Source organism: Oenanthe melanoleuca, chromosome 8 (genome assembly GCF_029582105.1).
Source record: "Oenanthe melanoleuca isolate GR-GAL-2019-014 chromosome 8, OMel1.0, whole genome shotgun sequence".
NCBI classification, from domain to species: domain Eukaryota; kingdom Metazoa; phylum Chordata; class Aves; order Passeriformes; family Muscicapidae; genus Oenanthe; species Oenanthe melanoleuca.
This window is the reverse complement of record NC_079342.1, coordinates 23,738,783-23,810,871: the sequence shown is the minus strand read 5'-3', so window position 1 is coordinate 23,810,871 and position 72,089 is coordinate 23,738,783.

Sequence of the window (72,089 nt, the reverse complement as noted above, 5' to 3'; positions counted from 1 at the left end):
TTCCTGTAAAGCAGTGTTGAGACTAATGACTCAAATGTATAAACTTAGCTCCCCTTTAGAAAAACCCATTAAAAAAAAAAAAAAAAAAAAAGCATTTTAAAAAATTAAGAATCACTGCATGAATTTCCTTGTACAATCCATGATTTAAAAAGCCTTAATTGTATCTACAATACAATTGCTCTCTAGAAATCTGTGGTGGGTTGAGCCTGGACAGCTGCTGGGCCCTTACCCAGCCCCTCACAAAAAGGCTAAAAAGGGTTGGGGTACAGACAGGGACATCACTTGCTGATTATCTTCTTGGACAAAACAGGCTTGACTTGGGGAAATTTAATTTATTTGACTGCCAATGCTCTACCTTTGGGTAGTGAGAAGGAAAGACAAACTAAAACACCTCTCCTAAAGCACCTTATCCCAGGCTCAGCTTCATTCCTAAATCCTTTCTCCTCCCCAATCCCAGTTTCAGTTTTAGGCCACTAAGCTTCAGAAAGCAAAACCTTTACAAGTTAAAGGAACTCCTCTATGAGTTAAAGTTGATCAAATAATTTTGTAGGTTTAGATCACAAGGATTTTCAAGTTTGTTCTCCCCAATCCCCTCCTTCCCACAACCATGACAATCAGCACAAAACTGCAAAATAATCCTGGCAATCCTGCCTTGCTCTAATGTGAAACACTGGTTGCATGTGGCCTTCAATTAAACCTGGCATTTCCCTGAGAAAACACTGGGTTTCCTACACAGAGGCAGAGCCAAGCAGGAAAGGAATCCCCAGGGAGAATTAAAACTGCAAGGCTTCCTCAAGCTGTTAGGGATAAACCAAGATGAGCTGATTTTAGCTCTGGATGGGCCATTATTTGTTCTGCTGCAGTGCCAGATGGGCAGCAGCAGCAGGAACACGAGGGGTTTGCAGCACAGGGAGGCTCCAGGCAGATCCACTTGGATAAAAGTTTCAGGATGCCATGGAAAACACCTTCTTACCCCACTGCTGAGCTGAGGCTTTTGTCCTTGGCCTGTCCTTAGCCACCTTTCAAGGATTTTCTCTGCTTTTGCAGATTTAGGTTCCCACTCTGCCCTGCCCCAACACCATGGGGTCATTCCTGAATGCCAGTGCCAGGACACCTCCCTGCTCCCTCCCTGGCTGCTGCAGCACCCCTGGCTCTCCTCATCTCACACAGCAGCCAGCTCTCACTGCTGGCTGCCATGGCATTTCCCAAAATTCATCATCTTCACTTTGAAACTGGGGGACAGGTACCAAAAGACTCAAGGAATTTATTCCCTATTGAAATCCCCAGTGTTATCCATGCTGGTAAAGTTTCCCATTTCTACAATTTAATTTCTGATTCTACTTAAGCCATTTCTCAGCAAACTGGTCTAGAAAAAGAAATGTCTTATATAATAATAATATAATAATATAATAAAATGTTGCTGGCAATGTGACACAACCAGACTAGCCAGGGTGGCAAATGATATAGGGACGAGTCTGATTAAGTAAGCTCAGAAAAGAAACTTTAATAATGCCAAGACAACAAAACAACATAAGCTGAACACAGTTTGGGGCAACCTCAAAAAGACCTGACAATGGGGTGAACATAACAATATCTAACCTTCACAACAGAACTTTGAACAATGAACATTAATATTGCATTATATGTAAAACATTACTAACCAGTCAACACCAAGAACTCAGAACATTACCTTACATGGAGCCAATATATTAAAATATCTTCTTCCATGATCCCATCCTTCTCTCCATGACCCTACCAGATGCTTCTTTTCCCAGCATCCCACCTCTCATGGTCTCAGACTCATGTCCACTTCATGTAGCCAAGGCCAGCTCACTGTCAATCCCCTCCAGTCCAACTCCCACAATAAAATGTTCCTATGTAAGGACATTGTAAGATTTCTCTAACAGTATATTCTCACTGAAATAATTTTTTTCCATGCAAAACCATTAATTTTAGAATGGTTTGGGTTGGAAAGGACCTTAAAACCCATCCAGTGCCATCCCTGCCATGGGCAGGGACATTTCCATTATCCCAGGTTGCTCCAATCCAACCTTGGACACTGCCAGGGATGGGATTCTGTGTGCTGGCATCCTCAACTGAAGTGGTTAAAAACCTCCTGAGCTTTCCTGGTGCACATTTGCCACCTGCTTCCTCCTAGGAATTCACACTGGGAGCAAGATGGACCCCAGGCTGGGAGGAATGGGGCAGAGCTTCTGCATTTAAGCTCTTGCCTAAGTGAAGCAAAGTATATTGACTTTATGTTCTAGTGAAGGGTTGCTCTGTTTGCACAAGTTACACAATTTTTTTTTCAGCCAGATCTACCTGTCTGTGCTCAGCTGTACACACCAGCCTCAATCCTTCAGCACATGGCTGTGGTGCTGCTGAGGCAACTTAAATTAACTGAGCATGTGGCAGCTGCTCACCCCAGTCTAGACCTCATAAAAATGCTTATGTTGGGATGAAATCTTGGCTGATAGTGGAAACCACCCATACCAGAAGATATGAGGCTCAGCTAGAGATTTATATGTTTTTAAATAAATAAATGAAAACAAAAGTAAGGATATGTAGTTTTTTTATGTTTTATTATCTGCTTTTTAACTTGTTTGTGTCTCCAACCCCAAAAGATACAGGGGGGAAAAAAGCCAAGCTGTGAAACAAATAAATTTATAAACTCTCCAAGCTTATGGGTGTCCTCTTCTAGCCCTCACAGTATGTCTTAAATCCATGTTTGCCCCACTCACACAAAGCACTTTCCTCTCTAATTCCCTGCTCTTCCCTTTAGCAGTAGCAGGATACTGGTCCAGTGTCTCCGTGGGGAATTTGCAGGATTTGCTTTCCTTCCATGCCTTTATCCATTGCTCCTAATGAGTTTGTTTGCTGCAAAGATGATTCCTTTTAATAGATCTAAAATGCCTGCAAATTCCACAGCAGCCTGTCACATCCATAACCTTGTCACAGATGTCAGAAGGTTTTGTCTGCAAGGGTGTGTTGTTAGGGGACAAAAATAAATGCTTCAAACTGAAAGAGAGGAGGTTTGGATGGGATATAGGGAAGGAATTGTTCCCTGTGAGGGTGGCAGGTCCTGGCACAGAGAAGCTGTGGCTGTCCTGGATATCCCTGGAAGTGCCCAAGGTTGGGTTGGATGGAGGCTTGGAGCACCTGGGATAGTGGAAAGTGTCCTGAGCTGCATCTGCTCAATAATCCCAGGGGAAGAAGCTATATTTGGGGCTGGATTAATCCCCCAGTCCTGGGGACAATCTCCTGTGGAAGGAATGGCATCAGTTATATTAATTGCCAGCTGCAGCAATTAGAAGCCCTCAGGAGTTAGTGATAGTCCAAAGCATAAACCTGAATGATGTTCTTTCCCTTCAACATTAAGGCTGCCAGCTTCTCTGGGCTCTGTGTAACCTAACAGGGATTAATTGCTCTGCAAAAATGACAGCAGGACAAGGCCCATAAACTTCAGTACATATCCCAAAAAACTAAAGAGAATTAATAAAACCCAGAGCAAGAAATCATTCCTCCCCTCACCAACAGGAAAAAGCACAAAATAAACAGGAATACAGGCAGGACATGTTTTACTCCATCAAGATTTAATTGCACCATTACTTTGGCCCTTTATGGGCCAAGATAATAATCTTTTTAGGTGCTTGTGGCAGGTGGAATCAATCATTAATTTATAATATGTGTTTTGTAACCTGCTTCTCATTTCTTAACTATCAGTTACCTGAATTACTCCACAATGTTAAATACATAAATATTATATTGCATCTCCTCAGGGTGCCAGGGATATTCTTAGCTCTTAATCAAGCTGCCTCATCTCTTGATTTTATTTTTGCAGTAATTGTTTGTTTGACATTAAGATGAGGAGTTTAGAGACCAGCAGGTGACACTGGTGGCAGCAGCAATACCTGCTGAACACATGGAATCCAAAAAGCCTCTCATTTCTGACAGGAGAGAAAACACTTCCTGCTAGAATTTTAAACCCTTTAATGGAAAAATAGAGTTTTGGGGAGATGCTTGTTTCTTTTCCTTGAACCTCAGACATTTCCATTAGTACAGTTCTATTACCAGGGGGACAGGTAGTGAATTATAGTCCCAAATTCAAGTTCTCTATCTCACTCATGATTTAGGAATCTTAATCCTACCCCAAGCCTGGAATGTCATTCCCTGCTTTTGATGATCCTTTCTGCTCTCCTTTGCTCATTTTCCAGCTCTCCTCCTTCTTTTATTTTGAGGCAGGGGATTGAAACACCAAATCATACTTGAAGTGCAGGGACAGTACAGTTACACACAGTGCAGAAATTACATATTTTGGGAAGCTTTTCCCCATCTGTTCCTTTCCTAAAAATTCCTAAAGCTGTTTGATTTTGTCTGTCATTTGTGAAAAAAATGAGGATTTCATAAGCATACACATCATAACCTCTCATGGAGAAATATTTTGGAGCTCAGCATTGACTGGACTGTTCCTGTGTGCCTCACATAATATTAATAATTTTAATCCTTTCTGTATTTTCTCTACTCCATACATCTCTCAATACAAGACAGCTCTACAAGAGCCACTTGGACTATATTATTTTAAATTTACCCATGAGGTCCCTAATTTTTATTCTTGACTCTAGAGCCAAAAATCTGAGTTTTGGTAACTCTCCCTTTCATGGGCTGAGAGAGTCAATGTTTAAATCTTGTCCTCACTGGAGCCTCTGCTTTTCTTTCAGCATAACAAACAACACAGGGAAAAAGTTTCTAAAGTGCAAATTGAAAAAGTTTGCTGCTTTTTTTTTTTTTTTTTTCCAAAAAGGAACTTTTAGCATTAATATGAAGCCTGTTAATTTATCTCCAACAAGGAGAAGTCACACTTACCTAAGATCACTCTTTACTATTTAAAGATTTTATAAACATTGTGGTAAATAGCACAAAACACATTTTCTTCCCAAATACTCGATTTTCTCTACTGTAAAACAGTATATTTTCCCCCAGATACTTCTCTTTCTATTAAGACATTAAAAACATCTTTTAAATGGGCACAAAGTCGTGAATTGCTGATTTTTCATTTTGCTTCATTTCAATAGAGCTTTGAAAGTAATGCCTGGATCAGGTTTGTGTGAAGAACTGAAAGGCTGTGGAAATAACAAAGGTGTCTGGAGAACCAATTAAACCTTCCATAAGGTTATTATGCTGAAAAGCAGTGTTGTTCTGCACCTTTTCTTTTTTTTTTTTTTTTTCTTTTTTTTTTTTTTTTGCAAATTTACAAAAAAAGCCCTGAGGACTGATATTTAAATGCCTTAACACCACCTGCTGAGCAACATCAATCACAAAGTGAAATGTTGAAAGGAGTGTCTTGGTGGTTTTGGGACTGTTTGATATTTGAAGACAGGATGTATTTACCTTTCTCCAACACAATAAATGTACACATTGAACACTTCAAAATTGCTATTTATACAGGAATGTAGCAGTATCTGCAGGCAAAAAAACTCTGGGTTTTTTTGAGATACAAGAGGCTTTACCTCCCCTCCTCTGGGTTTTTCAGTGCCTCAGGAGGCTCCTTTCCCTTTGTCAGTCACTTATTATCACAGAATCATTAAGTTTGCTTCATACTGAATACGATTTTTTTTTCATATGTGGCCTCACATGCAAAAATATTATTAATATTAAATAGAAGAGTAGCTTTTTTTCTCACCCTGTAAGGGGAGAACAACCAACCAAAGAACCAAAACACCCCTCCCTTCCTCCCTAATACCCCCAGATTATTGCTGCTTCCAATTTTGATGGGAAAGCTCATCAGCCATATAAAAGTTAGGATGTTATTTAGAGCAACAGCCACACCAAAGGGACTCTTTCTAAAGAAACCTGAAATTATTTAGGTTGGAAGGGACCTTAAAGCCCATGGGCAGGGACACTTCCCACTATCCCAGGTTGCTCCAAGCCCCATCCAACCCAACCTTGGACACTGCCAGGATGAAGAGGCAGCTCGATCTGAAGATCTGATCCCATTGTCAGCAGCAGAGAAAACCACCAATTCTTTATAACACAAGAAAATAAGTAATCCCAGACAATAATTCCAGTGTCTGTCCCTCAAGCCAGTCAGACCCACTGGGTCCTCACATGGAACACATGAGGCAAATGGGCACATCAGTGGCTCTGGCAGCTTGCAAAGTTCTGCCCAATCACCTAAACTGAATTTTTTTTTTAAACCAGGTGAATTTCTGTGCTAGCCTTTCAAAAGTGCACTTTGATTATTCCCTGCATGGCTTTGTTGTAAGTGATGTATATTGCATAATCAAGAGGAAATAAATTTAATCACTTTGTTTGTTTTAACTGATACTAAGAGATCTCATTTCTACATGCTCATCATCATGAGGTTTTGGGCTTTTTGGTAATTAATTTGATATAGATATAGATAGATATATAGATAGATATAGATATATATAGATTATATATAGATAGATTAGATATAGCTATAGCTATAGATATAGATATATAGATATAGATTAGATGTAGATATAGATATAGATATAGATATAGATATAGATATAGATATAGATATAGATATAGATATAGATATAGATATAGATATAGATATAGATATAGATATAGATATAGATTATATAGATAGATATAGATGATATAGGTGGTTTTTTTGGTTTTTTTAAGATGTGCTAATTTGTAAGTTTTTCATTCCCTGTAATCACAGTAAAGAAAGTGGGGCTGGACATCATCCCTAGTGGTTCCTGCTGGGCACTGACTGCTTCCAGAGCTGTGTTTCCCTTTCCTTCCTGTTCATTTGCTAATCCAGCAGCTCCAATCTCAATCCAGTTTCCTCTCAACCACAAATTTTTTGATATTTTTTGCTCATAGTTTTTCTATTCTTTTGGCAACATGATTATTTTCTGCTTATATTGATACATTCTCCTAGAGAATACACAAAATGCTTTTAATAACATGTACAAGCACTTAGTGAATGCAGGAACTACAGGACTCAGGGGAGGGATCCTCTTTTGTTGGCATCATTTTTAGGTAAGGCTGTTTTCTATAATGCAGCTACAGCTACAAAAATGTAATGACCATGGAGACCCAGACTGGAGAGGTCAAAAACATCTGTTTTCTTATTTGCCTCACCCATCTATAAACAATGGAAGGCTTCTCTCCATTCCACATCCTCAGGAATTTTAATTTTCCTCAGTGAAGAATCCCCAAAGACCCCCTAAAATATCTATGTGCAGTTAGGTCAGTCCCAGCAATATGTTAGGACTTACTGTAAATGAGAAAGGGGCCCTTGGAGGATCAGAGATATTGAAGTGTTGCCTTTCAGGCTTATTGTAGCTAAATAAAATTCAATAGTTTTCTCTGACTGACTGCTCTTAATCCAGCTGAATGAAAAAGCATCTTATTAGAAGGTATTAGCTATCTATTGAGAACATGGTGCTGTGGTTGGGGGATCCCAGCTGAGTAAAAACTGCTGAACAAACCCTTTACTTCAACTTGCAGAGACATCCCACCATCCATCCCCACCCCAGAAAGCACCAAAGCAGATTTTGCCACGGGTTGCTGGTGACTTAGGGATGGAAATGCTGTTCCCTTGGCTCTTCCAGCCTCCAAGAGAGGGCAAAAAGAAGGGACCATGGGGCAGGATCCAAAGGTCCAGTGAGTGGCAATCATTTTAAGTCTTGATGTGGCAGCTCTTGGAAAGTGCTTTTTTTTCCACAATAAATGGGTGGGCACAAAGCCAAGCAGGGACTGAACCTTGCCAGCATTTGGACATGGAAGGAAGCACTGGGCTCAAAGAACACACAGCAAAAATCCCAAAATAAGGTAGGAAATTACAGTCTCAGTGTGAAAAGCTCAGTGCTGTTTGGCTGCAATTATTTTGGATATCAGGAATCTAAATCTGCTCTGACAAACAGCCTGGACATTCTGACCACACTCACAAGGGCCAGCCCAAACCTGCAGTAACCAGAGACAGCTGAATGTAACAATTCCTTCTGAACTGAATTGCAGCACGACTTTCAAATCTCCAGGAAGAAATGGCACTTTGGGTTAAATTTAAAGTGTTCAGCTTCTCTTGCTGCCCCACAGTTTCAGGCATTTGCACAAATAAAACAGAGATGATGCATTTTATTCAGTATATTTGTGAAGCAGGAAAGACTTGTCATAGCAAATTCTCCTAATTTGACCTCTCTTACCTCATGATTTTGTCTGTTTGCACATACTCAGGGTAGGCAAACCTAGCAGGTGGGTAACCTCTCTACATCCTCAGCTCTTGGTTTGAGTCTGGGCTAACTCTGCAAAGTGCTGCTGATTCTCTGCTAAATCACTGAACTTTTTGAAAGACCAGAGAGTAGTTTTTCAAAAGCACTAATGAAAGCAGACAGTTCACATCAAACACCCAAGATGCCAACATTTCAGAGGAGATGAATTCAAAGGAAAAATCCTATACCAGTTAGGGATCAGGAAGGAATTGTCCCTGTGAGGGTGGTGAGGCCCTGGCACAGGGTGCCCAGAGAAGCTGTGGCTGCTCCTGGATCCCTGGAAATGTCCAAGGTTGGGTTGGATGGGGCTTGGAACAACCTGGGATAGTGGAAAATGTCCCTGCCCATGGCAGGGGTGGCACTGGATGGGCTTTGGGGTCACTCCAACACAAACTATTCAGGATTCTGGAATTCTCTGAATTCAGTGTGAAGAAAATAGGTCTTGGATACACACAGAAAAAACTAAAAAATTATAAATATTTTTGGAAGGCTATCAAGAGACTTTCTTTTTGACCATATGTGATGAAAAGAAATCTGCGTCAACCACAGGGAAAAAAAAAAAGGGAAAATTAAAAGAGAAACAGAGTCAGAAAAAGAGAGAGGAAGGGAAAATGAAAAAGGAAAAGGAAAAAGGAAAAAGGAAAAAAGAAAAAGGAAAAAGGAAAAAGGAAAAAGGAAAAAGGAAAAAGGAAAAAGGAAAAAGGAAAACAAAAAGGGAAAGGGAAAGGGAAAGGGAAAGGGAAAGGGAAAGGGAAAGGGAAAGGGAAAGGGAAAGGGAAAGGGAAAGGGAAAGGGAAAGGGAAAAGAAAAAAGAGATTTAAAAAAAGGAAAGGCAAAAGCCTGGGAATTCTCTTAGCTATAATAAAAAACAGAAGGAAAGTGGTTGTGTGTGATTAAATGGATGCCACTCTTCTTCCATTTGGAGGAAATTTGTTCCTAGATCCCAAATCCAGCCACATCAGGCCAGATGTTCTGCTGCTGCACTGGATAACTCTCTGCTCTAGGAAGCAATGGAGGTGCACTGACTCTCAGAATTCCTTCTAGACAGCTCCACAAGGAGCATAACACAATTTGCAAACTCCTTCCCTGACACCATCACATCCTGGCAGAAAGGCACAGTTTTCCCTAACGTGATTTTTAAAGGGTGACCAGTAATGAAAGAACACACACAGGCACATGCACATCTCTCAAAGTGACAAATCTGTATTAACCCCCTGCTTTAACAGCCATTGATCAGCAGATAGTTCCTTCCTTGGAAGGGCTCTGTAGGCTGGACAAGGTGTCCTTAGGCTGGCACATTCTGTCATGCTTCAGATTAAACTGCAGAGAGACGTAAAGACACCTCTTGTGAAAGTGATGTTTGTGTGGTGCCTTCCTCAGCTCAGGGGATGGCCTTGAAAAATTGATTTATCTGTGCAGAGAAACCTCAGTGGCTCACAGGTGTGTGGGGCTGAGATAAGGCATCAGCACTGGATGGGGCTGACCTGGGCATTATCCACTGAGCACAAGCACAGCCCCAGTTCTGCCCTCCTGCACAATTCCCAACCTAAAGGCAGCTTGTAAAGGACAATTTTAATATATCAAAACATTCCTCAGTGCACTGACTAGACAGAGATCCCTGGCTGGGCTTTATCAATCCAGTGGGTTCTGGGCAGTTTATGGTGATGAGCCACCAAGGTTTGCACTTGATTCATCATTTGTGTGGCACCAGAATTTGCTGAAAGCCGTATTTCCAAGAGCTCAGTGGCTTCCCCAAGCAGTGCAACCCTCCTGTAGAAACCTCCCAGGATGCAGTAGCTCCTACCCAGACCAAAAAGGCTGAAATAACTTAAATCATTTGAGCAGCTGGTTTATGTGTTGAAACACAGACAGTACAAACTTAATGTTCCATAACTTGGGCTGCACAACTTCTCTGTGCCTGCATTTTTGGGAACTGGTAGGGGCTGAGGTCACACTGTGCCTCTTACTCACAAAGGTCTCTCACTGACTTCCCAAGACTTGCAGAAGTTCATCATTTTGTGGTCTGTGCCCTGCTGTTTGTGAGGTTTGAGTGTGAAGTGGGATCTTCCACCCAGCACTATTTGCTCTTGGCTTGCAGAGTGTGATCACAGTTTTGGGTAGCACTCATTCTTGTGCTGTAAAGAACATTCTTTCCCAGATGTCCTTCCTGTGGGCACCCCCAGAAGTGCCCAGAGTCTTCCCCCTTTCAAAACCAACCTTCCCTACCAATGCCAGCATCCTAAAAATAAATCAGTGCACGACACGTGTTGAAGTGGGAAGTGCTGGTTCTTCCCAGTCAAGCACAAAAGTGGTTGGGTGGTTTCAAATTACTTAGCAGCACTCTCAGACTCCCATTTCTCCTTTTCAGGATGAGCAAACACAGATTTACAATAACTTGTCATAACATCTCAGTCTAATGAGAAGAGAGCAGGATCAGCTGAATATAAACAGATTTATGACCCAGCTCCCCTGAGTGTGGCTTGCAACAGAATTCTATACCAGTTGTGTCAAAGACAAAAATATTGGACATGAAAATGTGTCTATTACCTCCTGGAATGGCACTTTCCTTTAAATGTTGTAAACTTTGGAATATACTGAAACTGAATTTAACTCTTGGAAAGCCCCTCTTGCAGCAGAAGCAGAAAAGTAGCTGCAAAATGACTCAAAACTGTATTTAAAAATAATGTCAATTGTAATTAAACAAAGGAGTATCCAGGCAAGAGGAAACATCTGCCATGTAGAGAAAATGTTGCACCCTTAAGTACCTTCATTGAAAATTTAGTTTTCCTTCATGGCACGGGAGCAACTGGAGCTATAAAAGCATAATTTAACATGCCAGTAAAAATAAATTGCAATGCATTTATTCCATATCATATTTATTATGAATGGTGCTGCTCAGCAGGGTAGTTAAAAATTAACATACTATAAGTCACAGAGGGGAAGTTTAGGAGACAAGAGGTGAATGTGTCCTTTGCCAGTAGATCTAAATTTTAACAGAAACCAGGCAGGTTGCTGAGATATGACTTTATTCCATCAGGAAAAAAAAAAAAAAAAAAGAAAAAAAGAAAAAAAAAGTGGAGGTGTCAAAGAACTCCAGGTCCTAGGGTTGAATGCTACATTAACTGTGGTTTTCCATGCATACATTTGGTGACTGCTTGGGCTGTTAATGATGGGGGCAGTGGGTGGATGAAGAGGAAGCATAAATGGGAAAAGAAATTCATCCTGTCCCATCATCTCTGTGTCCTGGTGTGCAGCATCTCTGGTTGCTTCAGGAATCAGCTTCTGTTGGAAGGAATTGGGTAAAACTCAGTCAGAAAGGGAGCAGGAGTGGTTGGTTTTGGTTGTGCTGGGGTTTTTTATTTGTTTGGGTTTCTTGGTTTTGGGGGTGGGGTTTTTTTTTTGTTTTTTGGGTTTGTTTTTTTGGGTTTTTTTTGTGTTTTTTTTTTTTTTGTTTGTTTGTTTTTTTGGTCTTTGTTTTTGTTTTGTTTGGTTTGGTTTGGTTTGGTTTGGGTTGGGTTGGGTTGGGTTGGGTTGGGTTGGGTGATGGGTTGATTTGGTTTGGGTTGGTTTGGTTTGGTTTGGTTTGGTTTGGGTTGGGTTGGGTTGGGTTGGGTTGGGTTGGTTGGGTTTGGGTTGGGTTGGGTTGGGTTGATTTGGTTTGGGTTGGTTTGGTTTGGTTTGGTTTGGGTTGGGTTGGGTTGGGTTGGGTTGGGTTGGGTTGGGTTTTTTTGCAGCTGTTGTTTCACCATCTGGGAATTGTAAAGCACCTCCTGGAATGCTGAACTCCCCAGGTCCAGCACAAGAAAGGACAACTGGGCAGGAACTCCAGGCTGCTCTGGGGAGGCAGAGCTGTTGGCTGAGTGAGGAGCCTGGCTCTGTCCCTGCAGCCATCCCTCTGTGTGCCAGGGAAATCCCTGAAAAATAATGACAGTCAGGCCAACATGATGCCAACGTGAAATTCTGCCCCAGAATTACATTCAGTATCAAAATCGGTAGTGTAATATTTATAGCCTTGGAGTAAAGGAATAAATAAAATAATTAATAGCATTATAATGATGATAGTGATAGTGATGATATCACAATAATGATAACAATAATAAAATAATATTTCCAACTCATTTTTACCACCCAATTCTGCTAATTTCACTCCAAATGGAAACTTAATGCCAGCTGGATATTTGTTTGCAGCAGAACAGCAAAGGAGGTGGGGTAGAATTTTATGAAAAAGATTTTGATTTCCCATGAGAAGAACAAAGTTATCTTAAATCACCTTCTACCACTGTCTCTTCAGGAGGGTGCTGGAGAAAGTATCAATCATTTAAAAGCTGCATTGCTCAGAGCATTTGGCTTCTCATTGTTTCTTCTGACTTCTGGGAAGAAAAAAGCCCTTAAATTACCTTCTGTTTTTCTGTAGCTCCGGGCATATCTTTCTGTGCTTTTCCTCCCCATCTCTGCTTTTATTCATGAGTTGTTGCAAAGGCAGGAAAACAAGTAGAAAACAAAGAAAAACAAAGCAGGAGATAGCTCAGAGAGCTTGGCAGTGAGCTCTGCCCCAAGGCCACCGGTTCAAACCCATCAGAAGGCAGCAGCAGCTCAAGAATCCCAGATTTAATGGTTGTTTGAGGACCTCAGTAAAGTGTGGAGCCCATTTTCTCACACTGTCACAGCAAGGAAGTCAATGCAGGGAATTTGGAAAGAGCTCTTGCTGGGTAGGTGATGCTTCGGGTCAGTGATGAGGAATGTGTTATGGAGAACAGGTTAGAAAAGTTGGTATTCCTTGGAAAATGCACAAAAAACACTGCTCAGAAGCCTGGAGCAGAGCTAGCCTCACCCCAGATAGGAATATGTAGAGAGGGAGGTCAGAAATTAATATATATTTTTAAAAAGCAAACTAAAACACACAAGTCAGACTTCTAAATTGGTTTTTAATTACACTAAAGTTGCTGTATTCCACTATGGCTTAAATGCCACTAAAAATATGGGATTAGTAGGAAAGAATCAGAGTGCCAATGGAAACTGGAACAAAGGTCTTAAATCCCTGCTTTTAACTACTCTTACAATAAAAGCCAAGACAGAACTGGCTAAGAAAGGAAAATACAAGGAATTTAAAAAACCAAGAGAGCCCAGTCCTTTCCTTTACTAAAGTTGCCATCTCCATTCTGGTGCAAAGTGTCTCATGGCTTTGAGAGGTGAGCTTTAAGATCCCTCCCAACCCAAACCAGTCTGGGATTCTATGAGGGAAATATGATACTCTATGATAGAGTATAATCTTATTGATGAAGAGCTTTATCCTGCTTTAAAAAATCCCATATAGGAATATCAGTTCCTCCCATTGTTTTTATGGGATTAAAGCCTGGTTTCCATCCATGTGCTCAGGAATGGAAGCAGGAAGAGCTTTCCTCTGCACAGGCATGTATGAGGATTAAGCAAACCCTCACCTGGACTGTGCTTAGTCTGCCCTGGAAGTTTTCTGGTGGAAATTGCCAGAGCTCAGCTGAGCTTCCCAGGCTCCCAAATGAGCTACTCCATCTCCAACCAAATGAGATGCCTGACAGAGGAATTACTCTGGGAGCTCCTGGCCTGGGTGATGTGGAGTGCAGATGAGTCTGTCATAAAGGAGCTCTCTGGCCTGGAGATGGATGACAATACTCAGGGCACAATTAAGCTGCTTTATTGCCATGTTACCCACGAGCTGATTACCAGGGCAACATTTGTTGGTGGTGTTGTTACAAAGAGGGGACTTTTATTAGAGCTCTTGATTTAAATAATCTGCCCATTTGTGGTCATGCAGGATAAACTATGTCCCCTCATTAAATCATAGTCTGAGATGCCTTTCCCTGTCAGGCTCTGTTATGGTGTGGGGATAAAAGTGGATCTGATTATTAATTAACCACTGATGAACACAAGGAGACTGGCAGCTAATGGCTGCTCTAGGGCAGCACTACTCAAACCACCAGTTACAAATCAATTCTACACCACCACAATCACAAGAAGTGATGCTGTGGCAGCAGTGATGTCCCAAAGCCTCCACAGCTCCAGGGTCAGGTACAAACACAAGGATCCTTTCTCCTGGCTCTGACAATTTTTGTGTGTCTCCCTCACACTGTGCCCTCTCCCATGCTTTCCTCACAGAGAGAGGTTTTTAGGATATAGGTCCTTTGAATTCCAAAGGGTTCACCTTTTGGATCTTAATGCACTGTGCATGGAAATACGTCCCTGGAAAAGAAAATAATCATTCCTGGTACCAAAACCAGACCCCAGGCTCATTTCCTTGCTCCTCCCATCCATCTCATAATATCCACATGGTGATTCAGTCTCCAGCTTTGTCTCAAAGGTGTTTAGCTTTATGTCATGCTCTTCTTTTGGGAGACTGTGCCCTCCACCCAGCTGCAGAGGAAAAGGCTGGTGGTGTTCCCCTTGGAACAGCACCACTCTGCTGGCATCAAGAAGGAAATTGGCAGTGAGCTTCTCTGGGCACCCTGTGCCAGGGCCTCCCTGTACTCACAGCCAAGAATTTCTTCTTTTTTGAGAATAATTGGCTTTATCTTTTGCCTACCAGCTATAAGCCCTACTTTTAGCTTACTCTTTTTCTTATTCACTTTTTGATGTAACAGTTCAACGAGGGTTTAAATTCCTTTTCCCATGCAGCCCTTTCATCATGCTTCTAATTACCTCTCCTAATTGCTCTGAACTGGTATGAGCCTGTAATTCTTTAAAATTATTTTCTTTAATTACAATTCTTACCAAAGAAAATGTCACTGAAATACATCTTACTGAAACAAAACAAAACAAAACAAAAACACAAGCCACAAAAAAAAATCACAAGAAACCCCACTGAAAATACATTTTCCAGCATTTTGGATAGTTTGACACACCTTATCTTCACTCTGAGTTTGTCCAAAGTTGTGCAGAACCACATGCAAAAAAGGGCAAAAATGTACAAAATATTAAAATATTGTCTGGAATATTCTCTGAACCTCGGTGTCAATATTTTTCCTCTTTGAAGTGCAAATGCCATCCTCTGTGAGGGAACAATGTCTTCATTGTGCTGATGCAAGTCATTGAATAGGTTTGAGAATCAATGGATGCTAATTGGGTGTGAACAAAGCACTTGACATTTCCAAAACAGGACCTGTGGATGAAAATCACCAACTGCTTCTTTTACATCAGCAGAAGACATGTTGATTTTTTTTTTTTTAAATCTATGAAATGTTTTCATCATTCTGCAACCAAACTTCAGCAGTGAGAGATGCTCACATGGGGGTAAGAGAGTTGTGATCATAATTCAAGATGACATTAGAGAAATTTCTCTGTAAGATACAGGTGACTGACAAAAATTAAAAAAAAAAAAGTTTAAAAATTCAACTTCAAATTGAATCCCATCCAATACAGTGCTGAAAAGAGGTGCCTTGTTCAACATTAACATAGCCTTGTGTTCTGGAAATTTGATGATGCCAAAGTGGTTTATATTTACATTTTAAAACGGAACCAAAGAGATTTTCTATTTAAGTTTGTGAACAACTGATGTGTTGTCTTTTTCCATAACCCAACACATTGCCTGAGATTACTCCAATACAAATCCCCAGAAGGGAAGAATCATTTGTTTAATGACAGTGAAACTCTGAGGGCTGAAGCATCTTTATGTACATGTATTGGCTCATTTATTGCCTTGCAAGCCTTAGCCTTAGCTCTTCCATTACCCCCAGCACAACAGATGACATAATTTCTATTTCCCAGGATATTTTGGCTGCCACTGATCTGCAGCACAGTCTCTCTATGAAAGGTGAATGTCACCCCTCATCGATAATTAATTTTTATATATATAATAATTAGGCAACAAGAGTAGCCTGGATGTTCCATAAATGAGATGAGGAATGGATAAAAACTGGTGCCAGTTTCTTCTAAGGAACACCCATTGTCTGCCAGAAGAGGCAGCTCAGCAAATGCCCAGAGCTCGCTGGGCTGGACATTGGGTTTTGTCCTGCCTGATGACCAGATTCCACCCTGTGGGTTGGAGAATCTGCTGATAAATGAGGAACAACAGCACCATGCTGAGAGGGAGGAGTCTAGCCTTCAGTGCTGGGGGAAGAACAGGAGCCAAAGGTGAGAAACCTTCCGTGAAAGACAAATCCAGCCCAATCCATGCCCCTCTGATGGGCAGAGACTCTGAAAACATCCACTGACCACCATCAGGGCAATTCTTTCCAGCACAAGTTTATTTTTTAGGAGAGAAGTGCTGGAAACAACAGGTTGAAAGGGAGTTAAAGTTTTTTATTGTCATGGCCATACATTTCCTGCAATGACAGCAAACAGGGCCTTGAAAGCAGACTCCATCTCCAGAAGAGATTTAGAGCTGCTTGGGGCAAGGAGCAATGGAGAAAGAGTCCTGGGCTAATGTGGTCATGTCAAGACCACAAAAGCTGTAGGATTGTAGCTCTTCAATGCATGGGATATGCTCTGATATGAAATTCCCAACATTATGGGGCTCTCAAAGGGCAATCATTGAATCATAAAACCCCAAAAATGGTTTGGCTTGGAAGCAATCTTGAAGTCCATCTCACCCCATCCCTCCCAGGGGCAGGGACACCTTCCACTGTCCCAGGTTGCTCCCAGCCCCATCCAGCCTGGCCTTGGATATTTCCAGGGATCCAGGGGCAGCCACAGCTTCTCTGGGCACCCTGTGCCAGGACCTCACCACACTCACAGGGAACAATTTTCCCCAAATCATAATTTTCTTACTTACATAGCTGGATTAATATGAATCCACAGGGATAAAACAGCACAGCTCAAGTCAGTCACCTCTTCAGACAAAAAATAAAATAATTAAAGATAAATGAAAAAATCTTTCCTGTTTATTTGGGATCAGCTTTATCTAAGTTTTCTTCTAGGGCTCAATTTGAGTGCCTCAGTGATTTTCCATCCTGGAGACTCTCAGCACAAAACAAATGTGGTTGTTTGTTTGTGTCTTTTTTGTCTGAGGTTGCAGTGAGCATTTCAGTGTTTCTTGCATGGTAGACTAACCCCAAAGCTAACAGAGAACAATTTTAAGGGTTGCTTTCCTTGTCTTAAGCAGGATGTAAATAAACATGAAGTGCCTGGACAACTGAGTTCTAAGGGAAATGAAAAAGATTGTTCCCAGGTGAGAGGGTGCTCTCATCACACTCAGACTGTGTCCTGCTAAAACAATAAACCCAGGAGGGTTTGCTGTGGAATCCTGTTGTTCCAGGGTTACCACAGCCTTGCAGCACAGCCCAGGTGGAAGGAGCACAGACAGGACCTGGGAAGCAAAGCCAGTCAGACAGAGAGGCACAGCCACAGCTGGGAGGGGAACAGCAGTCATTAGGAAACCACTGTGGTGTGGAACGATTCCCTAATTGCTCCTTCTGGTTTTGCTAGATTCCCTGGAGTGCTGGAAGCCTCAAGACTGAAAAAAAACCAAACCAAAACAAAACAAAAACAAGATGGTGTGTGCTCAGGTTGCTGCACAGATTCTGGCAGCCTGTTGTCAGCTGGTAAGAACCTACTTTAGAGCTGTGCTTGCCTTCAAAATAAGCCTGTGAGGATACCTAAAAATGGCACACAAACTATGGTGTTGGGGATCTAGCAGAAAAGTCACAGAATCATGGGGTGGTTTTAGCTCCAGCCCCATCCAGCCTGGCCTTGGACACTGCCAGGGATCCAGGGGCAGCCACAGCTTCTCTGAGCACCCTGTGTCATGTCCTCAGCACCCTCACAGGGTAGAATTTCCTCCAAATAATCTAAATCTAAATCTGCCTTCTTAATAAGCATTAATCAGAACAAGAAGAATTAGCAGAACTAATGTGACCCAAGGTCTTTTAATGAACTAAGCCTCTTCAGTAATTCACCTTGTTTGGGTAAGTGATGAGCTGTGGCTGCTGCAGGACCAGCTGGGGAATCCATGGTGTAAATATAGAGAGATGGGAACAATGGAGTTGCTGAAAAACAAAGAACTCTTAATGTTAAAATCAAACTTAGAAACTGCATGGTACAAGGGGCAACTTCCAAAAACCTCAAAACAGGGAAAGCACAGAGGTGGGAGTGGAGGGCACAGGATCCAATCAATAACAAGGATAAAGGAAAAAAAAAATATATGGTCAGCCAACCATATATCAAACCAGGAACAACAATTTATTTGTAACAAACTGGTTAATATCTTAGTTCCCATGAGACAACTCTTTCTATTCTCTCAACATGATGTAAGGATGTCCTTCCTCCTAGCTAGGTGTCTCCCAGAGTTTGAAACTGAAGCTCTCTGCATCTGCAGGTGAAGCCAGCTCCCTGCCCACCCCAATTTCCACAATGAACTTTCCTAAAATAAAAACCAGAGAAAGTCATCCCTGTGCCCCAAAACTTCCAATCTCAGCAAAATCTGGGTCACCATGAGGGCAAAGCCATGTGGAGGAATCCATCCTCTATTCTCTTAGTATCCTTTGAGAATAGCAACAAATAATGGCTAAAATTAGCCCAAGTAATTTATTTGAATTTTCAAATGCATTTTGTTGAGTTCCCTGGGGAACACTCAACTCAGCAGCCTTTCAAGAAGAGGTAAAATAGCAGAGAGGAATGATTTACTTTAATCACCCGAAAAAACAGAGCTCTTGGGAGCTGTAGAATTTCCATACTCAGAAATGTACAGACTTAATTGTTTTTTATGAGGGGAGGAGCAGCAAGGTAGCAAAGTTTGCCAATTATTTGGGTGAGTTCAGATGAAAGGAGACACATTAAAGCAATCCAAAGGGATACCAGCAATCTGGGTGAGCAGGAGGGGCACTGGCTCCTGGGCAGGTGCTGCTGATGGGATGAAGACTTGGAGATACTCAGACACATCCCTGTAAACACAAGAAGGAACCATCATTCAGAGGAAGGAAGATTGGAGGATGAGGTGTTGTGCTATCACCATATTTAAATGGCCAACACTTTTAAAACCTAATTTCAGCTATTGCCTGCCTTTAAATATATTTTAGACTTTCCACTCAGTGACCAACTTGTCACATCTTGGGTTTCCCTGGATCCTTCTCTCACTGCCTGGATCCCCTCCAGGTGAGTGACACAGCACAACTCAGCCCATTCCTGCAGGGATTTGTCTGCAGGACCCCTCAAGAGAGCTCCCAGTCAAGGGATGTGAGGGCAGCACCAAAAATCCCAGTCCTATTCACCACTGGATTGATGCTGCACTTGAATAAAACACACAGCACCAACTGCTTGGAGCTGAGCTGTGGAAACCAGGAGTGATGAACAGCATCAAAACACACCATGCTTACTGAGCTGTTAAGCCCCAACCTTCTAATAATTCTAAACAATCCAATTCCAGTGCTTAGCAAGGTTCAGGGCTTTGTACTTTTCCAACAAAGTTGCCAGCAGAAGCTGGCAGATGGGAGGAATTTCGTACACTGGGTACTCAGAAAAATGTATTTGCAATTCCTCTGCTGCCATCTACCCTCAGAAATCTCTTTGTGCAGCCAGGCTGGTCCTATCCACAAAGTTTGAAAGTCATTAACCAAAACCTAAACCCTGCAAAGAAAAGGTCTTAAAAACAGGCAGCTGTGTGCATTTGCATTTTCTTAAAGATGTTTTTGAAAAAACCTAAAATAACACTGAAATAAAAAAATAAAAGGACGACTTGAAGCATCATCCCTCACAAGGAAACCCCCCAAATAAAAAACAATTGCAGGCATTTACACATAAAATGCTTTCTTTTTAAAAGCAGGGACAACATGTTTGATTCTGAGGATGTGCAAAGAAATTTTGGTCTGATGAATGTCGGCAGTAACAAAAAGGTTTGTGAATTTTCTCTGTGATTTCACTGCCTCCTTCAATTTGTCCCTTTGTTCGTGTTCTGCTCAGGCTCCATGAGAAGACTGTATAAAAAACTCAGTCTTTATTTTTATTTTTTTTTAATTTTGTGAAAAGAAACATTCAGCATGGAGCATCCACAGTCAGTTGGATTTGCTGTGTCCTCCTCGCCCATTTTAGGACTCCAGTTAGTCCTGGCTTAATGACTGTCCTCAGTGCTCTGAGAAGGCTTTCCCAGCCTTAAGGATTCTCTTCTTCTTTGCCAAAAACAGGAGTGTAGGGATGACAGGAATGTGGGGTTTTTCCCCTATTCCTGCTTCCAGATCTTTTCCAAGCATCAATACCCTTTTCCTTTGAGGAAATCTATTGAGATATCTATTTGTCCAAGCAGTAGCTGACTGAGGGGGCTGATAAAGATGTTCTTGAGATGAAACTAAGCCCTGTACACCTCTCAGGTGATTCTGTGTGGGTTTAATCTCCTTATGACGAGATCTTTTGGAATCATGTTCTGAACCAAGATCAATGAAACAAATAAAATCAATAAAAATTCCTAACCCTCCCCAAAAAGGTCAATCTTAGCAGATAACTCTGTTTAGGAACAGAAAATATTCAGGGCCCAAGGTGACACAGCTGTCTTTAGCTTCCTGAAAAGAACAGGTTAAATGCTTCCTTTGGGGGAGTTTTTCTGCTTTCTTGTATTCAGTCATGTTGAAATTGAAGAGGAACTAACAATATTTTTAATGCCACATTCCTAAAGCACCCACACCCCTGCAGAAGGTGTCAAGGGAAGTCAAGGCTAAAGCCAAAGACCAGTTTCTACTGTGTATTTTTAACATTTCTCCTTGGTATAATTCAGTACTAATTTTATTTAAATACAATAAATATCCATGCTGCCATTCCTTAAACATACCTCTCTCACCTGCCATAGGCAGAGCAGACCCAGCTACTGCTGAGGGTGACTGAGAATGAATTTCTATAGAAACAGAAATTTCTATAGAAGTTTGATCCCTAGTGCCTCTTGCTTCTCACTGTTTTCTCAGTCTGGCTTCAAGAAAATACTTTATAATTTTAGAAGACAGATCCTACTAATCAATGTCCAGTGGAAAATGCACAGGTCCACATATTATATAATTATTTCATATATTTAATTGCTGTTTCCTTGTTTCTCCATATTCCAGGGATTAAAAACACCAAATAATATTCTATTGGATTAACTGAGATATCAAAAAGCAAATTCACCCTGGCCCCATCTCTTCTCCATGGGCTCCTGGCACTGCAGTGAGTTGCCAATGAAGTAAGAAAGAAGATTAGATATAATTAACTTAGAAATGAATGATATGCTCTGATAAGTGAATATGCTCTGATAAAATCCAACAAAGGAATCTGACTTATTTCAGATGCTCTATCACTGCTTATGCACCTATTGCTGCCAAGAGCTGCTTTGCCAAGAGACTGCTGGAAGATTTTTTTAAAAACCAGCCCACACCACCACCTTCTGCTGCAGAGAGCCCCAGCCAGAGGGTTTGCTCCATCTGGGCTGAGATGCCCAGCTGAAGAGGGGCTGCTGCTGCTCCAGCTGCAAAGCAGGGCCCACACCAATTGCCTGACTTGTGGCAGATTTGGAAGCTGTCCTGTGGAAAAGATGTGCAAAACAGCTTGGCCTTTTCCCCATCCCATCCTGTGTTTTCCTTTTTCTCCCCTTTCACAGAGATCCTGCATAAAAATGCATTCATTCTGGTCTGCTCCTGCTCTGTGTATTCCTGTGTCTGCTGATCCATGATGAAGAAATGGGTGAAATTACTCCCTGGACAACTTATTTTCAAGAAGACTTTCAGATTTTCCTCCTGTCATTTATTTTTTACACGATTTTGTTTTGTCTTCCTTCTGAATCCACAAATGCTTGATTTTGGTGGTGTGAGCAGGGAAGGACTCGGGGAGAAAGAACTTAAAACCTTTAATGTTTAGGTTTATTAGAAAGAATTTTCCAACACTCCTCTAATTAATTGCTTTAAATCACAGAAGTTCAAAAAGCAATTACATGTAATGATAAACTCTTTTTTCAGATGGGTTGCAGGTGTCACATCTGAGGCAAGGTAGAGAATTGTGTCCACTGTTTTCCTTGTACATGGATCAGAAGCATCCTTGCTTTTCTTGCTGTTTGTTAAGGGACATATTATGCAAAAAAAAATCCATTACTAGCAAAAATACAGTAATTAAACGTTAAAAAACCAACCAAACAAAGCCCTTACATTTTAAAATGTCATTAAATCACTTTTTTATAGAGATCCACAAGCCTCAAGTGAGTCCAGTGGGAGGAAACAGGAGGGACTCACGTAATAGTCTAATAATAAGTTAAATTCAAAATACAAGCAGCAGACTGACCTTACTGGCTAATAACAGCTTTCTTAAAAAAAAAATAAAAATCATAATAAGGTACCAGATGGGGCAACCAACCAATATTCATCATTGTGTGCATCCTCAGAAATGGTGTATCTATAATATGAAAAGATAACAGACCATATGTGCTCCAGAAATTAACCAAAATAAAAGGCAGCTAATTCACTTCATTTTCATTTAACTGGGCCCATCCTCTGAGCTTTAATTTGCAGGCACTGAAGGTGAAAACTCAAGCTGCTAATCTTAATCATTGTTATGTGCATAGAAAGATTTATGATTATACAAGTTTTTGGAGAAACAAGGATGATAATTTACAAAAATGTGGTGATACAACTTGCATATTATGCAGAGGGAAATATTAGAGTGGATACAAGAATTGGGATATCAGAAGTCCTTGGTTCTGTCATTGGTAACCTATTTGAAAAGAGGTTTTGGGAAAAAATAGAAACCAATCTTCTGAAGTCCTGGCAGGTGCTTAATCCTGCAGTGAAGTTGTGCTTGCAAAGGTATAGAGACAGAAGGGAAAGCAATTAATGTGGATCTGGGCATGAATGTAGTCAGAGTTGGAGCAATGGGAGGAATTGGGATCTGAAGGATTAGTTTGGATTCAAGAGGGAGCCAGCATTGCCTTCAGCAGCATCGTGTCCCTGTCACTGTCCTGTCCCTGCCATCCCTCTGGGCTGGGGCAGCCAGGCCATGCTGGGCACCTGAGCATGGCCAAAACTGCCAAAACTTTATACAGAACCACAGAATTCACAGAATCACTGGGGTGGAAGAGACCTTCAGGGTCATGAAGTCCAATTCATGGCCTAACACTTCAACCAAACCATGGCACTGAGTGCCACATTTATTTATTTAGTCTTTATTTAAACACATCCAGGGATGGTGACTCCACCACCTCCCCAGGCAGACGTTCCAGTACTTTATTATTCTTTCTATGAAAAACTTTTTCTCAATATGCAACCTGTATTTTCCTTGGTACAGCTTGAGTCTGTGTCCTGTGGTTCTGCCAGTGCTGCCTGGTGAGAAACCAACCCCCCTGAGCACAGCCACCTTTCAGGAGCTGTAGGGAGTGACCAGCTCACCCTGAGTCTCCTTTTCTCCAGGCTGGACACCCCCAGCTCCCTCAGCCCTTCCTCACAGGGTTTGTGCTCCAGCCCCTCCCCAGCCCTGTTCCTCCTCTGGACACACTCAGTGTCTCAATGTCCTTCCCAAACTGAGGGGCAGAGCTGGGCACAGCACTCAGGGTGTGCCTCACCAGGGCTGGTGCAGGGCAGGATGAGCTCCCTGCTCCTGCTGCCACTCCATTCCTGAGCCAGGCCAGGCCACTGGCTTTGGCCACCAGCACACCCTGCTCATGTCCAGCTGCCCCCAGCAGTGCCCCAGGTCCCTCCCTGCCTGGGCTCTGTGCAGCCACACCATCCCCATAGAACAGTGCAGGGGCTTCTTGTGGCCAAAATGCACAACTCAGCACTAGGACTGATCAAACTGCATCCCACTGGACTCTGCCCATCCCTCCAACCATTCCAGGTCTCTCTGCAGAGCTCTCCCACCTTCCAGCAGATGGATACACACTCCCAGCTTGGTGTCATCTGCAAATTTACTGATGAAAGACTCAACGCCCTCATCCATGTCATCAGTAAAAATATTGAACAGAACAGGCCCCAGCATAGACCCCTGAGGGACACCACCAGTGACTGGCCACCAGCTGGATGCTTTAGGTGCTACAGAACTATAAAATCATGGAATATCCTGAGCTGGAAGGGACTCACAGGCATCATCAAGTCCCTGCACAGACACCCCAACAATCCCACCCTGTGCATCCCTGGCAGTGCTGTCCAAACTCTCCTGGAGCTCTGCAGCCCCGGGGCTGTGCCCATTCCCTGGGGAGCCTGGGCAGCTCCAAACACCCTCTGGGGAAGAGCCTTTCCCTGATGTCCAGCCTGACCCTGCCTGGCCCAGCTGCAGCCATTCCCTGGGTCCTATCCCTGGGCACAGAGCAGAGATTGGAGCAGCCCCTCATGGGGAGCTGCAGCCCCTGCTGAGCTCTGCCCTCAGTCTCCTCTGCTCCAGCTGAACAAGCCAAGTGCCCTCAGCTGTTCCTCATTTGTCCCCTCCAGACCCTGTCCTCAGGTCTGTCCTGTGGACTCTCTCCAACAGCTTTAGATCTTTCTCATATTGTGGCACCCAATACTGGTAGGAGACCTTTTGCACTGATGCTTTTTCACATGTTCACATCCTCCTGCTCTGATCCAGCAGTTAAAGATCCCATCCATTTATTTATGGGCAGATTTCTCCCAGGGTGACCTCCTGGGATCAGACACTGAACCCACAGTGAGAGAGAGCAGGTTTGTCAGAGGAGCTGAGCAGGAGGAATCTGTCTCTGCTCCACTTGCCAGTGCTCCAGACAGGATTTCAGTCATGCCTGCATGTCAGCAGCCTTCCTGGGGATTCTCTAAAGAGCCTATCAAGCTGACCACCTCAGACAGGCAGGGCCAGGGCCTCTCTGCTCTCCAATTCCAATGAGCTGTGCTTAATGCAGCATCTGCCTTGTCTGTCTTCTGCCTGCCCATGTATTAACACACAGCTCTGTGCTGCTCCCCGGGTCTCTCAAGCATATAATAAATAGAGTTCCAGCTCACTGGAACCTCCTGCAGCAGCTGAGATTGTGATTTGTTTTGCTGTGACTGCTCATTTGGAAGTTCCTGGCTTTGGCAGGACGGCAGAAGTCCCCACAGTTGAAAGCACATGCTTGGGAAGTCAGTGGTGCTCCAACATGCTCCTGCTAAAGCTGGAAGAGGAGCACCCTGGCTGAGGAGCCCTCCTGGGGCAGGGAAAGATCCTGGGGGGAGTCTCGAGCCTGGGGGAAAAGGATGGAGGATGTGAGGATACAGGTTGCTTTCCTACTGGTCTGCAGTATTCTGACACTTGGAAGCTTCCCTTCCCTTCCCTTCCCTTCCCTTCCCTTCCCTTCCCTTCCCTTCCCTTCCCTTCCCTTCCCTTCCCTTCCCTTCCCTTCCCTTCCCTTCCCTTCCCTTCCCTTCCCTTCCCTTCCCTTCCCTTCCCTTCCCTTCCCTTCCCTTCCCTTCCCTTCCCTTCCCTTCCCTTCCCTTCCCTTCCCTTCCCTTCCCTTCCCTTCCCTTCCCTTCCCTTCCCTTCCCTTTCCATAGTGATTTTTCCTTGAAATAAGAACACTTGTGCTGATTGCTATCCATAGTCTTGAAATAAACTGTTGTAAACAACAGCCAGGTTTCCAAAGTGACTTCCTCGAGTATCTTGCTCCATTATCCAAAAAAAAAAAAGATCTCATGCTGCATCTTCTGCTCAGCAGAGAGACTTACAGCACCTCATGGCTTTATTCAGACGCTTGTTTCAGTGACACCTGCAGCAAAGTGTGGGTGAGAGATCTCTGATATCCAAAATACCGTGGAAAGGCTTGGGTTGGAAGGGAACACAGAGATCATCTCATTCCAAATGTGTAGGGGGAGGAGGAGGTGAGACAGCAGCTCTGGCAGACAGTGCTCTCCCAGCAGCTTTTTCCTCAGGGCAACCAAAGCTACCAAACCAAGCAACACCCCCACTGTGGCACAAAAAATAAACCCAGGGTGCCAGCCTGTGTTCCTTGGCCTGTTTAAATTTGGAGCACAGGCATCACAATGTATGGGTGAGATGAAACCTACGGCGTCTACCAAGTGCAGAATGAGGTAAGTGTTGTCTCCTGGGTAAAAAAGGAGTGTCACAGCCTCCTCTCTCACTGGGGGGTTTAACATAAAGGAGCTAACTAAGTTCTCATGGGGAAAAATCCAGCCTGGAGCTACACCCCTGGCTACTCCAGGTGCTTCTTCCCAGCACACTGGTGCCTGCTGTGAGCTATGGGTTGTACAGAGAGCTCAGCACCCCAAACCCAGCTCCTGCCATCCATAACTTTCCAGTGTCCAAATCCTTTACAGGCTCCAGAACTCAAATCCAAGCTAAGAAAGGCTGCCCCAGCCAATACCTCTCTCCATGTAATCAGGGAGAAAAGAGATGGATACCTCCTCATCTTGCTCCCAAAGCCATTAGGAGCTGTGAAGATCCATTTAGCACACACACATTGTGGAAAGTCATCACGGACCCGCTGGTGGGGTTATTGCTCTGTACCAACCTTGCTGCTGGTGCTGCTTCTCTTCCTCTCCAGGAAGTTTAAAAAATCTGCTCCCTGGGCACTTCAACAGATACAGAGGGAGCACCATTCCCTTCCTGCCATAATCTACCCTCTTGTTTCCAGCTGCCTACAACAGTTAAAGCAAAAAACCCGTAAAAGGCAATTCAGCACAAACAAACCAAAGCTGAAAATCTGGAGAAGTAAACGTGACACCCACAAGCCAGAGGGGTTGGCAGGCAGGAGCAGCCCCACTCTGTCAGGATCCATTCACTCCACATCCCTGCTCTGACAGGTGATCTCCTTTTCCTCCAGGCAGAGTGGCTGCCAGTCTCCAGCATTCTGTGCTGCAGGGGAAGGCTGCTGAGAGCACACTGTTCTGCTTTTGTGTTTATTCAAGTGCTCCCTGCTGGCTTTCCCTCTGGCTCAGGAGACTGGGATGTGGTTCTCAGAGCTGTTTCTTTTGGGATTGGTCCCAAAGCACTCACAACAGCCACAGGCACGGGGGGAGCTGCTGCTTCCCCCAGGAGAGAGAAAACCTCTCTGTGGCTGTGGATTCTTGCCTGCAGTCACAGCAGAGCCCACCTGAGATCCAATGTTATTATTGGACAAATATCCTCATCCCAACAGTCTTTGCATGGCAGATAAAATACAACAGGTCTGCCAAAGACCAAAACTTCTAAAGCAGCAGCGTGGATTTGAGACTTGCTTTATTTCCTTGCCTCAGGCCTTTTAATGAGGGTTTCTCGTTAGAGGACGTGGCTGGGGCTCCTTGTGCACAGTTTAAAGGAAAGTGAACATCACTGAAGGCACTGCAGTTTGTTATCTCCTCCCCAGCCGGGGCAATTTTATTTATATTTAGGGCTAACACCTAAAAGCTTTGCAAGCTAAAATAAAAGTGGCTTGGAAGGAGTCGTGAGATTGCAGTGAAAAGGCAGTTTGAAAATAGATCCTGGCTGAAGGGAAAACCTCTCCTGGGAAACTTTCATGTCCTGATGTGAAACAAACCTCGAGGGTTTGCTCTCAGAGCCTGCTGAGCATCGTGGGTGCTAAAGATGCTGGTGTCACACAAAGCTGCTGGCAGTGGGAAAGGCACCTGGGACACTCCCTGAAAGCCATCTTTCACAGGAAATAGAAATGTGACCAGAGGGGACAGTGCCTCACTAAAAGGAATTCCCAGTTGCAGCTCCCCAGGTGACCATGTGTCTTTTAATCAACATGCCTTTGAAACCCTTCCCATCTGCTCCCACCAGTGCCACAGCACAGGCAAAACTTCAGGACTTCCCAGCCCTCAATTACCATTTACTACCTCAAAAATCTGTCATGTCCAATACTCTTCCCAGATTTTTCCACCTTGGAGCTGCTTTTTCCTTCTCACCCACTCAGCACTTCATTTGTCCTTTCTTCCCACCCTGGTCCATTTTTCCCATGTCCCTTCCACTTAAACCAACCGACCTTCTCCTCTAAATCATTTAATTAACCTCCTCTTCTAAATCTCATCCTCAAAGCCTCTTTTCCTGCTCCAATCCCTGCTGTGCCACACTGGCTGCTGCTCCATGATGAACCCAGAAATGCTGGCCACCATCTCCCCTCAGCACTGGCCCCTTCACAGCCCAGTCACCTGCCTGCATCTCCATTGGAAAGATCCAGGATCATCCTGAAGGCTCAATGTCCTGGTTTGAAGGACAGGTGTCTGCCAATAAAGGCAGAAGCTTCTCTTTGACATGGAGAATGTAAACCCCCTCCCTCCAAATTATTATTATAAATTTGAAATTAAGGGGCTCTCAGGCAAAGATATGGGAATTAGGAATAACAGTTCTTTACTAGGAAAATTAAAATAGAAATGCAGTATTACAAAGAACAATCCCAACACTGCCAGAGTCAGAATCCAAGCTGACACCCGTCAGTCAGTCAGGGTGTTGGCACAGTCCCATTCAATGGTGGCTGCATCCTCCTGCAGGGGCAGATGTGGTTCAGCTGCAGCACTGCTCCTGGAGAAGGTGCAGTTTCCTCTGAAGGTGCAGGGATGATGTGGAAAGGTCTGGCTTTCCTCTGGAATGCAGTGGAAAGAAGGTACTTTGGTGTCCAAAATCTCAGTTTTTCTCTGGGTAGGAAAGGCTTGGCTGCTCCCCTGGCTGGAGCATCTCCCAGTGGGATGATGTAATTTTATCAGCCATGCAGTGGGACTGAATGGGCCAGCAGCAGATGATATCTTCCTGGAGGGAGGATGGGCTGTGGGAAAGATAAAGATGATTGCCCCAGCTGGTTTAAAGCTGGCCCATTAGCAGATAATATGTGCCAGGAGATCAGGGTCACTGCCCCACCCGGCTCAGCAGATGGTGACAGAATTCACATTTCTGGCCACATCAACCCCACACACTCAAAAAGAGCATTTTTCAGACCCTGCATGGGTGGAGGTCTGGGAGAAGAGGGTGTGGTAGCTCTTCCCAAATATCCATGAGCAGCAGGCACAGCAGGGGAAGTTTTGGTGCTGGGATGGCAGGAGGTGAAGCAGCAGCACAGACTGTCAGTCTCACAGCAGCACAAAGGGAACAAGGTCTGCATTTTGCTCACACTTGCTGCCATCACCCATTCCTCAGCTTTTCCACGTGCTGGACTGAGGTGATGTGAGCCATGCTGATGGATCCCATGTGGGAGCTTCCTGAGGAGCTCACATCAGGGCAAAAACCACCAAACCCCAAAAAAGGACAGAAGTTTGAAAGATAAAACTACTTTTCAAGAAATTTATTTCCCATTCCTTTCAAAACCAGCTTATTTCAGGTGCATTTGACACCTCCTTGTCCTCTGCAGAAGGTGCCAAATGTGTCAGGAGACAGAGCAAAAATAAGGAGAAAAAACCATTTGCTCTAACTTCATTTCTTCAAGTGTCATTTACTGAGAGGAATATTACTGGAAAAGGTCCCTGTTGCAAATGCACTCACCTGGGCTATTTAGAAGCCATTTCACCCATGCATGAAGTGCTGCTTCAGGTCAAGGGTGGCTTCTGGGCACTGATTCCCACCATGACATTTTTCAGTCCTTTTCTCAAGAAATATGAAAGCCAAACTGCTGACATTCAGAGCTTCCCACTCAGATATATTTTTGCCAGGAAGAAAAAACAACTGTGTGTGGTTTAATCACTAATCAAAGACATAAAAAGTTACTTAGCCACCAGAGGATTGTTTTATTCTGTTAGATCTGTGGAAATATATTCTTTTTTTTCCTATATAAATCAACGTGGAAAAGTTAATGTTTCTGTATTGGTCCAAAAGGGATGTTTTGCATGTTTTCCCTATTATTCTCCAAATGTTTAACATCTTAAAATGAAAATAAGTGATTTCTTAACAAAATCCAAATTTCCTTCAGGGAAGATCTTGTTTCTATAAGACACACCCTCTTCTCTTCTCTTCTCTTCTCTTCTCTTCTCTTCTCTTCTCTTCTCTTCTCTTCTCTTCTCTTCTCTTCTCTTCTCTTCTCTTCTCTTCTCTTCTCTTCTCTTCTCTTCTCTTCTCTTCTCTTCTCTTCTCTTCTCTCTCTTCTCCTCCTCTCTCCTCTCCTTCTCTTTACTGTTTGCTGTACTTTATTAAAACAAGGAAATCTTTCTGGAGTGATTTAAGGGTATTTATAATAACTCCTCACAAAGTTGGGGGCCACATTTCATTTAGCTCTGAAATATAAAAAGAAGCTTGTTTACCCTGTTTCCATTGGAATCAAATATGCCCTGTTTCCATGGCAACTCCAACACTTCCCAGCTCCAACTGTTGCACAGCCTGGAAGTGTTTAACCCTTGGAAGTGTGTGGACCTGAATCTTTTGCAATCAATACCAAAATAATTACCCTTCCTTGCATTGTCAGTCTGCCCCTGACAAAGGATGGTGCAGGTTTTTTGTCCTGGCTGTGAAAAATATCCTGCCCAATGTTTGTGGCTTTATTTACTCAGGTGAGGAAGAAAAGCAAGGAGTCATTGGTGTGCCTGGATTTATGGCCAGGGTGATGCATCAGGGATAAAAAAAGGTTTCAGCATTGAGCACTTGCAGTGCTAAATGCCTAAATCTAAGAATTTAACTTAAAATAGATGGAATCCTTAACCAAGCCCATGAGGAGAGGTTTTTTTTTTACAATAGGTTGTAACCTGCCATACCTGGCACTCACAGTGTGGTCACCTCCCTGCCAAGTGTCCATATTATGGGAATATCTTTATAAAAACACCTCATTTTCTTTCTTATTCTGCCTCCCACCCTTCCCTCCACACTTGTTCTTTCAGAGCTGGACCTGAAGCAGCCCCTGGGACATTCCCCTTCCTTCTCATTGGAATTCACCTGTTCCCAGCCAGGCAATGCCATGCAGATAACATTGGAGAAGAGATATAAACATTCCAAGCTTTTAGGACAGTGGTGATCTGGATGTAAGTGCTGTGAATAAACAAAAGTCTCAAATATGCAGTGTCAGACTTCATCTGGTCATGAAAAATTCAGTGACAGTCGATTATAAATCTCAAGTTATAGAATCTCAGAATCCCAGATTGGTTTGGGTTGGAAGGGACCTTAAAGCCCATCCAGTGCCACCTCCTGCCATGGGCAGGGACACTTTTCACTAGCCCAGGCTGCTCCAAGCCTTGTTCAACCCAGTCTTGGACACTTCCAGGGATCCAGGGGCAGCCACAGCTTCTCTGGGCACCCTGTGCCAGGGCCTCACCACCCTCATACAGAACAATTCCTTCCCAATATCCCATCCATCCCTGCCCTGTGGCAGTGGGATGCCATTCTCCCTTGTCCTGCCACTCCAGTTCCTGCTGAATTGTCCCTCTCCAGTCCCTCTTCAGACCCTGGAAGTCACTGTGAGCAATTGTGCATCACTGTAAAAATAATGTCTTGGCAAAGGTAAGGCAAAGTAGGAAAAGAATAAAAGAAACAATAGAAAAGGAAAAAAGCAATTAAAGAGTTAAAGCATCCCATTTTGAAGTATAATAGCAGGAGTGAGTCATGAAGAGCCCTTTTCTCTCTGAGCTAAGCTCAGTGTGTGTGTGTGGCTAGACTTGCAAATAGTCTGTCCCATAACAGAGGCCTGCTTAGCCTCTAAAACATTTTCAGAAGTCTATATTAATCTTTTCAATTGTGCTGGAGACTTCTTTGCTGTGTCCAGGCCTAGGGCTCAGGAGAGCTGTTGATGTCTGTGGCCACATCCCTGTCCCTCTGTGCTCTGGCCAGGAGGTGAGGTTGGCACCTTCCCCCATGAGCAGTGAACTTCAGGCAGTGGCCACAGCCCAGCCTGGATGTGAAGAACAGGACAGCAGATTTTCCTTGGAGAAAACATCCCCACTGTAAGAAAGGACATTAATTTTGCCCATCTCTTTTCTTACCACCTGCAGCTCCTGTGGTAAAAGTGCAAGAGGAAATGCTGCAGGAACCAGGAGAAAAACTGTCCTTGGATAATGCCTCATAACAGGGGTTGTGGAAGGACTAAAGCAGCTCAGGGAGCTTTTGTATCAGCTTTGCAGAGCTTTCCAAGAGGTGTTTTTTCTTTTCTACAGGTCTACAGAAGCCATAGTATTTATTGAGCTGGTTGTTCCTTGTATAAGACTAAATAATCCCTGTCCCTAAATAATGTCCCTCAGATGAATTTCAGTGACCACACTGCTAAGGAAAATAATCTTTTGTATAATCTTTGTTTAGAGCATGTGCTGATAACCCCAAGGTCATGGGTTCATTATATATATATATATATGGACCATTCACCCAAGAGCTGGACTCAACTCAGAATATTCTGGGATTCTGTTGCTGGGGCCAAAGAAGAAAAAAAGGAGCAAAAAAAAAAAAAGCTCAAAAGTGAGTGATTTGCAATAGAAGTCTGTACATTCTGCGTGGTCACTGTGTGTTTTTAAATATCTCATATTTCAGAACTAAAGGAACAAAGAGGATGAGGAATTACAGGCACACTGCAAAGGGAAAGGAAAGCCCTGCACATCACAACACCCTGCATCCATATACACCATGAATATCCCAGCAGAGCACACTCCAGCTGATGCACTGGATTCACAAATCTCTCCCTGGGAAAAACCACAGATTCTCCTCAGACTCTGTTTCCCAGCACTCAGGCTGAGAAGGGTTTGAAACACACACATTGCAGTTTCCTGCACATTGCCAGTGTGAGAATTCCATCCCAGTGCAGAAAGGGAAAGGGAAAGGGAAAGGGAAAGGGAAAGGGAAAGGGAAAGGGAAAGGGAAAGGGAAAGGGAAAGGGAAAGGGAAAGGGAAAGGGAAAGGGAAAGGGAAAGGGAAAGGGGAAGAGAGAAGAGAAGAGAGAGAAGAGAAGAGAAGAGAAGAGAAGAGAAGAGAAGAGAAGAGAAGAGAAGAGAAGAGAAGAGAAGAGAAGAGAAGAGAAGAGAAGAGAAGAGAAGAGAAGAGAAGAGAAGAGAAGAGAAGAGAAGAGAAGAGAAGAGAAGAGAAGAGAAGAGAAGAGAAGAGAAGATCCCATCCAACCCACAGACCTGAAGCTGTCTTATTGGCATTCACAGGGAAGGCTTGCAGGGAATAAGGGAGGAAATGAAAGGAAAATGAATGTATAAATAGCTGCAAAGCCCACCAATGAATGCAATTTTAGGGAGTAAAGATGGAGCTGCCTGTAGATTTGCAATGCAGAGGTATTCAGGCAGCATTCCTCACTTTCACTGCCAGCCAAAAAGACAGTACAAGACAAATAAAGTGTCAGAGGGATTAATAAAGAGGAAATTACTATCAGGGATCCTTAAGGAAAAAAAAAAACCAACACATATAAAGAAAAAATGTCACAAAATTACCAAAAGTGGCAAGATAAAATTGGTTGCACAACTGAAATTATTCTATAATGCTGTGATCTAAAAGGATGATAACCAAAGTATGAAATTAAGCTGGCAAGGCAAATCTATATTAAAGACAAAGTAGATTAATGGGGAACCTGTCCTTATGTGGTTTTTTTCTGGAGTGGATGTTTAGCTGAAACAAAATATCAAAATACTGGATATTCTGATGTGACCAGTGTTCTCTGATTCACCTCTGAGAGTGGATTTCATGGTAAGGTTCATTTCCATCACATCTAAAATGTAGATGGTCCTGTACAACACACACAAGGGAATGTTTTACCTTCTACCTCTGAGTCCAGGAGAAAGAAAGAAACATTTGACTTTTAAGAGTTGATTTTAAAACTGAAGCCGTGCCAAGTATTAGCAAGAAGGGTTTGTTTTCTTAAAATATGTGGGCAATTGGAATGAGCATCACTGCACTACAGCAACCTTTTCATTGAACCCAGACTTATTGAGCTTAACTGCCTGTACACTAATTAAAGCATCTCTCATCCTGTTTGTCCTATTCAGCACTACACTGCCAGCTCAGAGTGGCTTTCACAAAGCCCAGGCAGTGATAAGTGTTAATGGCATTTTATTATTTCTCAGCTGCAATGAAGATATTTCTCTGGCTGTAGGTAAAAGCCTCCAGGGAGGAAAAGAAGCACCTGAGAGTGGGAACATGCCCTCAGAGCATCACCAGCTGCTCTCTTTTCACTGCTCAGGCAGTGGAGAGACACCCACACATCCTCTGTGCACTGTGTCCCTCCAGAGCCTCTGAGGAATGGGCAGGGAGCAAAGTGAATTATTGGGATACCACATGAAGGAATAGGCAATGAAGCTGGTTCAGGGGGAGAAATGACAGGATCCCTCGGGCCAAGCAGAGTATTTCTGGGATGCTGCTGGACAGAAGCAAGAGCCTTTGGAAAGAGGCAGTGGTGACTCATGAGATCAATGGGAATGGCCCTCTTGCTGTCAGTGGTGCCAGGGAACCACTCAGCAGCACAAAGCTCAAAGGCAGGACAGGGAAAGTCAGAAGGAAGCAAGGAGCTGGGAGATCCTCCTGTGTGCTCTGCAGTGCAGCAGCTTCTGCAGGTGCCCAGGGCTAGAGGACATCCCTCCCCAGCCCTGCTGCCACCTCCAGAGAGGTTCCCTCGTGTTCACATCCTCTCTGCACAATGAGCAAACTGCCTGATATGCTGAGATTGGCATTATATAAACACCAGACACCCAATATTAATTAGGAAACTATGAAACAGGGCAAAATTTTGTAAAAAGAAAAAAAAAAAAAAATGCTGTCTCTTAGCAACTCAGCTTCTCCAGTCTCAAATAAAGAATTAGAATCTGACAATGTCACATTATTTTCCACAGTAAATTTGAAATCTGGCTTAATTAAAGTTTATGCTTTAGCTGGATTGCCAATCAAGAAATCAGCAGCCACAGGGAGAAATAGTTTTTGTCCATGTATGTGATGGGGATCAAAGTTCTGTGTTCAAGAGTACTGTGTATGAGACACAATTTATTTCAAGCAATTGCTCAAGAATCCAAGCATTTCCATCCCCACTGAAGCCCAGAGCAGCTCCCTGGTCCCCTGAGTGTGCTGTGTTCAGGGACACACATTCAGAAACCAGACCTTGAGCATGTAGAAAGAGATTCAAAGGTGGATGCACTGATAGGAACTTCACTCCCAGAACTCTGCAAACCCAAACTCCCTTCAGGGTCTAAATGTCCAGGAGCTCCTGGGATCCCCCTGATTTTCCACTCCTGTCACATTATATTAACCCTTTGCTTGGAAGCTTGTACATGATACTTCCAGTGCCTAAAGGGAGCCTACAGAAGGCTGGAAAAGGACTTGTCATCAGGGCATGGAGCATCAGCATGAGTGAAAATGGTTTTAAGCTGAAGGAGGACAGAGTTAGATGGGATATAGGGAAGAAATTCCTCCCTGTGGGTGTGGTGAGGCCCTGGCACAGGGTACCCAGAGAAGCTGTGGCTGCCCCTGGACCCCTGGCAGTGTCCTAGGCCAGGTTGGATGGGCTTGGAGCAACCTGGGATAGGGGAAGGTGTCCCTGCCCATGGCAGGGGTGGCACTGGATGGGCTTTAAGGTCCCTCCCAACCCAAACCATTCTGGGATTCCATTATATGACCTAAACTGCTGCATATTCTGCAAAATCCTACACAGTTATCCAAACATAACACAGGTCAAAGCCTTCAAAATGCAATTCAGATTAAAATGACAATAAGGTTTATTAAAGGGACTCCTTCAGAGAAGCTGAGCTGGGAAGAGGAGTGAGCCCAGAATACTGAAAAATGAGGGGAGTTTCACCCCAAAATTGGATTGTCATCAACGTGACACTTCTCTGGGTCCCCCAACAGAATTTTTATCTTGGTGGTATGAACAGGGACAACTTCAAAGCCAAACCCCACAGATCCAGAGAGATCCAGGAACAGCCTGTAGTTCTCCCAAGCTCAGCTTAGCACTTCCCCTGTCCAGTCATTATCCCACCACACCATGGAAATAAAACCCTGGTGCTCATCTCCAGATAAACAGACATTATTATTCCCATAAAAGAAAATGAGGCAAAGGAATTACCACAGTTCTCTTGCCTATGGCACACGAAATATAATTTAAAATCCTCCCAGCTCATCATAAAATCTCATCACTGTTTAAAATGGTAGGAGATACAGTCTTTGAAACTTTTAAATATTTAATTTGCATATTTCTAAATCAAAGGCAAAGTTTGGATTGCAAGGTGCTGTGAGGAAAGGGAATATTTTTTAGTTCTGGTAAACACAAGCATAGCCTGTTTCTAATGAGTAGCAATCAAGAGACACTGCAGGGACACAGAACATAAAATAGTGAGAGAATCCAATATGCTGCTATTCCTGGCAGTTCTAAAAATTAATTCAAACCTGCATCCATTACAACAGTAATGGAAAAGTAGAGCTCCATGTCTGTAAATATTAGGAGCATGGCTGATATTCTCATTTCCTCCCCCATCTCAATTAAGTGTGGCACCTTGCAGTTAAATTACACAACGTGGCCACAGTCTGTAAACAAAACAATCACTGTTACAAATGTTTCTGCCTAATAAATAGATATACTGCTGTATTAGGGAGAGTTATGCCTCATGCAATAGATGTTCCCTTCCAAACAGGTAGATCTCTTATTAAGCATTTGATGATTCATTTCTCCCTCCCCAAAATGATAGCACAGAAAGAAGCCTTCTGCTGGTGCATCCTCTGCAAATCACACCCAAAATCTTAATAAAGTAGCTCCAAATCTGCTTCAGATCTAATTCTCCCAGGCAGTTGTACGTTGTCAGCCTCACCCAAATGCTTAAAATGCATCAATGTTTATTCTTTAAACTGGAAAAAGCAATCATTGAGGATGATAATCCAAGAATCAGCCTGTGCCCCTCTGCCCCTCGGTGGATTTGACTGCCTGATCTTTTCTCATCCTTGTGTAACCCCAGCATCCCCGCTTCATTTAATTCCTTAAGCTTTAATTAAAAAACAGCAATGAAAGCCAGCAAGAAAAAGCAGCTGAAAATTCCTTTATAGCTCACAGAACAGCCAATATTGCTTGGAGAAGAGACAGCAAACACCACAGCTGAATACAAAGGCAGCCCACTGCAGCTTAATCTCTCCTCTGTTTTATTCTGCTGAGGAATACTTCACAGAGCTGGTCTTTTATTTATGCTCTGGCACCAGGAAAAGGGAGAACCATGAGGCTTGTCCAGCAGTTTGTACACCCCAGTCACGTCCTTTGCTCTGGTTCTCTGCTCCTGGCTGTGAGCTGTGAGCTGTGAGCGTGGATTCTGCTCAGAAGGTTCCTGGGGGTGCAGAGCTCTTACACACAAACCCCACAGCTCAGTGACTCTGTGGTGGGGCTGCAGGTGCTGTTTTGGCTGGGATGTGGCCAAACCCAGCTTCAGTGGCCAGGTGAGGTCATGCCCAGCTCATTATTGATGTGTGTGCACCAAGGGCAGAGCAGCTCCACCCAAGCACTGATGGCTCTCCCAGCACAGGGGCAGCAGGAGGGTCCCAGGGACACAGACTGTATAAAGAGTAAGTTTTCCTCACTCAGAAACCCTCTGAGCAAGGAATTCCCCATGCCCATCCCAAAGCAAGGCCCTTTGAGATGCTGACCTGACACTGCACTTGTTCTGTGTGCTCCAGCTCTGGATTTTATCCAAAGCTCCAGCAGCTGGAGGAGCAGCTTTGGTCATGTCCTGAGTGGTTTCCATTGTTTCAGCTGTGATCACTGAAGATGGGCAAGGAATGGTTTTCCCCCGTTTCAGGAGCCTTTGGATGTGTTTAGGTTTTGTTTTGTCACCTATCTACAAATTCCTGGGTAACTTTAGGCCAAAGGAAAAGCTTTACTAGAGTTTCTTTTCCATATTTTTCCACATGTTTTACAGTTTACAGTACAGAATAAAGTCATAAGTGAATCAAGAAAATTGATATTAACCTTTATAAATGTTTTCAAGCAATCCTTAAATGGAAACAAAAGCAAACAAAAAACCCCCAAAACAGCAAACAACCAAAAACCAATCAAGACGCTTGACAGAAAAACTTTTTTTGAAAAACTGATATATTTGGATGAAAAGGAATAACACAAATAAATCTAACCAAGTTCTGTAATTGTTATAAAACTGTGGCTGCCCCTGGGAGTGCCCAAGGCCAGGTTTGGATCACCCTGGGATAATGGAAGGTGTCCCTGCCCTTAGCAGGATCTTCAAGGTCCCTTCCAACCCAAACCATTCTGGGATTGTAAGATTCTGACCTTTCAGTCTTCAGAATTGGTGACTGTGCCATAAATTGTCTTTTTTTTCCAACTGGCTTTGGCTGCAACATGCTGAAACTGGAAGGAACTAAACTTCTGCATTCCCCTTCCTTAGCTCAGTAATTTTATGGCTTTCAATCTGACTTTTTAAATGAGAGTTTATAGTGTTTCACCTCTCTCTAAAATGAGCAACTCTGTAAGAACTTTGCTGTTTGATTAAGTTATCATGCATGAAGAGCCAGAAAAATTTAAGACAATTGTTCATTTAAATTGCTGTTAATTACATCCTCCTGACATAGTTATTGTACTTTACACACACTTTGGATAAAACTACTGTAGTATCTAATTGAAGTCAAAAATATTTCTGACATTTTAATGAACACACCAATAAGTTTTATTTTACAAGACTTTCAAATGAACCATGGAGGATTAGAAAATGGCATTCAAGGTCTGCATATAATTGAAATACATAACACAGGAGGGGAGAAACTCAGTGCCATGTTAAAGGGATAGAAAATGTTGGCATTTGAGATTTATTGGAGCAAATAAGTTCTTTGTAGGATAGAAGCCATTCTTTTTTTTAGCCACCAAAGTTTCAAGAAGTCAATGGAATGTCTCAGCACCGTTGTCACCAGCCACAGACAGCAAGCCTGAGGACTCAGAAGCCACTATCCCTGCTCCTTATCAGAGATCCCATTTCCAGTTCAGTTTTAGAGAAATTTTACTTAGATAATTATTTGTGGAAGTCAAGTGGAACTTCACAGAGTCAGTGGAGCTGGAATGAACCAGAAGGGGGAAGACAAGGAGTTGTCTGGAGTTCAGAGCATTCCTGGTGCTTGGGAGGTTTTCCACATGAGAGCTCAGCTGGAGAGGAGCAGGAACTGAAGGCATTTAAAGCAGTTAATCAGACATATCGATCCCACAGTTATTCAGCTGTCTGGGTGCATTTTACCAAGCCACAGAAGAAGAGGGCTGGATCACACCTGTGTTCCATGGAAAATGCTCAGTGCCAGGCATCCCTTGCTGCAGCAGTAAACTTGTCAAAGGAAAGAGGAGATGGTCAGACCAGCCCATTTCCCAATGACCAACAGCTGTGTAAAACAGTCAGGACGATGAGAGATAAAGAGACACACTCAAGTGCACATCCACACTTTAATATGTGCACCCAGAAACCTTTAGTCTCCTGAGCAGTTCCTCAAACTCTTGAAGCTTCTTTCTAAGCCTTCAGCCTCCCTCTGAGCTCTCTGTGCTGCAAGAACTAACCCCAGAAGCAGCATCCTGGCTGCACTGGGAGTGCTGTGATGCCCAAAGTGGCCTTGGGGAGGAAAATTAGCTTCACCTCAGCCAAAGCCAGCACAATAAGACATAAAAAATAATTACTCTCCTAGTCATCATCCTTTGAATTTCTCACAGACTGGAGTTTGCTCCCTTTCTATCCTGGGAGAATAACTCAGTGTGCAAATATCCAGTTCCCTCCCTGTGTGTGTCTTGCTACCACCACGATGGGGAGTGACAAAACAGGCACAGTTAAGGGATGAGAGAAGGAAAAAAAAAAAAAGGAAACATCAGTAAACTTGGCACAATATTCAATTATAAAAGTGGATGCAAAATGCTAACAATTCAATGCTCAGAAGAACTCATCTGAATTTCATTATCATCTAAGTAGAATCTGGTATTTGTTAAAGAGGACAAATGTTCTTAAAAGATGTGTTGCTCACAATCATCTCAAGATACAAAAACATGAATACAAGTTACCAGTTGCTCCCTCTGCATTCCAAAAAAAAAAGAAAAGGGAAAGAGAAAAGAAAATAATTAAAGACGACTTTTGAACAGATGCAAAGCATTCTGGGGGGCTGTCACTGAGAAAAATAAAGCTGTGGGACGTCAGGATGTCCTCTGTAAATCCATTAATCTGGAATCAGTCCAGGTGTACCAGAGCAGGTTTGGACAGCACTACACACTGGTGATGAGGGGTACAGGAGAGGGGCAATTCCTGCTAAAGGACAGGAAAGAAATGGAGCCCATTTTTTTCAGCAAAAAAAATGAAGAGGATTAAGGAAAATATTGAAAATTTTAACAATGGAAAATTAGGATAGGAAAAATGAAATTTCAAACAGGAAAATATTTCTAACTTAAAAACTCTTTTCATTAAAAAACAGATTTGCCACTTGTTTCAGCAAAAAATTAAGGTATTTATTCTCAGAGATATTGTTTGCTTGTTTTAGATAGTGCATCTTCACTACATCCCCCAAAATACAGAAGAAAGGGGGGAAAACCTTGGCTAGAATTTTTCAGGGTTTAGGACAGTGGTGTATCCCTAGGAAAAAGCATTTTCACATTCATCTGTCTCAACAAAAATTAATAAATTAATAAAAACATCTCCTTCTAGAAGTAGAGAAAATTCAGCATGAGCCAGATAAGGTAAAATAAATCAATAGCTGTGTTATCTCAGAGAAACAAAACTGATCTAATTTGTCCTGGAATTAGGCATCTGCCATCATCTTTAATTTGCCAGATCCCATACAAACAAAACATCAAAAAAGTTCCTAAAGCAATTTCACATCCTAATTTGGATAATTTTATATCACTAGAACCATGGAATTTTTCTCCCTATCTCATCCAAAAACTAGAAGAGTAGATCTTCTATTTTAAGTTAAATGTCTTTACTTTTTAAGTTGTTTGGCATTTCCTATATGTAGAGGCAACTATGCAAATTTAAAGCCTGATCTTTACTCAGTGTCAATCAAAAAACTTCACCAGGGGAGGAAGAAAGTATAAAACTCCTCACTGAGTAAGATTCTGTCACTAAAGGCATCTTACCATCAAAAACTGCCAAAAAGTTCTTATTTTCATCTAAAACAATTCAGAATATAATAACTATGGCTGAAGTGTGGAAATCTGCATATAACCCTCAAAATTTCCTAAATCAAATATCACTTTTTACATTGGGAAGCATTTTTGCATCTGCAGCAACAGATTTTCTGATAGTATTTATTTCCTTGTTGTGCATTTTCACCTTGCTTGAAAGCAAGTTCTTTAGAAGACTCATTTCTTGTAATGCTGGGGAGATCAACAGAGATTTTAAATGATATTTGGAATTCACTGTACAAAACAAAGAGACATTAAATTTGGATGTTAGATATGAGTTATTTAGAATTAGTCTTACCAATTGCAGTATATGAATATTTGACTATTTAGCTGCTTTGACTGTTTTCACACATTATATGCAACATAAACTTCAAGTCCCAGATATGTTGGTGTTTATTTCTTATTCTTATTTTAGCATGTCCAGTGCAGGCACACTTTCTCCAGAGCCAAGCACTGAGTCCATTCCCAGTGAATTCAGACAATATACATTCACCATATGGAGCGTGAAGTCTGTAAAACAGGAATATTTCTCACCCCTTGCTATTTGCCTCCTGCAAACACAGAAGTGTATGCCTTACACTAAAATCTGCTATCCCATTTTTGGCATTTCCCTATGGCCTGTCCCAGCCCCTTCCCTCTGCTCTGATGTGACAGGACCAAAATTATCCCCCCCAAACTTTCCCCACTTCTCCCCATGCTGCCAAATTGAGTTTCACCTGTCCTGCCAAGCCTGAAGTGCTGCAGTGAGGAGGCACTGCCCCAGCAGAGAGCAGTCCTGGTGCTTGGAAAGCCAGGTATCCACACACAGCAGCAGCACAAGCTGGCCAGCAGACAGCAGGAATTAATTCATTCCTTCATTCCATCTTGCAATTGGAAGGGATGTGTCCGTGTTTCCCAACTCCAGATGCAAATAAAACCCAGAGGCTGCTGTGGAACTGTGAGAAGGAAGCTGAAATTTGCCATAAAAGCAAGGCATACACCACCAAACATCAAAATGGAAACCCCCTAGCAGTGCTAAGAAAGGTTCAAAACACCCAAAAGACAATATAAGAGCTCAGACATCCTCAGGGGAGGTTGCAAGGGCTGCAGGATCACCTGTATGTGGTCATTTCCCACCCTCTGACAACATCCTTTGACTGGGATTTGCAGCCAGCTGGATGAATCTGAGTCCTGGAAGACAGTGCTCCTGCTGGTGAAGTGAAAAGCTGGGCTCAAGTAAATCATCATCAGGATCTGTTTGTGCTAATCCACGGGAGAAAAGAGTTTAACTTTAATTTCAGGCAATGGCACTGATGGATATCAGAACCTGCACTGAGCCCATGAATAGATGAATAAAAATATACTTTAAAAGCCCGGGATGTATACCTGTCAAACACTCAGATGACTAATGCAAGAAGAACTAGATAAAGACATTAAACATGCAGTAGACACTGGCATGGGGTAGGAGGACGTCTGATTCTCGTCAAGCAATCACAAAAGAGAATTATTTAAGATCCAAAAATATGGTGTGGGGGACTGTAATTCAACTGCAAAGGCACTGAAGACAGCAGCTTTTGAATAAAGCCTTTAGTTAGAGCTTAAGAAATCAAAGTAACTGTATTATTAATGTGCCTTAAACACCAAGTAAACCAGCAATTTCTTCCTCCTCAGGCAGCTGGTGCTCCTCACACAATCACACCGTGTTGTGACATCCCCGAGCTTGGCACGGGCTGCCTGTCAGGGAAGGAGGTGACAGCAGAGGGATCCTGGCGTGTGCTTCACACCTGTGAGCCCTCAGCAGGGAACACAAACCTCAGCTAACCCTCTGTCCCTGGGGGCTGGCAGCTTTTCCAGCACCCACCAGGGCTGTGTTCAGCTGCTCTGTGCTCCCCTGGCAGGATGATCCAGGCTGGGTGACTCAGAACATCCACCTCTGCTCCAGGAGTATCCTGAGATTAAATGTAAAAGCTGGGAGGGCTCTCTCTTCCCTCAGGAGCCCAAAGGAGGGCAGGATAAACACTTTAATCTCTGTGTATCTGCTTGGTAGGCAATGAAATCCAGACATAAAGTGTAGAGCCAGGACCATGTGTCCCAACTGCTTCCCCACACCAGGAGAATATTTTGAATATGAGGATGCACATATTTTTCAGCTCATAAAAAGAATCCTGGCATGCCAAAATACCCAGGTTTTACAGAAATGCTCTGGCAGCTTGTGCTGTGTGTTTGGACCCTCTCATTATCAAAAGATCCTTTAATTCAGACATTCAGTGAAACCACAGCAAAGAGTTTGTCTCACTTCCACTGTCCCTGCGAGTCCTGCCCAGCTCTCCAAAATAAAATTGCAATGATAAACTCAGGATGCCATAAAATGAATCAGCAGAGCAATAGTTTGCAAAAACCCATCAATGTTTGTTTGTTTGTGCATTTAAAATCAGTGTGTGGAAAGTGGGAGGTTTGCCTAGAAACTTCTGAGCTGGGTGAATCTGGATTCTCTATGAAAAGATTTGCACCTGGAGATGTTAACCTCACCTTTAATCTAAAGGCACATAAAGGTGTTTTCAGATACCTTTACCTTTTCTAAGCATCTACCCGTATTTTGGGTTTTTTTATAAAGTTTGATGGTCCTTTCAAACTCCAGCATCTAGGTGTGGGTAGTTTCCTTTATAAGAAGCCTGTCACAGATTGCTTCAGATGGATATGTCAGCTTAATCAGAGACAGCAAATCACCTACAAAAAGCAAAATAGCCTACACTGTAACCATTAGAGAAGTTTTCCTCCCTGCCTTGCTGCTGGAATGTGCTATTATAAAATTAACAGAAGTTTTCACAGGGATATTTCCCCTATTGACTCCAGTTCAGGTCTATCAATGCTTTCCAGCAGGCTGAAGCAATATAAATTCTGCACACAATTGCTCCCTGTCCTCTGCTGCAGAAGCACTTCCCTTAACAAGAAATTTCCAAAGGATTTTCAGTCAGAGGCACCAACAATGGTTGCAGTTAATGGCAATACATTCCTTGAGATTTATTCTGCAAGAGGCACCTTTCATTTTAACAAATGTACCATGGTATGAGGAGTTTGTGATGGGTGAACTCAGGCAGCTCCCCCCTCCCTGACAGCTGGAGGGCTGTGCAAAATGTATGATTTGAAGTCTTGAAGTGTGTTATTCTTCCCTTTGTTCCTCAGTTGGATTCAAGTGCTAAAAAAAAAAAACAAAAAAAAACCAAAAAAAACCACCTGGCCCTAGGAAATCATCTTTTCCTCTGGTGAAGTGTGTGCTTTGCTTTTGAATGGGAGGTTTGATGGGGAAAGGAGAGAAGGTGACTGCAATGTTAGCTGGAAAGGTCTCCTCAAGAAAGGTTTTCTAATTTCTACCCCAATAGTGGATCAGGAGAGGGCTGAGAGTCACCAGCAATGTTTTCTGAACTGGAACCATCATTTCTAACAGAAGCCCTTTTAGTGTTTACTCAGTTTAGGGAGATGGAATCTGAAATTCTGCATCACTTTCCATTTCATCACATCCAAGTTATCTCCAAACCAGCAAAAGTGGGATACTTCTTTTTTCCCTTTCCACTCTCATTCTGCAATCATTTTTCTAACTACATTCCTCTTACTGGAAATACTAATTTTCAATTTTGTTTGCACATGGCAGGTATTCTGTCTCTAATGATGATGAGGCAGCAAAAGGTGCAGAGGGAAATCCCACACTGCCTAATCCAAGCTCTGGTAGCTGAACCCCTCTCCAGTCACTCACCACCTCAAAATTTGGAACTGCAGAAGGGAGGCCAACTGATGAAGACAGATCTCTGCATTTTAATGAGCAGTCCTGCAATATTTACTTGGTTAAAAGGCACTGGATACTTCATCTTGCCTGTCATAACAAATATGCTCCTCCTGGCAACTCAGCATCCCGTGTTTAGCACGGCACTGACAAATGCACCTCTCCTCTTTCCTGATGAAAGCAGACACAATTTCAGAGGGAACAGGCCTGCAGATTAACTGGGGTTGTTTCTTTTTTTTTTTTTTAATTTTATAGATGCAGTGCTTCTCCTCGAGCTAAACACCACTACTGCAGTTTAAGTCTCCAACACTCTCCCTGTAAATCCCAAGCTTCATGCACTGCTCAGCAGCAGAAGTGAATTGAAATGCAGAGGTTAATGGGCAAGTCTGGAGTCAGGTAATAGGGCCCAGCTTCCCAAACTGCATTTGCCCTGCTAGGTATGAGGACAGTGATACCTCCTCACACGTGGAACTGATAGAAAGTATTCCTCCATCACTTTCCCAGCATCATCTCCTCTGCAGAACCCCAAAAAGGACATGAGTGAGCTCAACACCCACACCCCCCTGCCCCTCAAACTTGTCAGAAGGGGAAAGAAATCTGTCCTTCCTGCCTTACTTTCTGTTCTTGCAGCAAGCTTCCCCTTCCCAGGGCTTGTTTTACATCACCTGCAGCTTGTTCATGTAGAGGTGGCTGCAGGAAAGGGCATCAGAAACTGATGGTTTCTGAGACACTTTGACAGTGATGGATGAACATCACATATCCTGACATTACTTCCCACTATTTCACAGAGGAGAGTTAGGAATGGATTCATTGAGCAATGTTTCCTCCTTTCATGATCCATCTTGAGATGACAATCCAATTTTTGGGTCAAGAGAAAACTCTTAAGAGATGGAAAAGTCACAGGTGGCAAGAATAATGGCTGTGGGTGATGGCAGCAGGAGGAATGGCTCTGGTATGGGTTTTGTGGTGGAGAAACACAGGCTGTGATGGAGGAAGGAGCACAGTGTGGAGTACAATGAAGCACTGCAGCAGTTGGCTTGTGCACAGCCAGCCCTGCTCCACTCACAGATCACACAAAAATGCATTCCTTTCTCCAGACTTCTGACAGCAGAAATAATATAAAAATATATCTCTGAGTATTCAATTTTCCCTAGTCAAAGTCCAGCCAGAGTCACTATTTATCATCATTTATTCCAGTAAGTAGAAGCCACACCCAGACCAATTATCTCACTGTCAAAGCTTGTAAATGGTGTTTTGGTATCATGGGATTCCTGTTCAGGAGTTTTGTTTGGATTCTGAGGCCTCTAATCTTTATCAGATATTACACCCCACTCATCACTGTCAGGAGCCCAAGCAGCATCAGCATGCATTGCTAACAGGGCTGTCTTTAGCATGTGAATCATCCTGCACATTATCCTCCAAATTCCTACTTGCCTGAGAAAAATTAACTCCACATGACCAGGACAGGTTGGATGGGGTTTGGAGCAACCTAGAAGGTGTCCCTGCCTGTGACAGGAGGGAGAATGACATGGGCTTGAAGGTCCCTTCCAACCCAAACCAGTCTGGGGTTCTGGGATTTTGGTACTCTATGACTCTGTGGGTATCAGCTGTTCATGCCCAGCCCTCCCTGCCAGTCCTAGCCCAAAAAATCTCCAGCCACCCCACCTGAGGCAAGTAACAGACCATGGAAATGGCTCCATATTCCCACTGGATGAAAATCCATGCCAATTCCCATGCCAGCTTTCTTGTCTCCTGGTCATCAGTTAGGTTTTAGCTCTGCCTTCCAAATAAAACTGCTTTATTAAACAGCAGGAGATAATTACAGCAGTGTCAAAGCCTGCTGAAGCACAAACAATGGGAGATTAAGGTGACTGGTGTCAGAAGGAATTATGTGAATAAGAAATAAGTGCACTTCTGATTATAAAACTCAAGTATTGATAACCATTTTTCATCTTAATAATAAGTTTTGCAAAAGGGATATTAATGATGCAGAAGAAAAAAAGGAGCAGCTTATTAGTGGAAAGTCTGATGTCCTGGTTTGCATACTTTTTTGTGAATAATTTAATTATAAAAGTTCCTTTTCTCAGCCTCTTACATTTCTCAGTGAAGACAAAACAGAGGAAAAGAGAAGGATAAAAATATAAGCTGCTTTGCAATTACTGAACTCAGAATATTCTGGGTTTGGGTTAGATTTTTATAATTCAACTACAGAACAAAAAAAGCCACTTTGAGATTGAGTGAAAGCTTTAATCCTATTTATAAGGAGAAAAAAATGAAAGAAAACTGCTCTAGTTTTAAAAAAATATAAAAATGTAGTTTTAACTTGAAAAATATTATGAATTTATAATTCTTGGTTTGGATTTAAGAGGCAAACTGCCTGGGGTAGCTTCCCTTGCCCTTTCTTCAACATCATCTAAGCCAATGGAGGTGGAAATAGAGCCTTTAAAATTTTCCCAACAGTTTAGCCTGTTTAACCTTTTTTTTCCCCCAACAATTTAACCTCTTTTTTCAAGCACAGTTTTTCTGTGGTTCCAAGTACACTTTTGCTGGGGGTTGACCCAAGCCAGGGGAGTTGTAATATCCAAAGAGCCCCATTAACTTGCCTTGACATCTCATTTCCCTCTCTTTAGATGACTCTGTCACTCATGGCCCTTCCTCTGCCTGGAATTACATTATAATAGATATTGAATATGAGTCACTCCTCTCTTCTCACTGCAAGAAATACCAGTGCTCAGCTCCAGGATGACAAGTTTGAAAGCATCACCTTAAATTGGCAGAGTTTTCTCCTCTTGCAGGACAGCAGCAACAGAAATTGCTGTGAAATACAGAGAAACAGCACAGCACAGACCCCTTGGGTTTAATTTCTGTGCTACTTTTCCTCTTGCTACTGCTTCAGGAGGGTTTATTTCGACCTTGTTATCACGTGTGTTCTGTGTGTATTGAAATAAATGGATGCAGGGAGGATGATTCCAGGCAGGATGCAAACAAGTGGGAATTTCACACCACTGGGATGTCTGTCATAGTCAGCTCAGCTTGGAAAGGGGCTGCTGGATCCACCCCTGTGACAGATCCCTGGTGCCAGCAGTTAGGATGGTGTGGCACTGAGGCCTTTGACAAAATGACAGCCTCAGAAAACCACCCAAAAACTCTGATTTTCCACAGGGAGAGTCTCACAGCCACAGCTCAGAATTTCAGGTTATTCACCAATAGGGTCAAAAGCTGGGCTGGATGATGCAGGATGGAAACTGGGCTCCCACTGCCATGGTTTGGCCAAGGAGGATCCATCCCCTCATCCTCCCCAGGAGAGCAGGTCTCAGGACACATGATTTACATTTCAGTCACACCAGGCTGCACATTTTCACGTTAGAAATGAGAACTGTGGAAGAGGGCTTTAGTACCATTATTTATTAGACAAGTTCCCTGGATTTTTATCATCCATAACTCATGCCTTGAATGGATTTCCCCTAAGTCATGTACAGAAGGTCCTGGAGTAGAGTGTTTCTAAAATACCATTTTTTAAATTTCACATTTACATGCATTCCATCTGCACACCGAGAGCATTAAATATCATAAATGTGGAGTTAATGTCTCATTTTTTAAAATTATGTAGTTTTGTAATTACATTAAATGAGGGGATAGTGACTTTTAGAAACTAAATTCCAAGTCTCTTTCTATTGCCAAAGCAGCCAGGAATATCTTTAAATAAGTTTATGCTATGGGGACCCTTTAATGATCCATCTGCTGAAAGCAGAAAGAAGAGGAAAAAGTGGTTGAATCATAGGGAAGGAAACTTCAATTCACCACACATTAATAAAAGCTCAGCTATTGATAATCAGTGAGTCATTAATGAAGTTTTAGGAAGTTCTATCCATTTAAGAACAGGCTGCCAGGAGTTCTCTCCAACATGGAAAGTGACTTCCAGATAGGAACCAAACATTTCTTACACAAGTCAATCTTTCCTGACTCCTGACCAGGAACTCCTATAAAAGTGTCAGAAAGGTGTTTAATTTCTCTGTGAATTATTTAATTATTTGGTGTTTACCATCTCATGCTCATTTTCACAATTACAGGGATACCTGAATCATGGAATTCTGGAATGGTTTGGGATGGAAGAGACATTAAAGCCCATTCAGTGCCATTCTCTGCCCTGGACAAGGACACCTTCCACTATCCCAGGATGCTCTAAACCCATCCAGCCTGGCCTTGGACACTGCCAGGGATCCAGGGGCAGCCACAGCTTCTCTGGGCACCCTGTGCCAGGGGCTCACCACCCTCACAGGGATTTTGCTCAATTTCTTTTTTTTTTTTCTCTTGGTATCTGCAGGGTTTACATTAAACCCTCAGTTTTAAATTGCTCATCTTTCCCAGTCTTTGGGGAAAGTCTGGGGACAGTGCAGGTCTCTGTGATTTAGCTAAAATCTGGTTATTGGGGTTAGCACAAGAGTAATTGTTCAGAGTCTGTGGATGACCTTACAATCATTTCAAGGCTGGCACACAGGCTCCACTTTAATGCTGCAGCATAACTCTTATGCTGAGCTTATTCTCCAGGTTAACTATAATTCAAATGAAAGGCAGCTACAGGGGCTCTGTTCCCTCTCACTGGGCAGAAGAACCCTTCCTTGTGAGGTAAGTGGGCTCCCAGATTTATGGGGAGATTTGCAAAGCACTAGATTTTCCCCTGATTGCTTCCTGGCTGAAATATATCTTCAGACCAAAAGGGGTTCATGCCATTTAGCACTGCTTCCTTGGCTGAAACAACATAGGGATAAGCAACTTTGACCATGAAAAAGAGTTTGGTCATGCTTTAGGCTGTTTTACAACATCCTGTTTGGATTTAAGACTGTCTTTTTGTATTTCATTGAATCACAGAATATTCTGAGTTGGAAGGACCCAACAGGATCATGGATCCAGCTCCTGTCCCAGCACAGACACCCCAAAATCCCACCCTGTGCATCCCTGGCAGTGCTGTCCAAACTCTCCTGGAGCTCTTGGGGCTGTGCCCATTCCCTGTAATATTTAGAGAATCTCAGTAACTTCTCCCTGAAGATGGAGGAGTTGGAAGAAGTGGTTAATGCTGTCAAGCAGCCTGACTTAATTAGGAGCAGCAGGTTTTTTAACCTTACATGTGGATTTTTGCACCTGTGTGCAGGTCTGCATGGTCACAGGGACAGCCAGAAGAAAAGGATAATTCAGCTAAGCTGGTTTTCCTGTATTTGCCAGCTATGAATGTTAAAGCCCTGGAAATTCATAGCTCTGCCAAAGGATTCTCATATTGCAGTCAGATGCCTAAAATAACCAGCAAAAGAAGCAACACCCTAATCTGAATAATACCATAGGCTGAGTATGGAGATAAAACTGAAAAGTCTTTGACCTTCAGCTGGAAAAAGGGGCTGAATTTTATAAGTCAGAGTTCAAGAAATTCCACTATTTAATGGCTGTAGTCACTGAACTGATTGTAGAATCAGGGAATCTGGGAATGTGTTGGGTTGGGAGGGACCTTAAAGCCCATCCAGTGCCACCCTTGCCATGGGCAGGGACACCTTCCAGCAGCCCAGGCAGCTCTGTCAAAGCCCAGCACAAGCCCTGGGGGCAGCTTGTTGTTGTGTGCACCTCCCTTTTCCCCACATCCTCATCAGCAGCCTCCTTCTTTTCCCCTTCTCTTTCTCCTAGAGCTGCTGCACACCTGTAACTGTAATGGCACATACAAAGAAAAATACCCAAACTGGGAGCTGTGGCTGTGAGAATGATGCTTTGAAGATGAAAGTAGTCCATGTACCATCACTTGGTACCACAGAGAGATGTAAAAAGCTTAATTAGAAAGCTCAGAAAAAGTTTGTTTCTCTGCTGTGAAGATGTGGGGCATGAGAGCAGAAGGGCCCTGGGCTTCAATAGTAAACAAAGGCAGCTTAATTTTATTTTTTTTTTAATGAAAATGCTCTCACTGAAGTTTTACAACCTCAAAAAATTCTGGCATGTTGCACAAAATGATGTGAAGGGATTGTTTTGTCAGGGCCTTATCCACAATGCACTCCATAAAGATGCCTTTAAAAGAGTAAAAAAGTTTTAAAAAAAAAAAAAAAAAAAAAAAAGTTTTCAGAACCCATTTTCTAAGATGTTCAGAGTGTGAAGTCAGAAGCAGCAGCAGGTAGGCACCACCTGAGGACAGGCAGGGATGGACTCAAAGCCCTGAGAACAAAAGGGGTTTTTCCACCTGTTTCAGTGGAGCTGCCCCCAGCAAGTTCTGCTGCTGGAACAGAGGTTTGTCCCACTTGGGATGCACTATAGATACAGTGACTAATCTTCCCAAATGGCCCCAGCTCAAAGGCTGGTGCAGACAGAGCCTTTTCTTGTCCCTTCTCTGGATTTCTGTAATTAAAGACCATCTCTAAACTGCTCTGTTTCCACTTGCCTCCCATTCTGGCTTCCCAAAAATGTGGGAGACCCACTTTTACTGCAGCACTGGAGGGTTTTTGAGTTATTCATGACTTTCTGAGGAGCAGGCTCAGCACCTGGCAGAATCACACCTGTATTTCCCTCAGAGCTGTAGGGGTTGTGTGGAGTTTCCAGCTCTGAATAACAAAATAGGCCACTTCAATGCTTGTGCTTAGTTTGCAAGACATTATCATCCCACTCCTCTCCTGATATGATCCAGACTGACAGCAAATCAGCAAATTATTATTATTCTTCAGGTTAATTTATACCATTAGTTTGCCTCCTTGGGTTTTTTTTTTTTTTTTTTTTTTTTTTTTTTTAGGGTTGATTTGTTTTTAAGTTAGGTTATTTCTTTTGAGGAAATAATCTTCTTTTCCACTCTACTTTCTTTCATCTGTGCAAGGCTCCTCTCACAAAACTATCATGTTGAAATCTTTGAAAAGGATTTGTTGATTTTAAGACCCTAATGAGCATAAGACACAAAACTTCCCTGAATTAATTTCTTTCATCAAATCCCATTGAGTATCTAGGGAAAAAAAATCCACAAAATTGCACTTTAGGTGTAAATATTTCCTCTGATATTGAGTCAGCAAGATATTCCAGTGGGTTTTTACTACAAAATGCAAGACCTTTCCTTTGGCTCTGTTAATATCCATTGCAGCAGCCCAGTCAACAGAAAAATAAAGGTTATATTTTTATCAACTATCTGTCAACTTTGCCTCTTTACTCCTTGCATTATGTATCTTTTTATTTCCCCCTCTACCAGCTGAGGTGTCTCTTCCAAATAATTTATAAAGGCAACAAATTTCTGTCATGGGGTGATCCTTCCCTGAAAGTATTTCTCAAATTCCTGAGACCTTGGCCACACTTGTCCAGCTCATGTGCAGGGAAACAAAAACACAGATAATTTTTTTGTAGGAAAACCTACCCAAAAGTTCTGCACTTTAATGATTTAGGGATTCTGGAACCTTCTAATAGATAATGGGCAGGGGTTTAAAGGGTGATAGTGACCCAAATATGGCAGGAAATGGCTCATGTGGGGTGGGAACAGTGTGAAATCTGTTTGTCCAAGGATAAAATGGCAAAAAACCTAATCATAAAAATCACAGCCCACCTGCTCTGCCTACCCCACCTGATAAATTATAAATGGAATGTTTCTGGGTGGTGTGGTTCTGTTCTTGGGGCTGTCTCATCCCTAAATTCCCCTGAAACACCATCAGAGAGCACAACACAGCCCTGCCCAAACATCCCCATCCCCAATAAACCTGCCTTGGTTTGCTGCAGGGCATGTTTGGGAGTTTTGCTTTCTTTATTGTTAAATGCAGTTTCTTTCTTCCAACTGAGACTGACTGACTAAAAAGCAAGGCAAAACCATAATTCCATAAACATTTCTTAAGCAGTTCCAACTAGAAAGAAGTTAAAGCATCTTTTAGGAATTTCATCTTCACTCAGCTATGAACAACATGCACAATGCAAAGAAATTACTGAAGTGTGAAAGACATTCATCTGAGTAAGTAAATTACAATGGCAACTGCAACTTCAATTGTCAAAATCCTTTTCTGCTTTCTCAGGGTTCCAGCACTAAAGCAGAAAAAGCCAGAGTCAGGCAATAACTCAAGGCAGTGTGTCTGTCTCCAGAAGCTTTTGTTGCAATGGTACACAGGAAGAGAGATTGGGTTATTGATGGGGAAAAAAAAAAAACAAATTAGGAGAAAGTAGAATGTATCTAGAGAAGTCATTTGCATCCTCCACTGCCTGGTGACAGGGCTGATCCTGTCTCTTTTTTCATTCCTCTATCTGCCAGTGTAAATTAATGATTTCACTGATTTCAGTCAGATAATTCCAATGTTTAGAGATAAAAATGTGTCAGACAGAGGAGCTTACAGATTTCAGAGAATAATTTTATGCTCAGAGAGCCACCCACATCTATTAACTCCAAAAAGGTTGCAATTTTCAAGTGTCCTTTTTCCTTGTCTTCCAGTGTAAGAACAAAAAAATGAGGTGCAATATCAAATGCTGCCTTTGTTAGATAAATGTCCCTGCGTTGGCACTGTGACCTCCCTTCCCTGTATTACTCCACAAGGGACATTTAGGAGCTCTGCAAAGCCAGGGCTGAGTTATCCAAGGTGTTACCTGCAGCAATTACCAAGGCTTTAAGGGCAAGTGCTCCATAATTCTCTGAGCTGGGAAAGGTGTTTCTGTAAGATAAAATGGCCTGGTTCAGAATATCAGAGGTTATCATGCAGCTGGAATTGTTTTTAATGCCTCACATTAGCAGCAGCTGAAGGCTGCAACCCAGCATTTATTGATTTAAGGTAGTGCTGGCAGGGCCTGGGGAGCCTTCTAACCCTCCTTTTGTCAATAACCCCCTCCAGGTTCTTACAGCACACACCAGACTTTGTGCTCCTCTTCCTCCTCGAGCCTTTGGTGGAGTCAGCACCTCAAAATTCATTGAGACAAGAGCTCCTCATTATTTCTGCTTGTGAAGCATCCTGCATGTGGTGCCCTCAGTGTTCAGGGGAGTATTTCCTGCTGCTGTATAAATAAATTTGAGGTTTCTCTCCTAGGGCTGCTTGCTGTTTTGTTGGGATTTCTTTTCCCAGAGAAACGGTGGAGACAATTGCTGCAGACACAGTTGAGTCACTTTAGTCATCAAAAATCCCAGGCTGAAGTGGAATATTCATTTTAGAGATATTTTAACCTGCTGGCACAGTCAATTGCAGTGAGTGGATGGCATTTTAAAAGCATTTTTCCTTTGAATTGAAATAATTTCTTAAGATAGGAAAGCTGTGTGAATAGCTGCCATCTGCATGGAGTTAACATCCCAGAGAATACATGGAGCCACAGGTGGATGCATAGAGATATTTGTTCTTCTTAGTCAGTGATCCTAATTTTTTTTCATTTCCCATTTGACCTGTCTTGACTGGCAGCTAAAAATTTCAATTTAAACAACTGGCTGAGATTCATTTGCTACGAGTTATAAGTAGGAATAGTGTTCTGATTAGCAATGAAGCTCTCACCCTCTGAAGAATAAAGAGGAATCAGCTTTGAAGGAGGGTATGAATATGTATCCAATACCAAAGCTGTCAGACAAAGACCAGATTATTGATTGAAATTGTCTTTGGTTACTTAACACACTTTTAACAAGTTCTGCACTTTAGAAAAGGGGGGAAACGTGCTCCAAGTGCTGGTGTGAGGCAGGCAGCAGACATTACACCTGCTTTAGGCCTGGTTTACAGCCTTGCTATTCCACCTATGAACATTTTCCCCTTCACCCATCACACTGCTGATTTTAATACAGAAAATTCACCAGCATATTTTGGTTTGAACACCACAGGATTTGCAAAATAACTGAAGGAGCCTGAAAGAGATAACCCCAGAGTTCATGAGTTCTCTCTTTGTCTGAGTCATTAAGGTAGGAAAAGACTTTAAAGATCCCCAACAATCAACACAGCACCAGCATCATATCCAAATTTAAACCATGTCCTCAAGTGCCACATCCACAAGATTTCTGAACACTTCCAGACATGATGATGATCATAGGAAATGAAGCTTTAATTCACCACACATTAATAAAAGCTCAGCTATTGATAATCAGTGAGTCATTAATGAAGTTTTAGGAAGTTCTATCCATTTAAGAACAGGCTGCCAGGAGTTCTCTCCAACATGGAAAGTGACTTCCAGATAGGAACCAAACATTTCTTACACAAGTCAATCTTTCATGACTCCTGACCAGGAACTCCTATAAAAGTCTCAGAAAGATGTTTACTTTCTCTGTGAATTATTTAATTTTTCAGTGTTTTTATCATGCTCATTTTCACAATTACAGGGATACCTGAATCAGAGACTCCTGGAATGGTTTGGGATGGAAGGGACATTAAAGCCCATCCAGTGCCACCCCCTGCCATTGATCCCAACATCTGCACCCACCTGCAAACACAGCCCTACCTGCACAGACAGGGGTTCAATACTCATTATTTGCTCTCCACTACCTGCCATTTGTTGTTTTAATTATCTTTGGCTAGAATCATCCCAGCTGGCCAGGGAGCAGGCAGGGCCCTGAGGAGAAGGTGGCATGTTTGGAATGACAAACACTCCAGGAAGGCAGAGATTGGTGTGGTGAACACTGCAAAAAAAACCACATCTATAATGAAAACCCCAAAACAGAACCCAAAATGTGTGAGAATAATTTGGCAAATCAGCACAGAACAGTTAATACCTTTAGTAGTTATTCTGAACCTAACTTAACAACAACAAAAAGAAAAATTGGTGAAAGGTTGAGTACTTTATTCTTTCTTTTTACAATTGTGAAATATTCTGACAAAAGGTTACCAAGCACTTTGAGCACTGCCAGAGTCAGCTTCTCACCTAAGAGCACCATAGAAACATGACTTACCTGCTTTTCCTCTCTCCCAGCTTTTTACTGCTTTGAAGAGTTTTAACTTCCTTGTACACAGAGAAAACAAGTTTTTCTGGGGTTTTTTTTTGGGTGTTTCTGCTTGCTTGGTTGGTTATGTTACAGGGTTTTTGCACTAATTTAGTTCTTGTTTAAAAAAAAACAAAAAAAAAAAAAAAATCAAAAAAAAAAAATCACCACTGTGTCTCACAGCACTGCTGGATTGTTGCTCCTGGGACACATTGAGCCAGACTAATGACTCAAACATAGCATCTAATTTTAGTTCAGCCACAGCATTGCAAGCACCCAAGTTATTAAATCTTGGAACAGGTGTCCTGAAAGAAGTGTCAGGGTGTGAAAGCCTCAGCACTGTTACAGCCAAAAAAGGCAGCTCAGGTTACTTGGCCTGATCCAGAAATGCAGCTTTGCCCTCCCTTTCTCTCACCAGCAGCCAAAGGATGGAGCAGAGCTGCCTGAATTTGTCCTTTATCATACTCCAGTAATTGGCTCACCTGGAGCTGGAAGTGCAACATTAGGCACTGTCACACAATTGATCCTGTAGGTTTCTCACTGTTATTTAATCAGATTTTTTTTTTTCTTGGGGGAGATGAAGATTGAAGCCCGTTAGGTGCTAGCACACAGACATTGCCATGTAAACATCATAAATTAGAGCTCTTTCTTTGAGGAGCTGAAAGACAAAGGCTCAAGGTGTTTGCACAGGTAATTATAAAAAAACTGGGATTTATTCAAACAAGGTCTTACAGATAAATCCAAAAGTATATATCCAGCCAGACCATTTGCCTGATAAATGCATCCATCTTCTAATTTGCCTCTTTTCCTGATGTGGGCTGAACAACCCCTGTGCCTGAGCACATCATCAGTAACCTTGAAAACTAAAAGTCAATATTTGGAAAAAAAATCCTTGCACCAGGATGCAGGAAAACTTCAAGCTGGAAATCTCAGCAGGGACACATGCTAGCTGAAGACTGGGCATGTTTGACATGTTGTTATTTAAACAGGATTAAGCATCCAGAGCAAATTATGGGGCGGGGGGGTGTGTTTAAAAGTTCCCTTCAGCAGGAAAATTCCTCACTACTTTCCCAGCCCTTTGATCATCCCAGTGCCTTGGCTGTCTGCAGCAGATCAGCTCCTGCAGCCCAAAAACGTTTTAACAAGACAACTCGGGGAGGACGAGGGTACAGAGTGGAGCATCCTGTCACTTGGCAAAGCAAGTGCAAATTGCCTTGGCAGGACCAGCTGCTGAGATAGCAATTTGTCTCTGTCAGGGGAAGAGCACATGGGTGGAAGCACTGCTAATACGGTGTGCCTTTGAAATAAATCACTTTATGCATACACAGATCATGTTGTGAGCCTTTTCTTTTAGGGTGATGCTTCTCCCAGGGCAGCAAAGCAATAGAAAGTTTGCACCCATGAGGAGTTTGGGGTTGTTTGCCCCATTAATCAGCAGACAGTGCAAAGGAGATGTGCTAATAAAGCCTTCACTTGCACAGGCAACTGCAGTGTTCTGTGTCTCACCAGGATAGGGAGAAAACTGCCTTGATGGATGGAAAAAAGCCCCCAAGCAGATCTGGGGAGGCAGGAGGGTGAGGCTGTAACTTGGCCTGACAGTGATGCACTGCTTGACCTCCTGAGGGGTGCCAGCCAAGACATTTTCCAGCTGAGCAGCCTCCCTGTGCAAACAGCAATTCCAGAGAAGAGCAGCACTCTGAGCACTTTGTAGCAGCGTCTTGAGTACATCAAGACATCTGACAGCACAAGGCAGAGATGTTTTTATTGGGGAATCTTTTATTCCTCCTGTGAAGGAAAGGCTCATGGCTTCCAGCCCAGGGTGGAGAAGAAGGAACTCCTCTTCCTGCATTCCTGCAGGTCCACAGCTCCAGCAGCATCCCTACCTACTGCCTTGTGGATTGCAGTACCTAAAGCTGGGATCTGCTGTCCTTCTGGCATTTCAGACCAAATTCTGGGCTCTGGTTGCCCTCCTACCTGCACAGCATGCTCAGGGCAAGGCTGGAGTTTGTGATGCTGCTCTGGAACTATCTCATGTCCCTCTGCCTGTAAAGCCAAGAGCTACAGTTTTGCAGGGACACTGGAATGTGACATCAGCAAAAATAGGTCTGGCATAACCTCCCTACTCCTAGAACTGTGTAGTGAGGACACCTTCAGGGGCCAACACCTGAGAACTTTGGGAAAGCACAGAAGTGTCAACAGATAAATCCTTTTAATTAAAGGTATTAAGGTAAAGTTTCACACTTGAAAAGAACAGTGATGGGTAATAATGAATTTTTTAATTTTGGAATTTATAATTCCATCGGTCAGATGGCAAAATCTCAGATCAAATAAGTGACAGATATTATTCATTATTGGCAGATTAGAGAAAGAACTGATACCATGGGCAGACTGCTGTTGTTACTACAGGAGTTTTTCCCCAAATAAATTTTGATTAGTGCTCTTAACCTGCTCACAGCAGGGAGAGATTTTCTTATTCCACTTCATTCTGCTGAGCTGATATTCACAGCTTTTGTTTATCAGCAGCTCCATTATTACCAGCCCTAACATACTCCAGTAGCCTCCATGATCTGAGAGCACAGGAAAAATAAACCTTGAGAATGACAATGCTGGCAGCTGAGTGGAACAAAGCCCACAAGCTGGGCTTTAAAATGGCAATCAATATTAACTTCCATCATGCTTTAGAAACAAGATGGATTTGACAAATTGCATCAAAACCGTGCCTCCAATCGACTTTTGTAAAGGAATGTTTCTCCTATATTACATTTATGTTTCTAGGACTTACTGAAGTTGTTTAATAACATTTTCATGCCATCAGAGGATTTGTTATTACAACTGAATATTTTGTTTTTTGTGCTCAGAGAAAGGAAACTAAATTCAGTGAAAAGAACCCAAAGATATTGAAAAGATATTCCAAAAGGCTCAATAACCTGACAGTAACCAGGAGACATCAACACATTGTTTTCTGCCATTACAGATCTTCTTACTCTTGGATGAAATTCACTTTATTACCTAAGCAAAACTCTTTTTCATCAAGTTAGAAACATGGAAATTGATTGATTCTTCACTAAATATTCATTATTAATTGTATAATTATTAATTACTTTTTCATAGTAGCATGTATGATACAGGGTCAGCACAGGACAGAGCACTCCTCCAAAAAACTAAAATACAGTTACTCCTTTCTTTACCAGTTTAGTGACTACTTTCCACTGAGTGGAAATCCAGGGATTTAGGATGAGATGATTTTTAAGGTTGCTTCTAATCCAAACTATTCCAGGATTCTATGACTCTGTGGTTCACAAATATCTGATTGTGAAGTTCCCAGAAAAAGACTTTCTGAAAAGCCCACTGGGAATGTTATTTAAGTGAAACCATCTGTGAGCAAACTTTACAAAGAAAAGCTGCATGTCAAAACTGGGGAGAAAAAAGTGAAAATACATGTGATTATTGTACACACAAAGAGGTGTGTTGCAGAAAAAGAAATATGGAAAGACTGAGGTAGGGTTACAAACCCTGTATTCCTCTTGTATATATGGACCTTGGTCTCTAAAACATCCAGCAACTGAGATTATATAATCTTTCTAGAAAATCAATTCCAATACATGTTTCAACCTATTAGAAATTTTATAATAAGCCCAATTCAGCAGTATGATTAGATTAAATTTGCTGCCATCCAAGCCAACTGACTTTTTGCCCTGACGTGGGGAAGACACTGCTCAGCATCCATAGATGTGCTGGGAGGTTGGGCCATTGTGCTTCCCTTCTGTTTTTTCTCCTCTAAAGTTAAACCACACAGTTATTTCAATCTTTTCTTCTTCTCTGTCTTGGTTTCTAAAGCTTGACTCTTGCCCTCTGCCTCTGGACTCCCTCTGATTCAGTCTCATTTTCCTGAAGTTTGGTGCTCAGCCACTGCCACTAAATGCTGCAAATTTATTCCACTTCTGAACCATTCCCCTATTTCAACATCCACATCTCATGTTTACCTTTTTTCCAATAGCATGATCCACTGGAATTGCCAGCTCCTTTCCTGAGGAATTGTTGCTAGTGAGTGACTGCTGGCAAAGGATAGACTTTTGCAGTGCACTTACTGGATATCAGAGCCTAGCTGGACTGGAAATTTATTCCCATTAAAGCCTGAGCAAAATTTCACTAGGAAAATCAAGTGTGCCAATTGGAAGGAGAACACTTCATTGATTGCATGTCTGCAGTAATAATTTCAGTTATGCAGAAAATGATCTATGACACACCAAACAACACTGTCTATAAACAGACCAGCCACACGGACTTCATTAATGGACCTGCATAAAAATTGATATGGTTTGATAATATTGCTCTAATCCACCTCCTGAGCCTATTACACAGGTTGGGTCGAACTTCTCATTGCCATGCATGGCCTGCAGTCCCCCACATCAATGGAAAAAAAGCCCCAGCAGAGTCCCAACAAATTGAAATGGCCCATAAGTCATACTGAGCCAATAGAGCCAATTTCACCAGGCAGACCTCAAAGAAAAATCAGTGCTGCCCTTCAGATTGCTCTGCCCTTCAAACTCAACAAGGCAATCCTGACTTTTAACAGCTTGCAAAGGTGGGTGCCAAAGCATCAGAGTATGAAGTGGCAGTGTTAATGCAGTGACCAGAGAAAAGGCAGAAGAAAAGCTACAGCACAAAAATGGGATTTACAGCCAAGTCTGTAAAATGCAAACTGGATAAAGAATGTGAGTGTGAGATATTCACATGGTGCTCTGCACAAATCCCACACTCCTGAGCTTTTCCTCCTAAGGTCAGGCCTAGATCTGATCTTTACAAATGGGCAGATCTAGGAGCAGGTCCTAGAATCATGGAATCACAGAACTGTTAAGGTTGGAAAAACCTTCCAAGATCACTGAGTCCAACATTAACCCAGCACCATAATCACCACTAAACCATGTCCTAAACAACCACATCCACGTGTTTTTTGGGATGGCAATTCCACCACTGGCCTGGGTGGCCTGTGCCAGTGCTTATCAATTCTTTTTGTGCAGAAAGTTTTCCCAGTCTCCAGCCTGAACCTCCCCCAGTACAAATCGAGGCTGTTTTCCTTTATCCTGTCCCTGTTCCCCGGCTGTCCCCTCCTGTCAGGGAGTTGTGCAGAGCCAGAATGTCCCCCTGAGCCTCCTTTTCTCCAGGCTGAGCCCCTTTCCAGCTCCATTCCCTCCCCTGGAGATGCTCCAGCCCCTCAATGTCCTTTTGGTGCTGTCCTGCTCAGAACAGGGTGTGGGGAGCAGGAGAGATGCTGCAGGTGCCACGGGCACCAGGGAGGTGGATGGGGTAAAAAACCACAGTGAACTTGTACAAATGGTCTGAAATTAGCCAGTCTGGGGGCTTTTACATATTTTGGAGCTTACCCCTTGGAAGCTGAGCAGATCTTGTCCTTTGTCTCCTCGTGACAGCAGCAGCACTGGAGCAGGGACAAAGGCTCAGCTCACTGCTGGCTGGGAATGGTTTTGGCATTGCACAGACAGGCTCCAAGTGTCCTTATTTACAGAGCTCCACCTGTCCCCCTGCAGTTCCTGGCTCCAGCTGCAGCACCTACCTCCAACAATTCTGTCACCTGCCAGCCAGGAGCCATCCTACCCTAAAAATTCCATATTAATGAGCAGTGCAGCGTGGGGAGGCAGCTGAGAACACCTCCTGCTCCTCTCCCTGCCTTCACCAGGCAAAGCCACTCAGGCAAGGGCTCAGGAAAACACAGAGAGGGGAAGAGCTGGCAGAGCCCCAAAATATGGAGATTTGACATCTTTTGTTCCTTCAGGAGAGAGGCAGAAAGCTGCAGAAAGCCACAGCAGGCAGGCTTTTTGTTTCAGAGCCCTTCCCACCTCTCTGTATTTTCCTGAGCCTTTCCCATCTCTCTTTTGAGTGCAAGGAAAAAGACTACAAAAGCTGAGTAAATCATATACTGCTGTAATTATTAACATCTTTGCACTGAAAAAGGTGAAATAGGCTTTGCTCACCAGGGATGTCTTTTTTATTTGCTTTGCTTCCCTTTTCTACTTAAATCCTCTCTTCATCTGCATCTCTTAGAACAGAACTTGGATTGCTTTTATCAGTATTATTTTTGTCCAAATTCTTGCCTGTTTTTCTTCTTGCTAATTGTAATATGATTTTTTTTTCTGAATTAGAGTGAAATAACACTGGTGGCAAATATTACAGACAAAGATCCCTGGATATCTTACCAATGCTTCTCTTACATTCTGCAGTTGTTCTTGTTTCCCTGTTTCACTTTATCAGAGACAAAAAGTGTGATATAAAATCTTTAGACAGCCATGGATGTTAAATTCTGCACCCATCTAATTTCCTCCATTCCTGTACTAAATCCCTCCAGAAACACTCAGAAAAATCTCAATATTTGGTCTCCCAAATGCTCCTTGACTCCCATCCTGCTCCAGGTTTCCTCCTAAGCAAATGTGCACGGTCCCTACTGCTCCTCCTTCCCATTTCTCTGTAGGGACCCCCTGCATCCATGATGTGATGTCTGTGTGTGCCATCCCATTTGAGCCCCCCATCTCAGCTGAGAGCTGTCAATGCATAGAGAGGACTGGATTTGATAGCTGGTGCTCTGCCACAAAGGACACCAGTTTTTAATCCCACCTCCTCTCTTTGTGCTGCAGACACAAACCCTGACTGCCTCAGGTCACAGCTTGCTCTGGAGTTCTTCCCTCTGCCCTGGGATTTCTTGCCTTTCTGTTTTGTTCACCCATCACACAGGTGAGACCCCTGATTTGTGTGACATGTGCTTCAGCAGCTGGGTTTGCTGCTCTTCTCACATTTCTGGACATTTGCTTGAAGGCTAAAACAAGTGGGAAGCAGCAAGGAGTTACTTTCACAGCCTAGAGCTCACTGTTGTCCTGGCATGGCCCTGAAGTGCTTTAGAGTGAGTTTCAGAACTTGTTCAGGCACTTGGAGACATTGCTTGGCCTGCTGAAGTTCAGGTCAAGACAGGATTAAGTCCTCAAGCTGTAAAGTTCCTCAGCCTCAGCCCAAAGCAGTTACCTGGTGAAACACAGACCAGCAAGACCATTTAATTAACCTGAAATCTCCCACTGGCACAAAATTAAAGTTCTTTTGCCAGAATCATTAGCAATTTGGAAGTTCAGCAGGAGAGTAACAGGTCCTGGATCAAAGGTGCCTTTCCAGGAAATGACAGCCCCTGTGCTGGGGAGGGGAGGCACTCTGGAATTTATCACCAAGCAGGGCAGTCTGGAACCTGTCACACTCCAAAGTCTGCTGCCTCACTGGCACTGCACAGAGCCTGCTGCAGGAGGAAGATGCTGCAGCTCAGTTTGAGATGTGTTTTAGCAGAACATTCTGGCCTCATACACAGGCAGTGGCAGGGAGCAGAGGAAACAGATCCCTCACCATTTCCCTTCTCTGGTCACGCCCCAAAACTGGAAAAGCAATTAGGCATTGCATACATAGTTTATCCTGGAATTGTAGGGTGCTTTGGGCTGGAAGGGACCTTAAAGCTCATCTCATTCCACCCCTTGCCAAGGGCAGGGACAACTTCCACTATCCCAGGTTGCTCCAAGCCCCATCCAACCTGGCCAGATACTGCACTTAGGCAGTTTTCACTTTTCTTTATTGAGACATACAATTGAACAATTAACATATCAGATAATTGCATACTTTATGCATTTGAATAGCCCTTTTTTCACCACATGGCTTGGAAAAGGGAAATTTTCTGCACTGAAAGGCTGGTTAAGCATTGGAACAGGGAAGTGTCACCCTCTTACCCAGGGAATGATCCCCATCCCTGGAGGGATTTAATGTCTGTGTAGATGAAGCATTTGGGGACATGGGTGAGTGATGGCCTTGGCAGTGCTGGAAGAACAGTTGGACCTGACAATTTCAGAGGGATTTTCCAAACTAGATGAGTCTGTAATTCCATGTTCCATCAAGCTTCTCTGCTGGACTGAGAGCAGCACTCAAAGCAGAGCCAAGGTGTCCCAGGGAGTCTCTGCTGGGAACAGCAAAGGTGACATCACAGGATGGGTTATCCCAGCAGCCCCCCAGCAAACACAACAGCATCAATTCCACTTAAAAAGTTATATTTGGAGACTATCAAAGAATAAATGCAACAGGAAAAAAATCACAGGAAAATGCAACTCTCCCTTTTATCTCCCATAAAAATGAAAACTTACTCAAAGTGCTGGCACCCTCTCCAGGAGAAGTCTTTTCTGGGGGTAGATTTCTAAATTTAGGGAGCAAAAAGACTTCTGGGGACTTGAGCCAGAACAATCTGGAGCTGACTGTGACAATGCCTTGCAATGTGCCTTGGTCCCACAGTTTGTTGTACAAATTCCTTCAACAGATGAGAAGGGAATAATGGACATAAAGCTTTTCTCTTCTGATTATTGAATGTATCAGCTGCTGTGGCAAGGAAAACTCCAGCACAACTTAAAAGGGAGCACACACAGATAAAAAAACCAAGTGCACAGATTTATATCTGTGTGCTCCTGCAATGTAGCACAGATGAGATGAGGAAGAGATGGAAAGATCAAAAAAATGGCAAATCTGGAAAATCATTGTGATGAACTTTCTCAGAGTATCTTGAAGTAATAGAGGAGATAAATGAGCCTCTTTGAAACCTGTAGTTTCTTTAAGCACCTTGTCAAAACAAGTAGAGGTGAGGCTGGGCTGCCAAAGGACAATATTTTCTCTGTGCCTTTACAAGGACCAGGAGCTTCCAGTTAAGCAGAGCTAAAGATAATTGAATTATAAACCTATAGAAATGTCAGATCTGTAATTTGAAAAGAGAAAAAAAATGGGCTTCTCTAAAGATGATTCGGGCAGATTTTACTTTTTTTTTTTTTTTTTTGGTCATATGGAGAACTTTAAGTAGAAAGCAGCCTGTGTTCCTGCTTGTGACAGCTCACTGCTAGGATGGCATTTTCACATTTCCACAGACTGGAGGTGGCTGCCACAGCTCCTGACTCCAGGACACTGCTGCTGTCAGGCTGGATCAGCTCTCCACAGCCCTGCTGGATCCACAGGTGGATGGTGACTGGGATTCCCACCTGCCTGCTCAGCTGGAGCACCCTGGGGACACAGAGAGCTGTCTACTAACAAGGGAATTCATCTTTGGGGTTCAGTCTGAAATAAACTTACTGGTTGGAGTTTTTTCCTGAATTTCTTAATTAAAACATTAAAATGAGTTTCTAGCTCGGTACTCAGCCCAGATTTCTAAATGCTCACAGGGTAACTCAGGCTGGAAGGGCTCTCAGGAGGTTTTTGGTGCAGGATGCTGCTGCCTGGGCACTGTGCTGTCCCCTGCTCTTCCCCCCAGAGCTCCTCTGGCCAAGCAGGCTCAGCCCAGGGCAGGTCTTTGCACCTGTGAGGACTCTGCTGTTGTGGTTTAAATGGCTCACAAGGGTCTCCCTTTTCAGGATGAATAGCTGAACCCCAAATTCCCCCAGGCACTGCCTCCTGGCCTCACTGGCTTGGCTAAAGATGCTCACACTCCACCCCAGTGCAGCCACAGGTGAGACAACACCCTCTAGCCACATTCTGCCCAACACAAAGCCTCAGCCCACCTCCATGTCTTTCACAAGCAGGGAAATCAAGTCCTTTGGCACTCCTGAGGTGCTCTCAGCCTGTCCATCCCTGTCCCACAGGGCTCTCCTGCTCCAGAGCTGCACTCTGGCTGTTCTGGAGGCAGCAGGGCAGTGACAGCAAACACAGTTCCCCTTGGGTTTTAATCTAATTAAAGTTTTCTCAGAGAATATATTTTACCTCTACCACAGCTATCAAAAAAAAATCTATTTTGTTTCAGGTAGAATAAAAGAGGTTTTACTTATTTAGATCAGAAATTACTTCCCTGGACATTTTTATACATCTTTGTCTTCAAATTTCCTCCTTCCCACTGCCTGCCCACCATTGGAGTGGTCTGAGAATGATTCCACATCACCAATTATAATCTTGCCAGTTCTTGCAATGCTCTGTCCTATAAATTTAACAGCCTAAGGGATGATGCACTTTCCAGAAGAAAACATCTGTCTTCAGTTTCTGCTCCCTCTGCCCTTTCTCTGTTCCCTTTTCAATGTCATTGCAATTACAAAATATCCAAGGCCAGGTTGGATGGGGCTTGGAGCAACCTGGGATAGTGGAAGGTGTCTCTGCCCATGGCAGGAGGTGTTACTGGATGGTTTTAAGGTCCCTTCCAACCCAAACCATCCTGGGATTATTTTCCAGCAAGGCACAACAAGTCTCCTTTTAACACAAGTATAATGAAGCATCTCATTTTTTATCTAACTTTTTAATAGGTGACAGTCTTTGCACTGAAAGGAGGATCCAACAAGCCCAAAAATACCATGTTGCTATTTTTTTAATGGGAAAAGATGAATATTATGTCTTTGGAGCACTCTATATACAGCCATAGGAATTATATTTATTCATGCTGCTGCCCCAACATGGGGACATGAAATTAGTACAAGAGATAAAAAAGGATGCTTTTATGCATATGTTATGAAATTTATGTATGCACCTTTGCTCACATTGTTCCAAAGGGAGAATTTTTCACAGTAGGCATCAGTTGCTTAATTAGCACAGAATAATTAAAACTCACTGCAGGGAAAATTCCATAACCCCACAGCAATTATATGGGGAGAGTTCGTGGTTACTGCATTGACAATGCAAAAATAACTTCTAGGTAGGTTACCAAAAAACACCAGCTATTCAAAAGTGCCTTGGAACAGAAAGGCTCCTCAAGCTACTGAGAAAATTAAACCAGAGAAAAAAAAAAGTATCTAATAGCCATCAGTAAGGTCCAATCAAGCAGTGTATTAACTGCTTTCACTTCATTTTTCAGACTCAGTTCTTCTATTGATTTATGTAGATCCCTGAACCTTGAGAAATACATTTGGTATAATTAGACAGCAATAGCAACTCCAGACTTCATTAATAATCATGAAAGAGTTCATTTGCTACCAATAGGAACTCATTTACAGTGCACTGTTTTTTTAGTGCTCATAAACAAACATCTATCAATGTTCAGCACATCTTAGGCTTTTAAAAAAATGATTTAATGTCCTTGCCTGGTCTAGAAAAAGTCAAAATTCTCCTCAGGAAAATGTTTTTACCATCAGAATGGTTGACAGAAAGTGTCTGTGACAATTCTTAATTAGACTGGGTTTGATGAAATTTAAAAATTAGGGCCATTCATGGATTTAATTTTGCACTTCCCATTTTATTTTGGTACCAATGTTCTCATACAAGACCTCTTTTTCATTTTGTTTCATCCTTAGTATTTCCCTTTCCCTTGTACTGCACCAAACCCTGTTTTCCCAGGGTTGTCCTGGGAGTAAGGGGCCAGTGGGATGCTGGGGAAAGCATTTCCAGCAGCTCAGGGAGGGATCCTGCCCCTCTGCCCAGCCCTGGGAAGAGCATCTGGAGTGACCCTGCCATGCAAATGGGGCTCAGTTGGTTTTAGCAGTATGGAAAGGAGAGGAAAACCAAAAGAGAAGGAAGAGGAGGAGTTGAACAGGAATATTGTCAGTGTGCTGCTGTCATGAAGCCATATGGAAGGGGGTTGTGTTTATTCTGCCCAACTGTGCCACAGAAGGTGAGCAAAGAGGGCCCAGGGGAGGTTTATTTAAAATAATTAATGGAGCATTCAACTCATTTCTCCCCAGAGTGGGTCTCTAAAAAGCCCCAACTTCTGAGGTCAGTCTCAACCATTAACAGCTGCTTTGTCCAGCTTTTGAAAAGACATCCTTCTGCATCCCAAAAAATGCCATAAAACTCTCACTCCATCCATCCATCTCTCCTAAATATGAACTTGAATCAGCCCCTTGCCTGTGAAACCTTTAGGTTACCTGCATTTTCATGAATGGGTCCAGAATGAAAATCAGCAAGGAAAATGTTCCAAAAACACATTAAAAGTCTTATTTATGTCATTTATTAATGGCCACGACATCACACTCCTTCATCCTGGAGTAAATTAACAACTAAATGGGAAAATGCAGTGAAGATTCTGCCTGCTGCAAAAATAACACGGAGGACTTGCTTTATTAACTTCTTCAAAGCTTTCAGGGAATTGAAAGGGAAAACAAATCCCCTTTTCAGGTCATTTAAGCCAGCTTATAGTGGACAAAATTACATCAAGTTGCCATAAACAGATTTGTACAGGTGTAAGTGAAGTAGAGCCTGAATTACTGTGACATTTTCAAATTCAATTAAATGACTGAAAAATGTCTTTAATGTGAACCTCTGTGCTTGGGTCCATTACATGGTGGGCTGTATTTGCTGCTGCTGCTGCAGAGGATTGCTGTGATACAAAATCCACACCCAGCAGGATGGATCAGACACAGAGCCCCTTTTTCCACAGGTCTGCTTTCATTAGCTGCCATGGAATTATTCCTGTTTACACCACAGTGCTGGACACCAGGCAACACTTCATCCTGAGTATTTGAGAATTAAGGATACTAAAGATGACTTCACTGTCCCTTTTATTAGGCACTGTAGTTGTGACTTGGGAGACATAACAGGGGCAGTGACAGATTTGCAGGCACACTAAAAACAGCAGCAAGAGCAGAGTTCACTCAAGGCAAATGCCAAGGTGATATACTGGGAAGATAAAGGGAACTTCTGATAGGGCAGGAAAGTTAAACCAGTGGAATAAATCTCCTCCTCTGGGGTAATGTCCCAAAGCAGAAGTTTAGTGATGAGTGAGTATGATCTCCATCTCTGAATACAGCATCAGGTTCATGCCCCACACACACACCTCTCTTCTCTTCTCATCACTTCTAAGAGGGAAGAGCCATGTTCATCCTGACAGCTGCACTTACTTGGGATGTGCCATTCCTGAACATACTCCTGAGTGGTTTTTTCCCAGCCACTCCAGGAGTCTGTAGGAAGCCATGGCTAGTGACTGGCAACATTTAATTTGCTGCTCTTCCTCTTACTGCAGCCTCTAAAGACAAGTGGTCCAAATAAAGTGATGCTTAAAATTCCTTAGAAAATTCCTTAGGTGCCCCTGGATCCCTGGGAGTGTCCAAGGCCAGGCTGGATGGGGCTTGGAGCAACCTGGGCTAGTGGAAGGTGTCACTGTCACAGCAGGGGGTGGCACTGGATGGGCTTTGAGGTTCCATCCATCCCAAACCATTCAGAAGTTTCATGATTCTACCAATTCCTAGGGAATGGACAGCTCCACTCTTGCTCCAGTAGATCCCCCATAGATCAAATCTGAGTGTGGTGATTAATATGGATTCTGTAAAACACACTGGGAAGCTTTACAGAAATGAACCTCTGAAGAGCACACAAATTCTCATTCTGGCAGTGGAATGTGCCCAACTCACATTTCTGCCCTGAAAAATCAAATCATTATTGGGTCTGATAGCATGAGGTAGTGTCCTGGTTTGAAGGACAGGTGTCTGCCAATAAAGGCAGGAGCTTCTCTTTGAAATGGAGAATGTAAACCCCCTCCCTCCAAATTATTATAAATTTGAAATTAAGGGGCTCTCAGGCAAAGATATGGGAATTAGGAATAACAGTTCTTTACTAGGAAAATTAAAATAGAAATACAGTATTACAAAGAACAATCCCAAAACACTGACAGAGTTAGAATACAGCCTGACACCCGTCAGTCAGTCAGGGTGTTGGCACAGTCCCATTCAATGGTGGCTGCATCCTCCTGCAGGGGCAGATGTGGTTCAGCTGGAGCAGTGCTCCTGGAGAAGGTGCAGTTTTCCTCTGAAGGTGCAGGGATGATGTGGAAAGGTCTGGCTTTCCTCTGGAATCCAGTGGAAAGAAGGTCCCTTGGTGTCCAAAATGTCAGTTTTTATCTGGGTAGGAAAGGCTTGGCTGCTCCCCTGGCTGGAGCATCTCCCAGTGGGATGATGGAATTTTATCAGTCATGCAGTGGGACTGAATGGGCCAGCAGCAGATGATATCTTCCTGGAGGGAGGATGGGCTGTGGGAAAGATAAAGATGATTGCCCCAGCTGGTTTAAAGCTGGCCCATGAGCAGATAATATGTGCCAGGAGATCAGGGTCACTGCCCTACCCGGCTCAACAGATGGGGACAGAATTCACATTTCTGGTCACATCAACCCAACACAGGTAGTTACTATAAACAATGGTGCTCTTGTCTCATTTTTATCAAATAAATCTCTCTGAAAGGATGAATTTCAAGACCTGGACCTCAGTTGTCTGCTGGAAGAGAGTCACAGAGCCCCAGGATGAGTCAGGTTGGAAAGGCTCTCAGTGGCTCATCTGGTGGCACCTCCCTGCTCCAGCAGGGCCATCCCAGAGCACAGGGCACAGGAGTGTGTGACACAGCCCTGGAACATCCCCTGCTTTTTCCACCTACATACCAGCTTTACAAGGTGATTGTGTCAGTTGTCAGGGGGGGACCTTGGCCTCCCTCTTCCCTAAGGCTCACCATGATTGCAAGGATGTCCACAGGGGTGCCCTACCAGGCTAGAGGAGTGAACAGTTTTAATAATTTAATGACTCTCCAGGAGATGTCAGCCTGAATCATCCCACAAGAGGGATCTTGAAGCCCAGCATCAGTCCTCAGATCCCACTCCAGGGGGATCTCACACCCCTGCACAACTCAGAGGAGCTTGCCAAGCTCCTGCTCTCAGGTCTTTGTGTGTCTGTCATTCCAGTGATGCCAGCAGCTCAATTAACTCCAGCAGATATTATCCATATGCTTAAGCTCTTTATGGGATTGCAGTCCAAGCTATTAGCAGCAACATCGTTTACTGACTGAAATAGATTTTTACTTTGTAAATATTGTCAGATGGAAAGGCTCAGCTTGGCTGTGAGCAGGGGAAACCTGGGCAGGGAGCACAGGATAAATACTCCACAGTTTGTGTTTTATATGGCATAATTCAAAGGAAAACAATCTCACTTATAATATAGCAACAACCCCTTGGCTGTCCCATAGCAAAGCCATTGGAAGATTAATTAAGTTTCTATTAAAAAAAAAAAGAACACATGCTATAGGTAAACTCTCCATACCACTCCACCAGCCAAAGTGGACAATGAGAAAAAAAATTTCTCTCCTAAACAGTTTTACATTTTAAACTGTGATCAAAACTAGTTTATTTTTAGTTATTTGCAATATATATGAGCCCTAAGAAATTTCAATAAATAAGAAGGGCAAGGGAGGAGTTTGGGGTCTAATTTTTAAAATAAAAGTTTATTTCATTCTGACATACAAAAGAGTGAACTGTGGTTCATCTAAAATATATCTAAACTGAAAAATATGGTTAAAAGGATAAATAACTTCAGGAAAAACAACATTTCAAAACATTTTGAACTGCCCCAAAATACAGCATTATCTCCTTCTACTTATTTCACTGGGAACAACAGAAAAATCACTATTTTGTTGCACTGAATTTCAATGTTGTAGGGGAATCACAAACTTTGGCTCCAGGGCTAATCCTATATGTCTTATATGCTTGAGAGAAGTAAAGTCCCAAGCTCCTTATTAGCATAAAATCCATTTAAAAACCAGTCAGGCCAGAAAGAACAGGTGCAATCAACTAGCATGACTTTCTGTACAAGAAAAATTTCCTGGTTTTCCTCTAGAGGATGCTTTTCAGGAATTTTCTCCAACACAAAATCTAAAAGCCCTGACAGCAACAAGGAAAATGGAATTACTTTTGCTATGTGACTGCTCTGCTACTAGAAATATACACATATATGCCTGGTTTTCAGCCTGAATTTACTTGGTTTAGCTGGGAGGAATTAAATGCATTCAGGATTTTGCTGCCTCTTCTAATTTCCTGTTTGCCATAAAACCCAAGTGAAACATTTACCACCAGACCTGACCTCTCAGATCTACACTGGCACCTCAGCTGCATGCAGGCAGAAAGGGAACATCCCTTAAACACCCCTGTTATCCAGCAAAGGTTGCTGGAAATGTCCCCATAAAACATATGTTCAAGGCTATTAATTGCGTGGCAGGAGATGAAATCTCAGTAACACGTCCCCATTGTGCACAAAACCCCAGATGTTGTGTCAACAAAACCAGTTTCACCCAGTGCTGGTTGGTGCAACCACCCAAAATCTGCAAAAGGGCTCTCCAGCATGCATTCACAGAGGCAGGAGAGCTCAGCAGCTCACTCACAGGTTGTTTTGGAGACCAGAAAGGGATTTTTAGAGCACAGAGGATGGAGCAGAAAGGCACAGGACCCTACAAAGCTTGTGAAAACACCTGTGCCATCAGGGTGCACAGTCAGTGCACTCACACTTCACTGACATCCAAGAAATTTAAGTCTGAAATTAAACTCATTATTTTTTCCTGAATAAGGACCTACAATCATAATCTATAGGATTAACAACTGATGTTCAGTTTGAACATCTTTAAATCTTTAAATATTTAAATATTAAGTTATGGAGGATGCAAAGATTT